Below are 72,089 nucleotides of genomic sequence, written 5' to 3'. Positions count from 1 at the left end.
GTTTTCTTATTTTAGTTTAGTTAGGAGTCATTTTTCTTGTGAAAAATGAGTCTTTTTAGATCTTATAAATAGGTTGCCAATACGGCCTATTATAATTGACAAATTTTAATGAATATTTGAGTGTTTTGAGAGTTAATCCTCATTCGCTGTTCTACAGTAAATTTCGGGATTTTACAAGTGGATTCTTGTAACTTTCTTAGAGACATAATATTGGTTTCCGGTTCTTTATAACCACGGGGTCAATAGTCCACCTTGATAATATTGGTTTCTAGCTCTTTATAGCTATGGGGTCATTATTCCTTGCTTCCGCCAACTTTGATTCCTTTGTTTTTGGATGTTCCGATCTTGCTTCCGCGTAAGGTATGTGGGTCTCGTAACAAGTTCTACGGGATTCGTATCAGTAAACCATTGACATCTCAAATATTCGATTCAAGCCTTTCTTCTCCAAGGAAAACTTGAATAGCCTCTCTAAACTCGTACACTTTCGCTTCTTCCAATTCTTCAACTTGGAGCTTGTGAGGATCGTATTATACTCCCCCTCTTTAAAAGGATTCGTTCTCGAGTCCGGACAAATATTACAAAGAGTATAAATAAAATCGACCTCATTATCGATCTCTCTCTTTGGCAGCAAACTAACACAGCTCCCAAACTCAATGTCATCCCTCCAAGTGCGATCTTGATCATCGTTTGGCTGAGCCAAGACTAAAGTTGATTTCACGATCACGATCACTGCCATCTTATCAACATGCACAATGTGAGTTTGCACTTTGTTTAGCTCCTCCTTAACTTCGATGCATCGCTGGATTGTATCATCTCCTGTTCTTGCAGTCGAGAAGGCATATGTTGAGGTCTCCGAGTTTTTCCCTCATATCATCAAAAGTGAAGCCGAAATAGTACTTTTAAATTTCTATTGGCAAAGGATTTCCCAAAAGATCATAAGCACCTCATTTCACCAACTTCCAGAGATAAAGCCATCGATCGAGAGATTGCTCAAAGGCATGCAAGCTTACATGAAAGACATATCACGTTTGGAGAAACGCTTGAATTCATATTTCGAATATGTTTCAATACACAAAGGTCAAGTGAGATTTCATGCAGAGAGAGACACAAGAGATGCACGAGAAGTCTCTTTTGCTTGTACAACGATATCTTTTCGATGCTGAACTGCAAGAAAATGAGCCTGTCGAGACGGTTAACAACGTGAATGCCTAAATTCTTGAATCACTAAGCAACTAGAAGAGCTGAGGAACAAGAAAGAATCAGCAAGTTTAGCTCTTGGTAAGGTTGAAGAATATTTGGCCAGGATCCAGCGGGTTGTGACAACGAAAAGAGAGAATATTTTTCATCTTGGGAACTCACCATTCTTATCTAACCATGAGGTGGAAGCTTTGGAGAAGATGGAAGTGCTACTTGAAGAATATCGACAGGAGTTAGAAACTCTAATTCTGTTTTTCTTTTAGCATTTTTTTTCATGTCATTTTACTATCTTTCGATGTAAAAGAACCCATCTTTTTTAGGCAATCGAATTGTCTCGTACTTCTCATAATGCCTTATTATCGTCTTGGCACCCCTCTTTCATATTTTTGTAGCAAGTGACAACTTTGAATGATTACATCGTGCACATTTGCGAATTCGCCTGATTTTTACAAATTGATTAACTTAAAAGAAAATTAACCAAACTTCCTTAAAATAAACTTAGTTACAACGAACAAATTTTTTTTTTTGGTTTGACTGAACATAGAATACAGGTCTAAGTTGCCTACATACCCTCCTCAAAGGGGTCAAGTCATAACGTAATTCAAGTGAACAACTTAGAACACATTTTTCTTTTGGTTTGATTGAACTTAGAATATGGGTCTAAGTTGCCTACGTACCCTCCTTAAAGGAATTAAGTCATAACGTAATTCAAGCGAACAACTTAGAACACATTTTTTTTGGTTTGAATGAACTTAGAATATGGGTCTAAGCTGCCTATGTACCCTCCTCAAATGGATCAAGTCATAACGTAGTTCAAGCAAACATACAACATCAATTTACCATGTTCTTTTCCTCGAAGGTAGATGTTTCTTCAAGGGTAGTAGTGCTTCAAGAATTTGCCATTTATGGGGCCAATTCGTAATCCGTCATTGTCCACCAACATATAGGCGCCAATCGTGTAAGCTTCCTTCACTACATAGGGGCCGTCCCATTTTGACGTGAATTTGTTCCCCATTTGTTGGGTGAGGGTAATTGTCCTTTTTACTGCCAGAACCAGATCACCATTTTAAAATGATCGAGGGCGGACCTTTTTATTGAATGCTTTAGATATACGGGCTTGATAGCATTCAATTTCCTGCTGAGCTTCTATTCTCTTCTCATCTAGCGCCTCCAATTCTTCAAGTCTAAGACGAGCATTATCTTCGGCGGTTAGTCCCTCTTGTACCGCAATACGAACCGAAGGTATTTGACTTTTAAGTGGAAGGATAACTTCTACCTCATAAACCAATGAATACGGAGTGGCTTGAATGGCAGTCCGATATATCATTCTATACGCCCATAGAGCTTCCCCGACCCTCTCGTGCCAATCTTTCTTTGACTTTGAAACTACTTTCTTCAAAAGATTGCACAAAGTTTTGTTGAACGCCTCTGCTAGACCATTCGCATCTGCATTATACATTGAGGAGCTGTGTAGCTTAAACCCAAATTGCACACATAACTTATCCATCAACTTGTTGTAAAATGGTCTTCCATTATCGGTAATGACGTATCGAGGTATTCCATATCTAAAGATAAGATGGAAACGAATGAACTGGACCACTGTTTCCTTCTTCACTTCCTTCAAAAGAACCGCCCCGCCCGTTTGGAGAAGTAGTCAGTAGCTGCCAATATATAAGTGGAAATAAGGGTGAAAGTCGGATGGATCAGATCGGAATTATCATTTTTGGAATATTTCCAAAAAAAATCGGAAGTACAAAATCAATTCCAATTCCAAAATTTTCGGAATCTAAAAATTGATTCCAATTCCAAAAGGCCCGGAAGTTTCGGAAAAAAATCGGAAATCACATAAGTTTCAAAATTTTAAAATTTCAATATTTCAAAACTTAGCCGAAATTTTCTAACATTGTAATACTTTTCTAAAAATAAGAATATCCACCTCGATAAAAGTAAAATTAATAACTACTAAATTTCAGTTAAAAAAAAAGTAATAAACCACATCATAATATCCAATAAAACTTACAGTTACATTTTAATATGTTAAAATTCTAAAACAAAACTTAAATCAAATCATTGTTTCATAAAACAAAATAAAAATTTAAATTAAGTATTATATAATATATATTATTTATAAGTGTATTTTTCGAAATAAAAAAATCGGAATTTTTTGGAATTAATTTTGGAAATTAAATCGGATCGAAAACCTGAAATTCCAATTTTTTTATATGATTCCAATTCCAATCCAAAAAATTCGAAAATCGGAATTTCGGAATTCAGAATGAAAAAAGTTGTTCTCATATCGGAACTTTTCGAATCGGAACCGGCGAAAATTAGAATTTATGTTCCAACTTGCGCCTCTAAGTGGAAATGAGGTATGGTTGCATTCATATCTAAAGTTAGGGGCAGTCACATTTCATAGGGGGTCGGGAGCTATGTGTAAGTGAAACTTAAAAGGGGGTGTGCAAAGTAGAAAGTAAACTAAATGAGACTGAATCGTATTTGGAACTAGCTCATATATATTTATAAATAAAAACCCTTATAAACAAACATTACTTTCATTCTCAAATTATTCTCGAATTTCCCATAGTAAAATGAAAATAACTATCAAATCTAATCCAAACATTGCCAATGTCTTCTAAAAAGAAAAAAAGAAAAAGAAAAAGGGATTTGGATAGTAATGTTAGTAAATATATTAGGCCCAAAAAGCCCGAACAAGAAACCAGTCGCGCCTCCACAAACTATCCCTACACCCGCTCCCACCGGATACTTTCTCAACTTCTCCTTATCTCACGCTCTTTCAATTAAGCTTACTCGACACTGTTCTCTCTCTTTCTCTCTTTCTCTCTCCTCTTTCGCTCTCACGCACAAACACACACACACAACAGACACACTACACTAACACATGGCATCGGAAAATCAGCACGACGCCTTAATCTCCGCAGTCCCACCACCCAACACCACCACCACCACCACCGCCCCTTCGCCAGACCCACCTCCACTCGACAACCCAACCACCGCCACCGCAAACCCCCCAAAACGGCAGCGCCGCCCCAGCGTCCGCCTCGGCGAGATCGGCGGCGACCCACCTTACGATGCCCACCAACGCCGCCCCAGCAGAACCTGGCGCTTCCACAAGGACCCATCCTTCGCCGCCAAAACCTCCAAAACCCGCCCCCTAACTAATCTCGTCAACGGCGGAGCCGCCGCAGCCGATTCCAATGTCCAGGATTCCGTCGAGCTCTCCCAAAATTACGTCGATTTCACCCAACGGAAGCCGAAAATCAAGAAGCCCACAAAAAGGGTCCGCACAAATTGGACCAAATTCGACTCCTCCGCCATCAACAACAATGTAGGCGGCGGCGGCGGCGGAGGAGGAGCAGGGTTAATCGAGAGCACGAACCTCTTACAAGAAGAAGACGACAACAATAACGACGAATTTAGGGATTTCGAGGCCGAGGGTTCGGATAGCCCTATGTTGAAAGAGCAACAAAGCCCGATTAATTCGGGAGAGAACATGGGTTTACAGTTTTGGGATCAACAGAGAAGGGGCAACGGAGTTCATATTAACAACGAGGTTAATTCGCCGGAGAAGCAGAGTGAAGGGAACAACGTAGGGGTGAGGGAATGGTTACTAGGGTTAGGGTTGGGGAGATACGCCCCCGTTTTCGAGATACACGAAGTCGACGATGAGGTTTTGCCTATGCTCACATTGGAGGATCTTAAAGACATGGGAGTCAATGCCGTTGGTTCTCGTAGGAAAATGTACTCCGCCATTCTCAAGCTGCGTAAAGGCTTTTCGTGAGTTTGTTTTTCTTTTCGTTTCTTGTATGGATTGTTTTTCTTTTTTTAGTTGTTTGTTGTTTTTCGTTTATGTGTTAGCAACTTGAGTAATAATAATAATGATATGATTTTTGTTGTGGTAGTAACTCGGGTTTTTTCGTTTATTTCGATTTTGATGTGTCCGTGGTTAGTTAGTTGTGACAAATACAATGTTGTGACTTAAAGAGTTATAAATCTTTAGGAATGTATTGAACTTGTGTATGTTTGTGACTCGTGGTTGTGAAGAATGTGTGGTGATCTCAATTTACAATTGTCTTTTCGTCGGCAATAGGATATTTGTTTGGTATGATTATCAGTCTACTAACACTAGTTACAAACAACTGGAATAACTTGCAAGTTTTACGACATCAAGAATTTCGAAAAATGACGATAGGAAACATTAGTCAAAAGGTTAGACCGTTTGAAAGGGCGAAATAGAGAACAAATTTCTGGGTTAGATAGGGAGGCAGTAGTGGGGTGGTGGCAGGAAGGTATCAATCTAGGGTTTCAATTTGGGGATTTTTTTTTCTTTTCTTTTTTTCCCCACGAAAATTAGATTTTCAAATTCAAATAGGAAAAAGAAATAAAAAAATAGGATTAGTAGAGAGAGGAAAAGAAAATCTAAGAATAAGATTTCACAGATGAAAAATCGAACTTGAAGCTCTTGATACCTTGTTAGTATAGTAAAGTAGACAAGTTAGGATGCAGAAACGATAGGATGCAGAGGCGACTGTTTTATTATATACTATTGAATGAACTCACTCTCTTTGTGTAGAGATGGGAAGAGATATCTAACTAGGTAGAATTTGTTCCATAAGACGGAGATTTATATATGAGGAGAGTGAATATAAAGTACACATCAACCTTGCTGCACGGATTGTTGATATTGTAACATCGCTTAAGTGAATTTTCTTGTTTTAAGATATATTTTATTGTTTTCCTATGGTTTATCTTAATATTGTCTTGCTCACTACAGTATATGGTTGACAAATGTTGCCGTGTCTGAATGATATTACTCGAACAAGTACAGTTTATCTATGGTTATTTGTTGATTTCAAGATTTGTATAGTTGGAGTTGTCAGTTCGCTGTCGGTTTGGACGAAATTGTTAAAAGTTTCCACTTAACATGGGAAAGCAGTTCTTTTGTTGTTGCAATTATTTGATTCGGTTTTACTTAAGCTGAGAGAGTGGTTTCCATTTCGAATCGGTACAGAACAGTTTTCGTTATAGTGGAGCTTAAACATTTTTTGATTCTATAGTTGAATTAGACCTTTTAACATGGCTAGGTGCAACCAGGTCGGACGAATAAACGACCCCAATAAGAACAAATAAATGATCTTTTTAGTTAGAAGCAGGACATATAACATATTTTACGGCTTAGTTGAATCTTGTCTAATAGGAGCAATATATTATTTACTAAAGCAGAGCTATTACTCTCGGAATTTAGTATGTTTCTTTTGATCGATAACTACTTTGTGATTCAATTTGCAACTCTTTATCATCTTATTGGTGCTTCTTCTTAGAAGCAGCTAATTGTCGCATCCATTTTACAAGAAATGTAATAAAAAACAATATAGTTTTGGATTTCCTCGTTTAATTTAAGACTTGTGCGATCTAGGGCTGATTGAAATATTAGAGAGGGTATTCTTGTAAATACTGTTTTATGCTTTGATCAATTACCTTTCAGCTTCGAACAAACATACATTTCGGTAATGTTTTGATATGGTCCGAGGAAATCTCACTTTCTTAGGCTCCGAATTTTCTGGCATAATTTTGCGTCAAATAAGTATATTAATGGAAAGTATTGCGGAGTCTAATTTCATTTTTTAACTTGTATAGATTAAAGTCAGTCGACTACTTGTTTGTTTCGTTAACGATGTACTGTTAGATGCCTGTATTCCTATGTATATGCGAGATAAATCTATTGGCTTGCTGCGACTAAATTTTGTGCAGGTTATTCGAACTTTTGATTGAAGAAAACTGTAATTTTGTGATATTGATATCATCAAATGTCTCTATAAAAAACCATATTATATTTTTCTTTTGACACTATTCTCCTTGCTCTATGTATCAATCATATTTTGAAAAATATCTGCATATTTTGTATGGTCAAATTAATAGTATCTGTATTTTGGGTGCAGCTGACAATTATTTCTTTATTGTTTTCTTGGACTATTTTATGTGATTTTTCTTATTGTGATTTATATTGTAGCATCTCCTTGTATAGTAGAGAATCTCAATAAATTAATACTTGATAAATTAATAATATCGCTTAAATAATAGTGTCTTCTGGTTCGGTTCGGACTCAGTAAAAAGCTAGTAGATTATTAGTTCAATATAAGAAAGTAGAGTTAGTATTAATGATAAGTTGTTCAGCCTTTAATACAAGCAAGGTTTAATAACACTAGGATTATTAGTGAGATGAATCCCAGTAGTCCAGTACCATCAACTCTATCACAACAAACCAAATTAAATTGAGACTGACAAACCACCGCATTCCTAAAACAATGAATGAATGAGAATAATTATATATATATATATATATATATATATATATATATATATATATATATATATATATATATATATATATATATATATATATATATATATATATATTAATTTGTAAAAAAAAAATGTATAATTGTTGTAGAATGTAGCGCAAAATATAAATATAAGAACTTTACTAATATATTTAACCGTGCGTGCAAAATAAAGATTCATTAGCGAAAAGAGAATATTGTTATTGAAAGCTTCTGTACCCATTTCTCATTACATAATGTTGCTATTTAAGAAAAATTCCTTGAAGCATTTGTCATGCTTTAATACAACGAAAAATGACACGTTAATGCTTGAGATTAATTCACAATTAAAAGAAATGTTTGGATAATAGTTACACTAAGGCTATAATGTGCACAAGCTATCACGTGAAGGTTTTAGTGCTTCACATGCAAAGAGTAATATCATTGGTGGTGGATTCCACCATGACAACACTCCTCCTTGGACGAAACACCATTGTGTTGATTAAAAATTCAAGTCGTGTGCATAAGGTGCCTCGTTAAAAATATTTGCTGGAAAAACCCATTGGGACAAAAACTAGTTATAAAGGAAAAAGAGTGCAGCGCACCATTGCTCCTCCTGAAATGAGCAATATAAACCTCAAGGGTAGGTCGTCAATCTTGCTTCGTATTGGTTCTTCTCATTCCAATGCAGTATATCAATTTCTCGAATATAGAAGTTGGTAAGGCCTTAGTAAATAAATCAGCAAGATTGTCACATGAGCGAATTTGTCGAACATCAATCTCTCCATTCTTCTGAAGCTCATGTGTATGGAAGAACTTTGGGGATACATGCTTGGTCCTGTCACCCTTTATATATCCGCGTTTTGTCTGCGCTATACAAACAACGTTATCTTCGTAAATGACAGTAGGCTTGTCTGTAACTGGATGTAACTGGCAGGAGTCTCGTATATCTGAAATAACCGATCGTTGCTAAACACATTCTCTACCAGCCTCATAAAGAGGTATTATTTCTGAATGATTTGATGAGGTGGCCACTAATGTTTGTTTGGTAGATCGCCAAGATATACCTGCACCATTATAACAAAATAAATATCCAGTTTGTGAGCGAGCTTTGGGGTCAGATCGATATCCCGCATCGGCATAACCATCTAACCCTTGGTTAGTTTTATTTTTCGAATAGAATAATCCCAAATCCGCAGTACCACGGAGATATCGAAAAATATATTTAACACCATTCCAGTGTCTCCAGGTTGGCTCATTACTGTATCGCGCAAGCACATTTACGGCAAAAGCTATATCAGGTTGAGTGCATTGTGCTAGATACATTAATGCTCCGATTGCATTGAGATATGACACTTCTGGGCGAAGTATCTCTTCATTAAGTTATTTAGGTCGGAACGGATCCTTTTCAGGATCTAAATTGCGTACAACCATAGGAGTGCTTAATGGATTAGAATTTTCCATACTGATGAATAATCGTTTAGTGTATGCAGACTGATGAATAAGTATGCCGTTATTTCTATGCTCAAACTCTATCCCAAGACAGAGTTTGGTTTTTCCAAGCTCATTGACCCCAAACTCTTTCTTTAAATATTCAACTGCATTGGCTAACTCTTCAGGAGTTCCAATCAGGTTCATGTCATCCACATAAACCGCAATGATAGCAAATCCGGTTTCTGATATTTTATTGAAAACGCATGGGTAAATGGGATCATTTTTATAACCTTCCCTGATAAGGTATTCACTCAATTTATGATACCACATGCGACCGGATTGATTTAGACCATACAATGATCTTTGTAATTTGATTGAGTGCAGTTCACGAGGAGCGCCAGAGTCTGGCATTTTAAATCCATTGGGAATTCTCATATAAATATCAGAATCTAGTGAACCATATAGATAGGTCATTACAACGTTCATTAGACGCATGTCCAGTCCCTCTTGGACGACCATATTGATAAGAAAACAGTAAGTGAGCGTATCCATCACTGGTGAATACGTCTCATCATAATCAATCCCAGGCCGCTGGGAGAAGCCTTGAGCAACAAGGCGGGCTTTAAATCGTACAATTTCGTTGTTCTCATTTCTCTTATGAACAAATACCCATTTATACCCAACGGACTTTATATTATTCGGAGTCTGAACAATTTTCCCAAATACTTTCCGTTTTTCTAGGGAAGTCAATTCAGATTTTATTTCTTCCTCCCACCTAGCCAATCATTTCTTTGGCGGCATTCCATTATGGAAAGCGGCTCACTATCATAATCATCGTACATAATTTCTTGTGCAGCTGAGAATGCAAAAATATTATGGATGATTATTTCATTGGAATAACTTATAGAATTCTCGGTATTCCCGGGATTTGATATTTCTTTTTCGATATCAGGCTCAACAAATTCATCTGGAGCATTCTCACTGGGAATCGCCTCATTTAAGGGTTCATTGATTTTCCTCTTTCATTTTCTAGAAACAACGTCCTTTGATCCAATAGGTCTACCCCGTTTTTGTCGTGGGGGTCATCATTCATTTTCGGATGTTCTTCAGGAACATCGATCCTAGCAAGCACATTCACAGCTGGAATATAAGACTTCGTGACTTTACTAGTATCATTAAATTGATCAAGAAGTCTATTGTCAATATTCTGTAAATGAATGATTCTATGGATCTCATTTTCACATTCAGATGTACGTGAGTCTAGATGAAGTAAATGTTGCTCACACCAAGTGACATTCTCGATTGGTTTTTGTTTATCATTATCAATGATATTTTTATGTTTACCAATCGATGGAAATACAGTCTCATCAAAATGACAATCCGCAAATCTCGTGTTAAATAAATCACCCGTCATTGGTTCTAAGAATCTAATAATCGACGGTGAATCAAACCCAACGTATATGCCAAGTCAGAGTTGGGGACCCATTTTAGCCCTACGAGGAGGAGGAATTGTAACTTTCACATCGCAACCAAATGTGCGTAAGTGTGAAATATCGGGCTCAAATCCCAAGGCCAATTGCATTGGGGAATGCATATGATAAGCAGTGGGGCGTAATTTAATCAGCGCTGATGCATGGCCCATGTTGCACTAGCGAGTTTTGATCTCGTCAGCAAAGTACGAGCAATTATTTGGACGCGTCCAGTCCATTTTGAGTGTGAATGTATACTATTGGGTCCTCGACATTTATTCCCAGTGCTGCACAATACTCATCAAAACCTTTCGATGTAAATTCTCTGGCATTGTCCATCCTTCTATTTTTGATGCGATAATCAGGGAAATGTGCTCGGAGTTTAATAATTTGTGCTAGCCAAAGTGCAAATGCAACATTTCGCGTAGATAATAAGCATACGTGGGACAATCTACATGATGCACCCACTAAAACCATAAAATATCTAAATGGTCCACTTGCAGGGTGTATTGGTCCACAAATATTACCATAAATACGTTGTAAAAGCGATGGTGATTCATAACCAACATTTTCAACGGAAAGTTTTATAATTAGTTTTCCTTGTGAACACGATTCAGTTAAGTATTCATTGGACATCAAGATTTTTGTATCTTTTAATAGATGTCCTTTAGTATGTTGTGAAATCCTACGCATCATAGTCGTTCATAGGTGACCTAGTCGATCATGCCATAACCCATGTATATCGGGATTAATAAGTTTCCATGGCATAGTGGCATAGGATTCGAAAGCTCGAATTTGGAAACAATACACTCCAGAACCTGTCGCTTCGAGTTTTTCATGAACAATTCTTTTGTCCATAACATATACATAGACACTCCACGGTATTTTAAACAAGTGTCCCTAAATGATATCCATTACGTCTTACATCTTTAAAACTCAATAGATTCTTATTTGATTACCGGATACCAATGCATTTTCAACGTGCAAAGTGGTACCATTAGGCAACACAATTGTTGCGTTCCCGGAGCCAGTGCCTTGCCCAAAGTCACACTCGAGAAACATATTTTGTTATTGAATATTGAGTGCGTAGTTCCACTATCGAGTAGGCAATTTTCTCTTTTGTCGATGTTCTCCATGGTTGCATGAATTAAATAACATAAAATTAATATTGAATCATAGTGTAGTTTGAAAATAATATGATAACAAACTCAAAGTTTTATACATAATCAAAATATCAGCTCGACATTGGGAACATAACTTCCAAGGGAGATATGTACATGGATACATCAAAAGACAAAATAGCTCAATATCAGGTACTACATCATCCGAGAGAGATATATGCAAAGTGAGTACAAAATAACCCAAAAGAGATGCTCATTTGGTAATTTACACAAGAGGATCAAGATCTGTAAAGAAATATGATAACTCAAGAGAGGCTCTATCTTGAGCAGGATCATGATTAAGCATGTTCCCAGATGTGCTGGCTTCAAGACAGCAAGTGGCATTTCTACCTCAGTGACATGCGCTTGGACATTTTTTCTTTTGTTTCCTTTTGAATCCTAGTACAGATTTACCAGATGTTGGGCGGTTCTGCAAACTCTGGCCCAGTATCCAGTCATTCCACAACGAATACACATATTTTCTGGAATTCTTTCAGCGGGCATCTTGCCTTCATAGCGATTTGCGTAAAATGGTTGTTTCTGTCTGACCGTATTATTATTTCGACGGGGATATTCATATCCACCTCGGTCATTGTTTCGGGTATCTTGAGGGGACCATGTCCACCGCCCCCGCGGGCACCACGCCCGAATCTACGCCCACGACCTCTAAATCGGCCCATATTTCGGTTTTGATTTGCATGTGCTTCAGGCACAACTTGGGATCCACATGGTCGCAAATCATGATTTTTCAGCAATGCATTTGTTTTTTTTTCTTATATGAAGAGTACATAGATAAACTCCAAGTATGTTTTAAACTGGCGCCCTATATTGTTGTTGGAGCACTAAGTTCGAGGCATGCAAAGTGGAGAAAGTTTTTTCCAATTTATCATATTAAAATATTTTAACTCCGCACAATGCCAAATTATAGTCGACAACAGATTTGAAGTCCTGCAGCCTTATAGTGCTGCCAATTATATTGAGCTTGTGGGAGAATCACAGTCTTTGTGTGATCAAACCTCTCTTTGAGTTTTTTTTCCATATTTCTGATGGCCTTTCCAATTGTATATATTCGTCTTTCAAATCCTCGGAAAGATGATGGCGGATAAAAATCATAGCATTTGCCTCGTCTTTCCTGTTTGCCTCTTTCATATCTACACAATCCAAGGCTTTCACAGATCTAGCCCTTGGAGGTGTAATTTGATATCTAAGCTCCAGGATAAAAAGTTACTGCCGGTAACATCAATGATTTGAATCTTCTGTTTTTCGATTTCAGCCATCATAAAATAAAATAAGAAGAAAATAGTACAACAAAAAGAAATTCAATTTTACAAACCTATAATTTTGAAGAGCAAAATCTCGTGCCGATAACGTGTTGTCGAATACAGTGCAAAATATAAATATAAGAACTTTACTATTACATTTAACCGTGTGTGCAAAATAAAGATTGAATAATGAAAGGAGAATATCATTATTGAAAGCTTGTGTACCCATTTCTCATTACAAAATGTTGCTATTTATACAAAATTCCTTGAAGCATTTGTCATGCTTTAATACAAGGAGAAAATGTCACGTTAATGCTTGAGATTAATCCACAATTAAAAGAAATGTTTGTATAATAGTTACACTAAGGGAATGTACACAAGCTATCACGTGAAGGTATTTGTGCTTCACATGCATAGAGTAATATCAAGTTTAATAAGAGAACTCTCTGGTTTTTTTATTTCTCCAATACCAATTCACGTTTCATACATAGCAGACTATATATTGACATGATAAAAAGGTACAGATTAGCTATGTTCTATAATTAAAGATTCTATTTTATATTTTTCCTATTTTACATAGATAAGTATCCATATAGTTACGTATGGAATATCTCAAGAGAAATCTCAACACTCCCCCTCAAGTTGGTGCGTGGATATCGTACATTCCCAACTTGTCTACACTCTTTGCAAAAGCTCGACTTGAAACCGCTTTAGTAAGAACATCTGCCAATTGGTCATCAGATCGAATCGTTGGTAACTCTAGTATCTTTTCATCCAAGTTTTCTTTGATGAAGAACCTGTCCAATTCAACATGCTTAGTACGATCATGTTGGACCGGATTGTGCGCAATATCACATGCAGCCTTATTGTCACAATACAGTTGGATTGGTTGCTTAGGGGGATAACCCAAATCGGACAAGAGAAATCTTAGCCATAATGCTTCACATAAACCAAGTGCTATACCTCTAAATTCTGCTTCAGCACTTGAGCGAGCAACAACATGTTGTTTTTTGCTTCTGCATGTAACAAGATTTCCTCCCACAAAAGTAAAGTAACCTGAAGTAGATCTTCTATCATCTAGAGATCCAACCCAATCAGCATCTGTATAAACATTTATACATCCAGGATCTCGATTTCTTTTAAACAAAACACCTCTTCCTGGAGCAGATTTAAGATATCTTAAAATACGCATAATTGCATTCATATGTTGCTCTCCTGGATTATGCATAAATTGACTAACAATACTTAAGGCATATGCAAGGTCTGGCCTTGTGTGCGCCAGATACATCAACCTCCCTACAAGTCTTTGGTATCTTCCTTTATCGACGAGAACCTGATTAGTTTCAACAGATAACTTCTATCCTTCTTCAAGAGGTGTATCAATCGGTTGGCAAGCAGACATACCTGTTTCCTTCAGCAAATCTAAAATATATTTCCTTTGGGACAAGAAAATTCCTTTAGCTGATCTAGACACTTCAATCCCTAAAAAATATTTTAGAGGTCCAAGATCTTTCATTTCAAATTCCTTAAACAAGTAGTTTTGAAGGGCTTTGCATTCTTCAGGATCATTTCAAGTCACCACCATATCGTCCACATATACAATAAGTGCGGTGATTTTACCTTCTTGTTTCTTTAGGAACAACGTATGATCTGAGTTGCTTTGATTGTAGCCAAATGCCTTCATTGATTTTGTGAATCTCCCGAACCAGGCCCTTGGAGATTGCTTGAGCCCATATAACGATTTCTTTAATTTGCATACCTTCTGATTGTGTGTTTTTGGTATTGTGCATCCCGGTGGGAGATCCATATAAACTTCTTCAGAAAGCTCACCGTGTAGAAACGCATTCTTCACATCAAACTGTTGTAATGGCCAACCTAGGTTTGCAGCTAGAGATAGCAAAACCCGAATTGTATTCATTTTTGCTACTGGTGCAAATGTCTCTGTATAGTCAACTCCATAGGTTTGAGTGTATCCTTTGGCCACCAACCTCGCCTTATAGCGCTCTATTGTACCATCCGTTTTGTACTTGATGGTATAAACCCATCGACATCCAACTGTTTTCTTCTCGGGTGGGCAGTCAACAAGTTCCCATGTATTATTCTTCTCCAAGGATTTCATTTCTTCATTCATAGCTGCTTTCCACTTAGGGTCGGCCAAAGCTTCATGTACATTGTTAGGAATAGATACACCAGATAATTGATTCATGAATGACTTATTTGATTCTGACAAGCAATGGTTAGACACATAATGGTTCATGGGATATCTAGTTTTACTAGAAATTTCAGGCTCATAGGTGAGTTTAGGTATACCTCTATTATGCCGTTGTGGTAGCTGCTTTGTGGTTGGTTCAGACAAGGTATCAAGCACATCCTCCATCGACGACGATTGGTTTGGTACATCAGTTACTTGAAGCTCAGCTGCTTCAGGTGATAGTGAATCTAATATCACATGTTCTTGACCTTTTTTGGTTTCTTGTTGATCCTCACTACTAAACAAATATTCATTATCATAATTGAGAGTCAGGACTTCTTGTTGATACTCCCCCTGAAGTTCTGACTCTGGTGAGAAATACATGGAACCTTCATGGAACACAACATCCATAGTGATGAACATTTGTTTAGTTGGAGGGTGATAACATCTGTACCCTTTCTGACGGGTTGAATATCCAAGAAAAACACAACGCAATGCACGAGGGTCTAACTTGCTGCGTTGTTTCTTATGGAGGTGTACATATGCTACACACCCAAAGACACGGGGAGGTAAATTTGGGACCGAAGGTGCCGTAACTGCCTCTACAAGGGTCTCATACGGTGTTCGAAAATTGATTGTGCTAGAGGGTACTCTATTGATTAAATAAGCTGCCGAGGTCAGCGCTTCTCCCCAATAGGATAAAGGCATGTGCGCTTCGATCAACATAGCACGAACAACTTCCAACAAGTGGCGATTTTTCCTTTCTGCGACTCCATTATGTTGAGGGGTTTCTGTGCAAGTTGTTTGGTGAATGATTCCGTGTGCTTTCAAATATTGTTGAAGTTCAGTTTTTAAGTACTCCCCACCATTGTCACTCCGTAGAACTCGGATTTGTGTGTTGTACTGTGTGCAAATCATTTTATGAAATTTTTGAAATAATAAATTCACTTCACTTTTAGATTTCATCAAACACACCCAAGTCATTCTAGTACAATCGTCAATAAAAGTGACAAACCAACGGAATCCACTTAATGTAGTCACTCTCGATGGACCCCAAACATCAGAATGTATAAGCATAAAAGGAACCGAACTTCTATTCAAACTTAATGGAAAAGAGACACGGTGACTCTTTGCGAGTTCACACACTTCACAGCGGAAGCTAGAAGCATCAAAATTTTTAAACAAACCAGGAAATAATTTTTTAAGGTAACCAAATGAAGTATGTCCCAAACGACGGTGCCATAACCAAATATTTGTTCCTCCATTATTTTCTCCAGAATTCTCCACTACCAATGCTTGACGCAACTGATTCGAGCTATGTGACTCCAACTCCAGATAATATAACTTTCCTCTTCTAGTACCATAACCAATCGTCTGTCTCGTTTAGATGTCCTTAAATACACAAAAGTCAGGCCAAAAAATTACAACACAAGATAGAGCATTGGTTATTTGGGACACAAATAAAAGGTTATAATCCAAAGATGGAACTATTAAAACAGAATCTAAATTTAAGGTGTGAGTAAGAGACAAAGGTCCTTCTCCAATCACTGGTGCCGAAGAACCATTGGCTGTGGAAATAAATTTTTGTGATGAGGGTGTAAGGGTCGAAAAATTTTCAGAATCAAAAGTCATGTGATCAGTAGCACCAGAATCAATTATCCATGTACTATTACAAACACGTGCACATGAATTTAAAACCTTACCACCTATACCTCTGGTTGCAACCAAAGCCGAGGAATCTCCAGTAGGAAAATAAAACCTTACCACCTATACCTCTGGTTGCAACCAAAAATTTATTTCCACAGCAAACAAAAATTTATATTAATCTATGTGATGAGAAGCATTTGTTGAAAGTGTTGATTTGAAGGTTCCTAGTTTTTGCTTGAGGACAAACAAAAGATCAAGTTTGGGGGTGTGTTAAGTGTATATTTTTACACTTTATCGTATCTTTTTATTTGAGCTTTTGGTGTGATTTAACGGTAATTGGTGCTTAAAAAGTTGATTTATGGAATTCTAGGTACAAATTGACGAATTGGAAAAGTTTGGGGTCAAAACTGCAATTTTGAAGAAAATATGGGCCAAAAGTGAAATAATCAAAAATCTGAAGGAATTGGCACGGCACAGCCGTCCCAAATTTACACCTAAAAATGGCACGGCCGTGCCAAATGCAGAAATTGGGCAGAAGGTTTCGGCGATTCTCGCGCGGCCGTGCGAGAATTGCACTGATTTTCGCGCGGCCGTGCCAAATCACGCTGGAGACAATTTTGGACTTTTAAACACACAAGGAAACCTAGAATCATCTACCAAGTTGGGACATCTATTTAAGCCCAAACCAAGCACGAATCAAAGGACTTTTGACACAACCTTGGAGCGAGAGGAGCGAGAGAACGAAGAATCGAAGACGGAGAATTGACAACTCTTCATCACAATTCTTCTTTATTCTATCTTTTCTTAATCTATGTGTTTTTATATTTTTATTATATTTTTCGTAGAGAACATGAGTAGCTAAGTTTTTAATCTAGGATTTTGTTGGAACCCTATGTGGGGATGGTGAACCCGTTTTCTTGAGATTATGCAATTATGATTTTATGATTATTTCTTCTACTTGTTATGATTGTTAGTGCATGAACTTGATCAATTTATGTGCTTTATCTGTGATTATTGGGATTGACTCGACAGAGCTATTTTGATAATTAGACGGTAAGTAGAAGAACCTTCGAGTAGTTTTCACCGGATGAGTGTGTCAATTGCATGTGGTGTCGTAGACATACAGATATCACCTTAGGTAGCCATTTACAAGACTTGTTAGTTAATGCTTTATTTATAATTGGTTTGCATAGACATATAGTGAATCGTTTATGAATAGAAGACTCATAATACACGCGACAGCGGGTTATGAGTAAATTAGTGTCTCGGGTTAATAATCATGAATCATATATTTCATAATTGAGGGGTTTTGGGTGAGCAATTCTTGCATAGGGGGAAGATAAAATCCTAGATCCGTTTTATATTGATATTTTCTCGTGATTCTTTGCTTTCTTAATTAGTTTAGTTGTTTAATTGATTTAATTTGACAAACTTGCGTAGGCTGGATAAAAATCATAGTTGTTAGAATTTGGTACTTAGGATTAGATAGTTTGAGTATTCCCTGTGGGATCGACATCCGACTCTCACGAGTCCACTTTTACTACTTGTTTGCGATACGTGCACTTGCGTGTTAGGTATTTAACACGCAACAAGTTTTTGGCGCCGTTGCCGGGGAATACGACTATATTATCTATTTATTCTAATATCAAATTTAAGCAATTTTTCTTACTTCAGCCGTTTTATTTATTTTATTTAATTTTTTTTTTAGGTATTTTTTATGCGACAATGAAAGAAGAGGATAATCGTAGGGGAGATGACCAAGGGTGCCTATCGAATGCGGCAATATCGTCAACGAGCAAGAGCAACTTCAGTTAATTAATCCACCACCTCGTCAACGAGCATTGCATGAGTACACCGTTCCAACACTCAATGGGTTTCAATCGAGCATCCAGCAGCCCCCCATTGAAGCCAACAATTTCGAAATTCGAGCGGGACTCCTCACCATGCTCCAAAACAATGGGTTGTTCAGCGGATTAGCTCATGAAGATCCGCATCTCCACTTGGTAAATTTTCTCGAAACGTGTGATTCGCACAAGATGAACGGAGTATCTTCTGAAGCACTGCAACTCCGCCTTTTCAAGCACTCTTTGCAAGGAGCAGTCCGAGAATGGTTACAAACTCGTGCACCACATTCCATCTCATCTTGGCCCCAGCTAGCACAACTCTTCATGAATACGTACAACTCCCCAACCAAAACTGAGAGAATCCGGAGAGAAATACAAAACTTCTTACAAGATGTCGGTGAAGCGTTATTCGAGACGTGGGAGCGGTTCAAACAATTAATTCGGAGATGCCCCAATCATGGTCTTCAAGAGTGGTGGCAACTTCAAATATTTTATGATGGATTGCAAGATAATTCGAGAACGGTGCTCGATTCAGCAGCTGGCGGTATGTTCATGAGCTTGACCTATGACGAAGCATACGAACTTTTGGAGCGAATCGCTAGGAATAAATACATGCGGGCATCGGACCGGTCAAATAGCGGAGCCATAAAGACGGGAGGAATTTTGGAGTTAGACGGGGTCACCGCAATCACTGCTCAATTAGAGAAGCTATCAAAGCAAGTAGCAGCATTGCAAACTCAGCAAGTCCATGCAGTCCAAGTTCCCAACCAGTGCGTAGAAGAAACGGAGTCTCTAAATTATGTGCATGACACTAATCGACAACAGAGGAACCCGTACTCCAACACTTATAATCCGGGATGGAAAGATCACCCCAACTTTGGATGGGGAGGAAATCAGCAAGGACAAAGGCCAGCTCCCGGATTCCAAAATCCGCCTCAAGCTCCACCTCAAGGTGGAGATCTCGCAAACATCTTAGCTCAATTCATGACATCCACTCAAGCTTCCATTCGAAATTAGGAGACACAAATGGGTCAACTTGCAACCCAGCTAAATGCGAGGCCGTCGGGAGCACTGCCATCGAATACGGAAGATCCTCGAAAGAGCAACATCGAGCAGTGAAATGCAGTGAGTTTGCGACATGGGAGGCAATTAGAGGAAGTTCCTAAAAAGTCCGTTGCACCACCGCCTATTGTAGAGGAGCCCAAGGAAAAAACCGAGGTCGGGCCAAGCAACACAAAGATCACAGTAAGTGAACCTACTCCCAAGGTACCTTTCCCTCAACGTTTTCAAAACTCTAAGCTTGATATGCAATTTCAGTTATTTTTGGATTATCTTAAAAAGTTGCATGTTAATATTCCTTTTGTTGAGGCACTTAAGCATATGCCGAATTGGGTTAAGTTTATAAAGGAGCTTGTATCGAAAAAGATGAGGCTTCCGGAGTGTGCAGCAATCATAGACCTCAATGAGCAAAGTAGTGCTATCCTTGCAAATAAAATTCCACCGAAGCTTAGAGATCCGGGCAGTTGTACCATTCCATGCACAATAGGTACTAGGTATTTTGGGCGGGCGTTGTGTGATCAAGGGGCGAGCGTAAATTTAATGCCTTTATCAATTTATGAGAAATTGAACTTAGGAGAAATTAAGCCCACTTCTGTGACCTTGCAGCTAGCCGATAGATCTTTTACTCACCCTTTAGGTATAGTTGAAGATGTATTGGTCAAGGTAGATAAATTCATACTCCCGACCGATTTTCTAGTATTAGACATAGAGGAAGATGAAAATATTCCCCTTATCTTAGGACGCCCATTCTTAGCAACCGGTAGGTCAATTATTGATATAGGAAAGAGAGAGCTAAGAATGAGTGTGGGGGACGAAACAGTGATCTTCAAGGTGTACCGGGTGGATGAAAAGCCTATTACGGCTAATGGATGTTATCTTCTTGATGAGGTAAGTGATTCTAAACTTTTTCCTGTTAAATTACATGATTTAAATTTTTGTGTGGATACTAATGTGCATGTAGGAGAACAAAAGAAAAAGGTTGAGTTGGTTACAACACCTACTCAAAACACCGTGATAAAAGACGATGATGGCACGCCTCATGACATCAAGAAGAATAAATTAAAGGGCATTCCTAAGCGAACCAGTCGAAAGAAGAATCGGATCAACCCATTTATTCAAGACTTTCTCCAAAAGGAAGTTAGGAGATGGGTTCAAAAGCTAAGGAATTGAAGAGAAGGAACAAAGTCTGGCTGAAGACTATAAACTTAGCGCTTCTCGGGAGGCAACCCGAGATTTTCGTTTTTTTTTTTATTATTTATGTTTCTTGTTTTATTTCATTTATTTATTTTATAAGCATGCAAGCTAATTAAATAAGCAATTTTTTTTTATTTTCAGGGGTCAAAGTGCAATTTTGCACTTCACACGGCCGCACCAAAAAAGGCTTGAATCCAGCACGGCCGTGTGGAAAATCGGAGAGGCTACTGCCCAGAATTTAAGTTTCGCACGGCCGTGCGGAAAACAGTTCAAAATCTCATACGGCCGTACGAACCTCAACTGAAGCATAATAAAGGCGAGGGTGGAAGAGCAACCCGGACATGGCCAAGACGACTTATTCAGGTGTATTCTATCCTTAAACTTCGTGTTAATTACATTGAGGGCAATGTAAATTTTAAGTTTGGGGGTGGAAAATTACTTGTTTTTATGTGCTTTAATTTTTTAGTTTGCATGCCTTAAGTTTTTTTTTATTTGAGTTATTTTATTTTAGTTATTTCTTTCGAAATAATAAAAAAAAAAAAAAAAAAATTGCTTGAGATAAATGCTTCGATGAATCATGATGATGAAAGATGGTAGATGTTTAATGATGAAATTGCTTGTTTTATCTTTATTTTGATCGAATTTTGGTGAGCTTTTGATTCAAAGTGTCGTAAGAAGGAGTCATTGTTAGGAATCTCGAATTATGCGTTGCTTTGGTTGAAAGTTTTGTGTTTTAAAATTTGAGTTAATTTATGTTATATCATATGCTATTCGGTTTTAGAACTTGTCTTATGAATTTACAAAGTGAAATATTAAATTGTTGAGCAATTTGGGAAGTGATTTGGGCCATCTTTGAACCGTTTGAGCCTTTCAAGCCTACCTTTAAATTTTTATCTGTCGAACCTTGATTGAGCCTTGGAGAAACGGTGTTCTTTCTTTTAGCCAATGTGTATAAGGTAGAATAAGTGGAGATTTTTGAAAAATTAACCCTTGGAGTTCGGTCGAAATTTTTTATAAGGTCCTTCTTCTTCTTCGGAAAAAAAAAAAGAAAAAAAAAAAAGAGAAAAAAAAAAAGAAAATATAAAAAAAAAATAATAAAAAAGAGAAAGAAAAAGAAGAAGAAGAGACTAGAAGGGGAAGTAAGGACTAGTTGTTGAATTGTTTTGAAAGCTCGATCCATTGTCTTAAGAGCAAAAGTGGAGACTTTTGAACTCTTAAGAATCGAGTTTATTAAAGTCCTTCGAGGTGAATTCATTGTTTCAAACGCCTATCTATCAAAATTTGGCGTAATCACCTCAATTCAAGAAACATAGCCACCTATACCCATATATCCTACCTCGAACCAAAAAGCCCAACATTTGAAAGCCAAAAAGTCCCAATGATCCCAATAGCTCAATTATTTGATACTAGCCGAGTAAAGAAATTTGGTGAGTATTTGGAGTTGAATATTAATATGTAAGTATAAATTTTCTCAATTTTTAATGTACAAATATGGGATACTTGAAGCGATAGCATGGTTTGTGGTTTTTAGCAATGGTGAGTGAATACGTATCTTTGAATTACGAGCTTGTAAATTTTTTAGAATTGTCATGATAATTGCAAGTTCTAAAAAAAAAAAAAAAGTTGACCATTAATCTATGTGATGAGAGGCATTTGTTGAGAGTGTTGCTGTGAAAGTTGTTAGTTTTTGCTTGAGGACAAACAAAAGATCAAGTTTGGGGGTGTGTTAAGTGTATATTTTTACATTTTATCGTATCTTTTTATTTGAGCTTTTGGTGTGATTTAACGGTAATTGGTGCTTAAAAAGTTGATTTATGGAATTCTAGGTACAAATTGACGAATTGGAAAAGTTTGGGGTCAAAACTGCAATTTTGAAGAAAATATGGGCCAAAAGTGAAATAATCAAAAATCTGAAGGAATTGGCACGGCACAGCCGTCCCAAATTTACACCTAAAAATGGCACGGCCGTGCCAAATGCAGAAATTGGGCAGAAGGTTTCGGCGATTCTCGCGCGGCCGTGCGAGAATTGCACTGATTTTCGCGCGGCCGTGCCAAATCACGCTGGAGACAATTTTGGACTTTTAAACACACAAGGAAACCTAGAATCATCTACCAAGTTGGGACATCTATTTAAGCCCAAACCAAGCACGAATCAAAGGACTTTTGACACAACCTTGGAGCGAGAGGAGCGAGAGAACGAAGAATCGAAGACGGAGAATTGACAACTCTTCATCACAATTCTTCTTTATTCTATCTTTTCTTAATCTATGTGTTTTTATATTTTTATTATATTTTTCGTAGAGAACATGAGTAGCTAAGTTTTTAATCTAGGATTTTGTTGGAACCCTATGTGGGGATGGTGAACCCGTTTTCTTGAGATTATGCAATTATGATTTTATGATTATTTCTTCTACTTGTTATGATTGTTAGTGCATGAACTTGATCAATTTATGTGCTTTATCTGTGATTATTGGGATTGACTCGACAGAGCTATTTTGATAATTAGACGGTAAGTAGAAGAACCTTCGAGTAGTTTTCACCGGATGAGTGTGTCAATTGCATGTGGTGTCATAGACATACAGATATCACCTTAGGTAGCCATTTACAAGACTTGTTAGTTAATGCTTTATTTATAATTGGTTTGCATAGACATATAGTGAATCGTTTATGAATAGAAGACTCATAATACACGCGACAGCGGGTTATGAGTAAATTAGTGTCTCGGGTTAATAATCATGAATCATATATTTCATAATTGAGGGGTTTTGGGTGAGCAATTCTTTCATAGGGGGAAGATAAAATCCTAGATCCGTTTTATATTGATATTTTCTCGTGATTCTTTGCTTTCTTAATTAGTTTAGTTGTTTAATTGATTTAATTTGACAAACTTGCGTAGGCTGGATAAAAATCATAGTTGTTAGAATTTGGTACTTAGGATTAGATAATTTGAGTATTCCCTGTGGGATCGACATCCGACTCTCACGAGTCCACTTTTACTACTTGTTTGCGATACGTGCACTTGCGTGTTAGGTATTTAGCATTACCAATTATGTTCGTCAAATTATTTGAACGTTTTCTTTCATTGTTGAATCTTCCAACCTTCAATTTCAGAGTATCTTTACATGTTCTTTTATACAAGATTTTATGGATGCAAAATAACTTATTCAGTATTCCGATATCCTTAGTTCAATATTTTTGTGCTAAGATTGGCGTCTTTGTATTAATTGCAATCTTCGTTTCATTATCTGCATGAACTGATTTTGTTTATCTTGCATGGCACGGAGATGAGGAAACAACCTAACACCATGATTGTTGCATATAAATAATGGAGGTGGAATTTGAATTCATTCGCAATGGAAAACAAAAGGTTCAATGGAAAAAAAATCACTGGATCATCATTAAAATTCCGTACGAATCCACATTGCTGAGTAATCTTCCCAACATAAAGAATCAAATTCGTATACGACATGAATGAGATGACGTTGATAAATCTATTGAAGAAAATATGTAGAGTCTACCGTCAACGCAAATATGTCAAATTACTCTCACGGTGAAGTTGAAAACGTATGTTGCAATGTGGTGATTTTATAGTTGAATCTCAGTTAATACGTTGCATATTTTACCGTAAAAATACTCCAATGAAATGTCATCCTAACACAAAGTTTAGAAGAACTACGGGGACAAATATTCCATGAATGGAGTTGCGAAGAATGGGATCAAATTGACTCAGATTAGTTTTATCCAATAGACAAATCCTAAGCCATATCAAAAGGAAGAAGACAAGAAATGATACCTGCAAGCATATATTCACCATATTTTTGCGCTAAGATTGACGTCTTTTGTATCCATTCCAATCTTTGTTTTATTAGTTGTCCATGTTAATCGATTGTGTTACTCTTGCAAATGTAACAACACTCTAGATTATGTAAATCTCATGATACGAAGATCAGGAAAGAACCTAACACCACAATTGTTCCGTAGAAATAACGAAGGTAAAATTTGAATTCATTCGCAATGGAAAGCAAAATGTTCAATCAGGGAAATCCAACGGATCATCATTCTAAGGAAACAAGTTCGTATACCAACATAAGGAAACTAGTTTTGTATACGACATGAATGACGAGGACATAGATTAATCTAATGATGAAAATATGTTAGACTCTCCCGCCAACCCAAGTATGTCAAATTACTCTCGTGATGAAGTTGAAGGCATATGATGCAAATATGGTGATGTTACGGGAGAATCTTTTTATAATACATTTCATATTTTCCAACAAAAAACTGCTATTTGACATCTTGTCCTAAATCCCAATTAGAAGAACTACGGGGGAACTGCTATCAAGTAGACAAATCTTATGTGTCATCTCAAAAGTAACGAGAAAAGATATTGTGTCTGCAAGCATAAATTCGTCATATCTGCGGAGGAACTCTGAAGTATTTTTTTAATATCAAGAGAGAAATTCTCAAGTATTAAAATACACAAAAAAATATGCGGCTTTGTTCGATAAATTCTAATTTTCTAACATAAAGAATATAGATTGGGTGTTAAGTATACGTGATGGCATTGTTAGTGATGTTAATGACGGGTCGACGAAAATTGAGATTCGTGACGATCTACTCATACAAACATCAGATTATCATAAAATATCTACATGAGCTACATACCGTAACTTTCTACCCAATGTGAAATATTCTTACTATTTATGAGAGAGAGCTATATTTGGCCATGAAATGTTATCAACATTGTAAATGACCACCTCATATCTCTAATTCCGATAGAAAGGACTTATCTTAGTTTCGATAGTCCATACACTGCCAATGAGAGTTCCGACGTACATAATGACATGTATACACATAATTTTTTAATTCAATTACATCTATGAACGTCAATTATGTTCTACCAATTATGTTCATGAAATTCTTTGTACGTTTTCTTTCATTGTTGATATTTTTAACCTTCATTTTAAGAATATCTAATATCTCTACGTATTGTTTTTACAGAAATTTGCTGCTGCAAATTAACTTAACCAGTTTGTCGATATCATCAGTTAAATATTTTTGCGTAAGATTGGCGTCTTTGAATTAATTAGAATCTTCGTTTGATTATTTGTCTGGGTTAATCGATTGTGTTGCTCTTGCAATCGTAACATCACTCCAAATTATAGAGAAATCTCATCAGACAAAGATGAGGAAACAACCTAACATCACAACCATTGCGCATAAAGAACAAAGTCGGAATTTGGATCCATTCACAATGGAAAACAAAAGGTCCAAACGGAGAAATCCACCGGATTGTCATTCAAATTCCACACAAAGCCACGTTGCAGAGTAATCTTACTCACGTAAAAGATCAAAGATTGACCCTCCCAATGAAAAGTGTTAAATTACTCTCATGATGAAGTTCAAGGCTAAAATTGCAAATGTGGTGATATTACTATTGAATTGTATTTAATACATTGCATATTTTATCGCAAAAAATATTGTCATTTGACATGTCTTCCTAACTCCAAGTTAAAAGAACTATTGGGACCAATATTCGATTACTGGATTTGCGAAGATTGCAATCACTTTAACTCAAATTAGCTTGATCGAATACATAAACCTACCTGTCATCTTAAAGGATCAAGATAAGATATTGTGAGCTTAAATTCGCCATACTTGTGGAGGAACTAGGAAGTATTCTTATTTATTTGAAGAGAGAAACTGTGAAGTAATAAAAATGATGAATAATATGCGTCTTTGTTCGATAAATTTGGATTGTATTGCCGTGAAGAATTTCTGAGATTGGGTGTTTAGTATAGGTGATGGTATTGATGGTGATGCAAATGATGGAGTGACGAAAACTGAGATTCCTGACGATCTAGCTATACAATTATCAGGTGACTACACAACTTCAATTAAATAAGCTACATACCCAAACTTTCTAACTAATATGAAAGATTCTAACTATTTACGAGAGAGAACTATACGTGCGCCTACAAATGAGATTGTTGACATTTTAAATGATTACATGGTACTCTGATTCTGAATGATGAAGTATTTATCTTAATTTTGATAATCCATGTATTGCCAATGAGAGTTCCGGTTAGGGTGTGCGCGGGCCAAAAACCCGTCGGTTCTATCAAAACCCGCCCTCGTCCCGTCAAACAACGGTTCTTAATTTTGAAGAACCAAACTTGTGGGTTTTCACGGGTTTATGAAAGGCATGTCCATGGCGGTTTTGTAGTAGAACCCAACTTTTACAGGTTGAAACCCGTTATCGTCAAAACCATTTTGTTGTTCATAATTTATAAGTTTTACACGAGACAAATTAGAAATTAAAATGAATCACCTAAAATCTTAAATTGAAACCAAACATAAATTATGTAAATGTCAAGGGTAAATAAAATTAATACAAGTCTTAACCATAAAACCCATTATAAAGACTAAAAATAACTAATTCAAAACTTAAAAGACAAAATTTAAATAAAATAAATATAGCATTTTCAAGCATAACCAACGCCATTCAACTCAATCCACTGCATCGTAATCTTTATAGAAATTACGTCCACAATTATAGTTTAGTTTATTTATGTGTTTGATATACTACAGATACTATTTTATTCATTAATTAATATTATTAATTTAGTATACTACATAATGTAAAAAAAACAATGTTCTTTTGTATGACGGGGCGGGACTGGTTTCACGGGTTTAAAAAAAATTGGACCCGTCCTAGACCCAAACCCACGGATCTTCACCATTTTAGGACCAATCCTATGGATGGATCTGTCCATCCGGTCCTAGTGGGGCAGTTTTTCATGGGTTTGACGGGTTTAGCGGGTTGATGGGTCCGACTTGCTCACCCTAGTTCTGTTATACATAATGACATGTATACACTAGAATTTTTCAATTGCATTACATCTTTGAACGTCAATAATGTTCTACCAATTATGTTCATCAAAATTTTTAAATGTTTTCGTTCATTGTTGAATTTTTTAATCTTAAATATCAGAATATAAAATATATTTGTTTTTTTTTCTTCTTAGTTTTTAGCAAACGACACTCTTGTGATAAGTCTAATTGTCGAAAAAGTTCTAGTGTAAAAACAATTAGCATCCCCCCCCCCCCCCCCCCGGTCCCCCCCCCCCGTCTTCCCCGTGAAGCATAGTCCAAGCTATGAAGTCCCCTAGCCCATTTTCGTGCACTACACTTCCCAATTGTGCGACTGGGGATGTGTTTTTTGGCATGAAAAGACCTTTATACCCTTTAAATCATAAATTTTAAAAATTATAGATATACCCCAGAAATTTGTAAGACCTACCCTGAAGGTTTCAAAATTTTCAATCCAGTCCCTGATATTTCAATAAAGACCCCTTCCCAATTGAAACCCAAAAAACACACGGTAGCACACAAATACACACACCTCACCCCACCACTACCGCCGCCACCAAAACATTCATATCATCATAAAATCTAAAACCCACTAGAGATTCAGCCCATTTACTTTTGCACTACCATCACCGTCCTTAGATTCCAAATCCTCCGTCAAAACCTTCGCAGAGAAACCATGAATCCAACGAATATAGAAACGAAGAGCAAAGAGGATTAATGTAGATGTCACTTTACACTAATCCCATCTCCAGAGTTCAATTCTTGGTGGGCGGAGAAAGGTGTAGAAATGGTGGATGGCGGAGAGGAGCATCATGATGGGGGAAGAAGATGATTTTTTTAAATTTTTTATTTTTTTTATAGTTTTATATTTCTTTTTTTAATACAAAATTAAAATTCAAAAAAGTTAACATATACAAGTATTTATATTTAATATATGGGAAAATATTGCATACCTCTCAAATGGAAAATATTTTGAATTAAACTCAATTGACTTTAAAAACTTTTGCATTCACCCAAGTTCCATTTTAAACTAATGAGACCCCCTAAATTAGTATGAGAAGACAAAAATACCCTTAATCAATATAACCCTAAATTCTAATCATTTGCCTCCACATTTATCACTTTCATCTTCTCTCTTCTCCACCTAACCATCTAAATCTCTCAACTCTCTCTCTAAAAAATCCGACCTTCCTCCGCCGCTGCCACCACTGCCACCGCCTCTTTCTCTCCACTTAAATCTCCCTCTCTCTCTCTTGTTCGTTATCTCTCTCTATATTTCTCTTTTTTTTTCTAGATCTGTACACCACCACCACCACCACCGTAGTCGCCTCCCCCACTCTCTCTTTCATTCACCTCCGTTGTCGTCGCTTCCCCTTCCCTCCCTTTCGTTATTTTTGATTTATTTTTTATTTTTTTTTCTCTCCAGATCTGAAGCAGCAGCTGTAACGTGACTATACTCTTATTCAAGTATGACTATTGTTGATTCACTCAATTAGTGATTTATGAAGTTCTTGTTTGTTACGCGAATCACGAATAACAGAGTTTATGGTGATGAGGAAGAGTGGTTCCGATCAATTTTCACGCATCCTAATAAGGAAGATGCCATTCGAAACCAATATGAGTTATTTTCCAAAAGAATGGAAGGGCCTCCATTGTACAACCAAAGAAGAGGTAACTAAGCTTCTCGTTTTATCATACAGAAGAATGAAACTTCGTTTTATCGAATCACATTGCAAATTCGTTCGATATTATGTTTTTTTTATATATATAATCTTGAAAATGTTGCGTGTTGTTTGACAGGTCATCCTGCATTGATTGTCCGTTACCGCCCATTCCCTGTTATTCATGAAGCTATAGAGAATATGACTATCGTTGAATATGACTAGAATATGACTATAGTCATATTCAACGTACAATGCTCCTTTCATTTATCACCTCAATTGCAAACCGTTTTATCTTCTCGTTTCAAGTTGACTTATAATAACAAGATTCAAATTAATTGAGGTTTTTTGTGTTGATGTTGATTGGATGGTTTTTGTAAAAAAATAGGCAATATTCTTTTTTTTATATAATTTGTTAATTGTTAATTAATTGTTAAACATGATTGTACTACACTATATAATTGGAATTTTTGAGTTGAAAAAGTAAAAAAAACAGGGCAATATAACACATATAGTCATATTAGACTATAGTCATATTCGGCGTAGTAAACTTATCCAGAAAAAAAATTCAATTTTTCGTTTAAAAAGAATTTAAAAATATATTATTAAAAGAATATTAAAAAAAAAAACCATACGGAGCTGGGATATTGAGTGGGGAAAAATCCCTATTATAATGGCATTATTAAGGACAGTGGGAGGAATTATTGGGTAGGAGATTTATAATTTTTGAAGGGTAGTATTGAAATTAAAATTTCTAGGGAGTTATCACGAAGGAAGATTTAAGGGTTGGACATATCACCATCTATTATTCATCTGAGGGGTTTATTGCTAAAGGCCCCTTAATATATTCATTTTGCATTATGTTTGTTTAAATAATTTTTTAGTTTGTTTTATATATTTTCTATTTTTATTAATTATAAAATAAATGGTAATATTATATATATATATATATATATATATATATATATATATATATATATATATATATATATGTGTGTGTGTGTGTGTGTGTGTGTGTGTGTGTGTGTGAGGGGTATGCCTAATTGGGCCAGCCCAATTAGCCTACTATTTCTCTACATACTGAGTCCAACAATTTAATCACAGCTCAATCGACAAGGTATAAATAACGATATAATTCATTTATTAAAGGTACGCCCTATTAATCTAGCCAATTCTACAATTCACATTCTCTCAATTACTTCTACTATTCGCACGTCTGACTTGAGCGTCGGAAGGGTTTCCGCCGGATCGACCCCCAATCTAGTTCACGTGTTCTATGTTCGTAGATATCCCAGGACCATCTAGCACGTGTGCAGTGATCCACTTTGCTCTCCCAGCTCCCTCTATCTCAACTTCTTAAGGTGATCTATTTATAGAATCATTATAATGGCGCCGTCTGTTGTAAGGCATACAAGATCACGTAGTGCGCATGATGTCCCTGAGTCATCTAATCGGAGGGAACTTGTCAATGCTAACAACCTCCCACCTCACGGAGGCTCTGGCTTGCCCCTTCCTCCTTGTAATCAGAATCCACCTCATGAGGTCCAGATAAATCTCCCGCAGGATCCACCACTCCCCGTTCTTTGAACGGTTCGGATAACCGAAGAGGCCCTCCAACACATGATTGCGGAAGCTTCAGCTCGTGCTACCACTGAAGCAATGGCACAATACATCGCCACAACAGGAGTCAACGCTCCCCTTGCATCTCCACCCGTGACACAACGACCTCCACCGCAACCGGATAACACATCCACCTCAGACCCTAGATCTCGGATGCAACAATCTACTCATTGCCATAATGCACGAACTGGGCAACAAGACCCACGTTCATCTTCAAGAGGCAACGCCTCTCGCCAACGAGTACCCCCACGCAACGCTGGAGATGATAAAATTAACAGTCGGATATCTCGCTCAAATCACCTTCCCCACGTAGTTAATCCTATTGGTGGAAGCACAATACCTCCAATAAGGCGCAGTCCCTTCACTGTCGCAATAGTCAATGAGATACTACCCCAACGGGTAAAGATCTCAAGTCTCCCGCAGTTCGGTGGAACTAGTGACCCACAGGAGCACCTTGAAAATTTCTACGCCATGGCAGATTTATATGTCCCAACTGACGCGGCGATGTGCAAGATGTTTCGCAAAACACTCTTCGAACGATCATTGAGCTAGTTCAACTCCTTGCCCATTGGGTCAATTGAAGCCCTCTCCCAACTGACGGATCGCTTCACCCACCATTTCGCTATCAACAAAGAGTACGCTAATACTCCCGTGTACCTCTTCACTATCACTCAGAGAGAGGGCGAAACCCTCTGCAACTACATTCAACGATTTGTAGAGGCAGCTCACAAAGTTCCTAACGTGGGAGGAAGCATGCTCTCTGGAATCATTCAACAAAACTTGAAGGAAGGTAGATTCAAGGAATTTATTGCCGGAAGACCTCCAGCCACTCTGGAAGAGCTACTAAGTTGCGCTAAGAAATACGTGCGCATCGAAGAAGTTTCGGCCCTCCCTCCTCCCAAGAGGAAAAGAGATGAAGATCACTTCAACACCCGGCGACGAGATGGCCGACGACAATCGTCGACATCTCATTAGCAATCTCATTCTACATCCCTGGGCTTCCAATGATGTCAATGACACTTGGAGTCTCTCGAGCCCATAACAATGTGAGTGATCGCATCATCCTAAATTGGGGGGCTATCATACCTTAAGGATGATGCATCCTCTCACCTATCGACATCAATTGGACGAAACACATACATCATCTACTTATCTACTTAGTACAAATTTAGTTATTTCGAAAGATTCGCTCCCTACTTGTTTAGTTACATTCGCCTCAAGTAGGCTTGTAACCTTCACATTTTCAAGCAATGAATAAAGTTCTTTCTCTTACTCTCGGTGTTCTCTTTCACTACATAATTATTAGCTCAAGTCAACATTTACCCTGGGAACACTTAGAGATGTTATGATAATCTATATAGCCTGGCCAACTTGATTTCATAAACTTCTCTATCTGTTTTCATAGGGTCCTACATTTAAAACGTGGCCACGGTCCTAACATACTTACGACCCGTGAGGTCTAACAAGGGGCACGATCCCTATCAAAAACAAATCTTGAGAGATTGATCCCCTCATCATGTACATCACGCACAATGCTAAATGTAAACATATACAAGCAACGCGTCAAACCAATGACAATGTCATACAATATAAACGTCAAATGAAATAATAGTGAGCAAACCCATCTACTCCAAGTGTGAAGACAAAATGAAGAATCTACAATTTTGCGTCTCTCATGCCACGTGCCATTCAAAAAAAAAAAACAAGAAGAAAAAAGAAAGGGAAAAGGAAAAGGAAAAGAAAAAAGAAAAAAAAAGAAGAGGAAAAATAATGGAGAAAAATGGCGAATGCGTGGACAACATGCCATTCGCGTGGCCCCCAAAAATTCCAATCGCGCGAACCCACAAAAAAAAAATGAACAAGCGGTGTGTGCACAGCCTGCGCGCGTGGAAGCCACGCGCCAGCGCATGACGCGCGCGTGGCAGCCACACGCCTGCCAAAGTTGTGCACAATGTGACGTTGCGCGTCACGTCAGCTTCCCTCCCATCGCGCGTCGCGTCAGCTCCAGCCCTTGCAGGCCCATTTCTCTCTCTCCGCGCATTTAATGTGCCGCGCATCTCCCAAGTCAATCAAATCGCGCGGCCCCATACCCTCTCTCCTCCATTAAACCGCGGCCCCATACCCTCTCTCCTTCATGAAATACGCGGCCCCATACCCTCTCCCTTCCATTCATTCGCGAGCATCTACTTAGGCACTCCACCAAATTGAGCGTGGAAGTCAACGCCCTTCACCAAATCGTGCGGGGCTCCCAACGCTACTCTCCAAATCGCGTGAGTTCTCTGACGGATAAATGTAAATTATTATTACTCACGCCACGCCAACGATTAACAGAACATCACAACAGTGATCTACTCTCAACATGATCCGTTACCGTTTTCGACTTGGCTCCCACATCGACTCGAGAGTGGGGGGCTAATGATATGCCTAATTGGGCCAGCCCAATTAGCCTACTATTTCTCTACATACTGGGCCACGAGCCCTCTTTAGAAGAATACTATTACGAAAGGCCAATCACCTTCAAATAAGGTTTGAGCCCAACAATTTAATCACAGCTTAATCGACAAGGTATAAATAACGATATAATTCATTTATTAAAGGTACGCTCTATTAATCTAGCCAATTCTACAATTCATATTCTCTCAATTACTTCTACTTAACCGCACGTCTCACGTGAGCGTCAGAGGGGTTTCCGCCGGATCAATCCCCGGTCTAGTTCACGTGTTCTCTGTTCGTATCTGAGGACTATCTAGCACGTGAGCAGTGATCCACTTTGCTCTCTCAGCTCCCTCTATCTCAACCACTTGAGGTGATCTATTTATAGTATCATCAATACATATATATATATATATATATATATATATATATATATATATATATATATATATATATATATATATATATATATATATATATATATATATATATATATATATATATATATATATATATATATATATATATTGGGTGGGTCTGTTTTACAAGAGTTGTTTTCAGAAGTGTAATATAGACATTTTATCGCAGTCAACGCACGTTATTTGGGTAGGGGGTGGTACTCATCATAGGGGGGTCAATGCTAATTGTTTTAATATAGGGGTTTTTTTTCGAAAATTAGACTTTCACAGGGGGGTGTATGCAATTAACTCGTTTTTTTTTTCTAGAAGAATTTACAGCTGCAAAATAACTTATTCTGGATGTCGATATCAGTAATTAAATATTTTGCGCTTAGATTGGCGTCTTTGTATTAATTGCAATTTTTATTTTATTATTTGTCTATGTTAATAGATTGCATTTCCCTTGCAATTGTAATAGCACTCCAAATTATATAGAAATCTCATCAGATGATATTGAAGAAACAACCTAAATGTTCCATATGAATAACGGATGTGTAATTTGAATCCATTCGCAATGGAATGAAAAAAGTTCAAACGGAAAATCCACTAGATAATTATTCAAATTATGTACTAAGCCACGTTGCATAGCAATATTACCAATATAAAGGATCAAGTTCTTATATGTCGTATATTCTATTAGTGAAGATGTCGTTGATTAATCTATTGATGCAAATACGCCAGACCTTAACTCCAAATTAAATGTGTCAAATCACTCTCACGATGAATTTGAAGTCATATGTTGCTAATATGGTGATGTTACAGTTGAATCTTATTTAATACATTGCATATTTTTGCTGTAAAAACTGTTTCCATTTGACATCTCTTCATAACTCCAAGTTAGAAGAACTACGGTGAAAAATATTTCATAATTAAAGTTGCAAAAATTGTGATCGCATTGATTCAGAATAGCTTAACCGAATAAAAAAATTCCACATGTCACCTCAAAAGAAACAAGACAAGAAATTGTGTCTGCAAGCATAAATTTGTTTGCGAAGGAACTCTAATTTTTTTTAACTAAATAAACTGCCAAGTATCAAACCTGACGAAAAATATGCGGCTTTGTTCGACAAATTATGATTGTGTTGACTTGAAGAATTTATGAGATTAAGTGTTTAGTATATGTGATGGTATTGTTAGTAATCCAAATCATGGGTGATCACATCCAATTATTAGGTGATCACACAACTTCTACTAAAAAAACTACAAACCCAAACTTTCGGACCAATGTGAAAGAGTCTAACTATTTATGAGAGAGAACTATATTGGTGCGGACAAATGAGATTGTTGACATAGTAAATGATTACATGTTATCCTCAATTCTGTGTAATGAATGATTTATCTTAGCTTTGATAGTCCATATATTTCATAATGATATGTATACACCAGAATATTTTTATTGCACTACATCTTTGAACATCAATAATATTCTACCAATTATGTCCGTCAAATTCTTTAATGTTTTCTTTCATTGTTAGTATTATCTAATCTTAAATACCAGAATATGTAATATAACTACAAGTAATTTTCTAGATAAGTTTGTAGCTGCAAACAACTGATTATGGATGTCGATATCGATAGTTAAATATTTTTGCGCTAAGATTGGCGTCTTCGTGTTGTTTGCAATCTTTATTTTATTATTTGTATTTGTGACGCCCGCCTTCTATGGTTTTTTTTATCGATGATATTTCTTGGGATTAAGGTGATTTTTCTTGCTGCGAATTCAGTGGAAGATGGTGTGGAGTTTATACACAGAAGCGGGGGGGGGTTGTTTAAATAAAACAATTGATCGGATGAAGATGAAGAAAGAAGACGACTCAACACTTCTCTACGTGTCCTCTCTCTATAATTTCAATTAGCTGCATAATTATCCGTTTAATTACCCAGGTCACATTCTTCCTCTCTAAGTTTCTTATTTGTGGAATTACTATCAGCCCAAATTTTATGTCCTAATACCATCTCAGCCCCTTTAACTTACTTTATTTACTCTTATTCCCCAACTTTATTTATCAATAACACCTAAGCCACCTAAATCTCACTATATTACTCTCATTAATAAATAAACTTCAATAATATATATTTATTATCATTTTATATATTAATTAACACACACATAATAAAATTTAAGGGGTGCTACAATATTTGTTAATTGATTGTGTTTAAGAAAACATTTGTCCTAATAATCAGCCTACAACCGAACCCAAACGGAATAGAACCTTTAACCTAATACTTCCCTCCCCACCGCAATACCACTTAGGCAATGCCTTTGCGGTTAATGTTAATCAATTGTGTTGATCTTGCAATTTTAATAACACTTCAGATCGTATATAAATCTCATTATACACAGATGAGAAAATAACCTAACACCACAACCGTTGGGTAGAAATAATGGAGGCCGAATTTGAATCCATTCGCAACGGAAAGCAAAAGGTTCAAACTGAATCATCATTCAAATTCCGCACGAATTCATGTTGCAAAGTAATCTTATCAACAAAAATGATCAAGCTTGTATTTGATATTAATGGAGATGACGCTGATTAATCTAATGATTGAAATATTTTAGACCTTTCTTCCAAAATTAAATGTGTCAATAATTCTCACGATGAAGTTAAATGCTTATTATTTGGTAATGTTACGGTTGAATCTTATACATTGAATATCTTGTTGTAAAAAATAGGGGAAACTTGCTAGACACCCCTTATTTTGGACTTATATAGGTATCCTAGTTGCTAGATGAATATAGGTATAGGTCCTTTAACCCAAAAAAATAATATAAATAAAATAAAATAATTAGTTTATAGACATAAACACCCTCAACTAGTAAGAAAACAAATCTCACTGATGCAGAACGGAAGCACGGTAAAGAATCAATTATAACGAATTAATCTTATAGAACAAAATAACATTCGGAATCCACCAAAAACTCTGGAGTCCATCAGAAAATAAAGAAAACTCTAAAGAGTTATTAGAATTCGAAATTCTTCTCATAATAAAGTCCTAAGGCAGCTATTTATACTAATAAAACTGAAAACCCTAATTAAACTAAGAAAATACTAAAAATTACCAGAAACGGCAAAAACGAGTTAGAGCCTGATTCTAGTAGATCTCTTAATTTTGGGGAAAAGCCCAATTTACGGAGTCCTAATAAGATTTTTCTATGATTAATTTTCTCAAACTTGCCTAAAATAGCAAAAATGAATTTTTAGTAGTCCAAACGACATTGGATTGCTGAAATTTGACGTGATTCATGAGCTTTGCGCATGATTTTTGTTCCTTGCGGCGTTTCACTTGAGATAGAGTTTGTTTCGTACTCAAATACAATTTGAATTCGTAGAAAACCCTTATTTTTCCATAATTTCTTTCGATATTTCCACCTATACTTATTAAAAACTCTTCTGCGAACTAAATAGTTATTTTGCAATTCGAATCCAATTTGACGTTCCTTATCAATCTCCTCTTCTTCAAAGGAGCTCGACCTCGAGCTATGATCCAAATATAACGATGCATATTTCTTTGCAAACAACTTCAAGTGCTCCACCAATCTTCCCGGCACAAAAATCTCGCTTACAAAATCTTCCTCCAAATGAGGCATTAGAAAAATTGGTTTCTTAATCGAAAATCCCAATGGCTCCACCAATTTCTCCGATACAAGAACTTCACACCAAACACTATCTACAATTAGATCACCTACCTCAACGCAATCCACTTGTTCATTCTTTTCTCGTGCACCTTCCTCTTCTTGAACGAATTCTGCAACTTCAAACACTTCCTCAAATTTACTTTTAACACCCTCTTTAAACTCGTCGACTTCTTCTTCAAGCTTGCTAACATTCTCTTCTACCCCATTGTCGCTTTTTTCAACTTTGTTGATGCTCGCTTCAAGATCGTTGACTGTCGCTTCAACTTCGTCGACGTTCACATTGATTTCGTTAATGTCATCATTAATAATAGCTACACTACTTTTAACTTTACGACAATTTCCTCTTCAACTTCGTCAACTCCTACGTCATGATCCTCCACCAAATTTGGAGGTTGAATAACGAACGAAGTATCTTGTGCCTCCTTAACTTTGACAACGGGTGGAACATCTTCGGTTTTTCTAGAATAACTATTTCACTTCTGATAATATTCCTCCCTCCATGCTAACTTTTGAGCCTCTTCAAGGGAGTAGAATGTACGTCGCCCCATCCTAACTCGCATTGAAATAATCAATCCTTTCAAGTACCTTAAAATTTCCGTACTTTCGAATTTTTGCAGGTTATTTAAGTTTGCTAGTCTCATAAACTCAGCAGTATACTTGTTAACAGATCTACTCCCTTGCGAACAATTACAATATAGTTGAAATAGACGTTGCTCATAGTCTAGGGGTAAAAAACGATCCATCAACATTTTTCTCATCCTCCTCCATGATTGGATTAGAACCTTTTCTTGTCTAGCTCTCTTCCGTTGTATCACATCCCACCATGCGGCTGCACTACCCTTTTACTCACACCTCACCAATTTTACCTTCGCATTCGGCAAAATATCCATCAATTAAAAATACCTTTCGACTTCTGATACCCAATCGAAAATATCATCAACTTCAAGAAAATTTCCACTAAAATAAGGAATTTCAGCTATTGAACGATATTTATTACGATCCTTTTGCCTCATTATAGGCGGGGTTTCTTCAAACTCAGAGTTTCCGCTCACCTTTGAATAGTCGTCGTCATACCTTGATTAAATTTGAACAGGTCCATGATAAATGTGTCTAACATATGCACCTCGGGCGACACCGTCGGCAATCATCATGTTAGATTCAGTCCTTCTGTTGTTGTTGTCAAGGGCAAATCCCTCGCGCACCAATTGCAGATTTTGCAGTTATTTAACCACGCGGTCATCGGCAACGTAGTTGTTGTCTCCATGTTTCGCACCTTTCGCCATCTAACCAGGGAAAACCTCGCTACTGATGCCAACTGATGCAGAATGGAAGCACGGTAAAGAATCAGTTACAACGAATTAATCCTATAGAACAAAATAACATTCGAAATCCACCGAAAACTCTAAATATTTTATTAAAATTCAAAATTCTTCTCAAAATAAAGTTCTAAGGCAGCTATTTATACTAATAAAACTGAAAATCATAATTAAACTAAGAAAATACTAAAAATTACAAAAGGCGGCAAAAACGAGTTAGAGCATGTTGTAGTAGATCTCTTAATTTTGGGAACAACCCAATTTAAGGAATCCTAATACGATTTTTGTATGATTTGATATTAATTTTCTAAAACTTGCCTAAAATAGCAAAAACGAGTTTTTAGGAGTCTAAACGACGTTGGATTGCTGAAATTTGACGTGATTCAAGAGCTTTGCTCATGAGTTTTGTTCCTTGCGCCGTTTCACTTGAGATAGAGTTTGTTTCGTACTCAAATACAATTTGAGTTCGTAGAAAACCCTTATTTTTCCATAATTTCTTTCGATATTTCCCCCAATGCCCACTAATAACTCTTCTCAAAATTAAATAGACCCATGCAATCATCAGGTTCTCACACAACTTAGATTATAGAAGCTATATAGCCAAACTTCCTGGCCAATGTGAAGAGACATATACTGACGCCTACAGAAATGATAAATGATTGCGTGTTATCTCCGATTTCGGTTGACGAAAGGATTTATCTTAGTTTTGATAGTCCCATGTATTGCCAATGAAATTTTATGTCATACATAATAACATGTTTACGCCCGGATTTTTAAATTCAGTTACACCTTTGAACATAAATTATGTTTCAGCAATTATGTTAGTCAAATCCTTTGAATGTTTTCTTTCATTGTTGAACTTTCTAACTTAAATTTCAGAATATCTAGTATTTCTACATGTTATTTTCTGCACGTATTTGTAGCTGCAAAATAACTTAGTATACCGATATTAGTGTGCTAAGATTGGCTTCTTTGTATTAACTGCAATCTTCATATTATTATTTATCTAAGTTAATCGAATGTGTTACTCTTGCAATTGTAATAGCAGTACATATTATATAGAAATCTCATCATACAAATATAAGTAAACAATCTAAAACCACAATCGAGACGTAGAATAATGGCAGCGAAATTTGTATCCATTCGCAATCGAAAACAAAATGTTCAAATAGAGAAATTCATCTAGTCATCGTTAAAATTTTGTACGAAGCCACGTTTAAGAGTAATCTTACCAACATAATGAATCAAATTCGTATACGACATTAATGATAATGAGGTTGATTAATATAATGATGCCAATTTGTTGGATTCTCCCCCAGATCAAATGTGTCCAATTACTCGTACGATGAAGTTCAATGCATATGTTGCAAATATGGTGATGTTACTGTTGGATCTTATTTAATATGTTGCATATTTTGCCGCAAAAAATACTGCTATTTGACATGTCTTCCTAACTTCAAGTCAGAAGAACTATGGGGACATATATTCCAGAAGTTGTGAATATTGCGATCACGTTGAGCCAAATTATCTTGATTAAATAGACAAATCCTAAATGTCATTCGAAAGGATCAAGACAAAAATTGTATCTGCAAGAATAAATTCGTCATATATGTGGAGGAACTGTGACTTTTTTTAAAAAAAAAAAAAGAGAAACTTTCAAGTATTAAAACGAATGAAAAATCTGCGGTTTTGTTTGAAAATTTTGATTGTTCTAACGTGAAAAATATCCTACATTAAGTGAAGTATAGGTGATGGTATTGCTGGTAATGCAAATGATGGGGCAATGGAAATTGAGATTCCTGATGATCTACTCATACAATTATCAGGTGATCACATTTATTTAGCTATGGGTTCAAGACACTAAGGAAGAATTGGGGAACCAATAACTATCATCCTTTTTAATAAAAGAAAATAATAATATTAGGTGATCGGCCAACTTCTGTTACAGAAGCTACAAACCCAAACTTTCTGGTCAATGTAAAAGATTCACACAATATAGGAGAGAGAACTATATAGTTGACATGGTAAACGATTACATGTTATCTTTGATTTTGAATGATAATAAATGAACGAATTTTCATTCAAGTCAAGGGAATTCATGTAATTACATAGAAAAAATAAATCCATGCTAATTGAATGCCAATCCCATATTTATAGGCAAGTGAATCTTATGTCAATTAAATGGCTTACATATATTTATAGGAACTTGATAAACACGGTACCATTTTTACAAATACGGTTTGCAATGATTCACTCTCTACTCTCCCTTAGTCTCTCTAGAAAGAAAAAAAACCTCTTAAACTTTTATATTAGAAATCGTCTCTAAACCCATCTTGTTGAAGCGATTTACAAAGGAAAATTAGTGCATCGGATGAGGATGAGATAAACAATACAATGAGCTAAATTTGTTCGTTTTTTTTTTCTAAATTCTAAAAAGGTGGGCGTGTGGACTGTCTATACGCGCCCATTTTTGGCGTGTAAAATGGTCTTCGGCGCCCGGTTTGGGCGCCAACCACCTATGTCCATTTTTATTATTATTATTTATTATTATCCTACTTAAACTTTATTTTATTTCATATTTTTTTCAGGAAGAGCAAAAAAATTCATCTACATTTGAAATTGATCATAGTGAGTATTTTGTAGTAACATAACTATTTAACTCGAAAAATGAGTTGACAGATTCGGCGAGAGCGGCCGCCAAGAGTCTTGGGGTGAAGTTGGTGAAGCGCAGTAGTCCTAAGAATAGAATATATCTTACTTGTGACCTATTTGGGGGGAAACAAATAACTTCAAAAAAATATATGTGGAAACTAAGAGATGGCATGGCACAAAAAAATGTCATTGTAAATATTACTTGGTGGGAGACGGACACTACAGGTATAGATGAGAATCCTGTATATTTGTGGGGCCATGGGTCTAGTAAAATGACTCAAGAGGAGGTGGACATTACTCGAATGATTGCAAAAAGTCACGCCGAAGAACATTTTAATATATTTGAAAGAGCAGAACTTGGCAGAGGATGTGCATTTGAGACAAATTTACAATGAAAATAAGAAAATGAAAAAGCAGGCTAGGGTGGGGAAAGCGTTCTCCATCATTTAGTTGGGTTGCTTGATAAACATAACTATTATAAGTGGATCCGCAATGATCCAATAACGCATGAAGTTATTGATATGATTTGGGCTCACCCTCAGTTGGTTGAAATATTGAGATTGTTTCCGTATGTTCTACTGTTCGACTGTACGTACAAAACAAATCAGTATAAAACGTCTTTGTTTGAGATTATTGGTGTTTGCTATGAGTGTCTGAATTTAGTGGCATTTATGGGCCATGAAAATGAAGAGCATTATACATGGGCATCGAATAATATGAGAAGTCTATTTGTCCCAAAAAGTGTACCGAGTGTAGTTCTGACTGATAGAAAGTTGGGGCTCATGAAGGCGTTACATAATGTCTTCCCATATTCATATCATCTTCTATGCACATTCCATATCAATAGGGATCTTCGTGCTGCACAAAAAATTAGGTAATAGTTAGTCTCGAGAAATTGCATGTGTTCGTTGGCCTTGGCAAAGGATTGTAACTTCACTATCTGTTGAAGAATTCAAAAGTAACCATGCGGCGATAGTTGATGAGTACAGAAACCATTCGGATCTACTCGAGTATCGTGAAACAACTTGGCTCATATACAAACATAACTTTGTTCGTGCATGGAAAGATTTTTCATTCCACATCGGCAATACCTCGACAAACAGGTAATTTAATATTAGTTGTGTAATATAAATATGTAATTTAATATTACTTGTGCAGTAAGTTTTTCCATATTTTCATTAATTTAAAGTGGAGAGCGGTCATAAAGCAATAAATGATTGGTTTTCGTCATCCACCATTGGATTTGACACATTTTGGGGACAATATCACTCACATATGATTATTCAACTTAATCAAATTCTGAAAACTTATTCAATTTAAATACGTTCTTGAGCAAATTCAACGCGTTCTTCATCAAGTACAATGTTTGATCCGAGAAAACAGTGCTAAACCTTCAGATTAACGTTAGTAACTTCAAGTCAAGATCGAAGGGAAATTGAAGTGCCAAACCTATCAAGAAATCTAAGATCTTCACGTCAAAATTCGGCAGTGTTCAACGTCTGATCCGAGATTCAAATCGCAAGACCCTCGAAAAAAGTTATTAAGCCTCCACCTCGAATTCATTATATATTTGAATCCGAGGTGTTTATATTTATTTAATTCAAGAAAAAACTTTTAGTCCGTTCAATCGAATTAGGAGAGAAGAATTAGGGGAATTCCTGGAGATTGTAATCCACATTTCGTTTTAATTAATATATTTATTTGTTCTCTGTTTTTCTCGTCTCATATTTATATAAATTTTGTAGATTCTTAAAATTTGCGATGTACACAACCATATATAAATAATAAATATCCATTAATGAAGGCAAATAAAAAACTAAACAATTGGCTAGAAAACTTAATAAAAATCAAAGCCAATATAGGTTATGCCATTGGATTGATCCCATAATAGCTTTTGCATTACATGTATGGGGATATTTAGTTCTTCAAACTATATATTATGTCATGATTAGACAAAATAATCCACATAATTAAGTATTAGAAAGAAAAAAAATCAAAGGGAAAAAAAAAACACAAACAAACACATGACTACCTAACAGTAAAAAGAGTAAATCCAGAGAAGATTAAGTCAATGATCCAACTTCAAATTTTCAATGTCAAACATATATCGATCATGAGAAAACAATCAGATGATTGAAATATAGATTTAAACCTGCAATATTTTATTTTCATTCAATAAAATTATATATGTTCAATTTTTCTTGTTTATTAATTTCACATATAGGATTTTGTTGTTATATGTACTGTCAATTAGTATTTTGCCGTACATAATGAGACAAATACACTATAATTTTTGAATTGCATTATATCTTTGAACGTCAATAATGTTTTACCAATTATGTTCGTCAAATTCTTTGAATGTTTTCTTTCATTGTTGAATTTTGTATTCTTAAGTTTTAGAATATCTAATATATTCCAACAGAAATTTGCAGCTACAAAGTAACTTATTTTGGATGCCAAAGTCGTTAGTTAAAAAATTTTGGGCTAAGATTAGCGTCTTTGTATTAATTCCAGTCTGTGTTAATAATGGAGGCGGAATTTGAATCCATTTGCAATGGAAATCAAAAGGTTCAAACGGACAAATTCATCAAATCATCATTCAAATATGTACGAATCCACATTGCATAGTAATCTTACCAACATAAAGTATCAAGTTCGTATATGACATTAATGACAATGACGCTGATTAATCTATGTGTCAAATATGTCAGGTCTTCCTCCAATAATGAAAATATATCAGGCATTTCTTCAAATCAAATGTGTCAAATCACTCCCATGTTGAAGTTGAAAACATATGTTGCAAATATGTTTCATATTTTGCCGCGAAAAAATATTTTCATTTGCCATGTCTTCCTAACTCCAAGTTAAAAGAACTACAGGGACAAATATTTCATAACTAGAGTTACAAAGATTGCAATCCCATTGACTCAGGTTAGTTTGACCGAACATAGAAATCCAACATGCCATCTGAAAGAAACAAGACAAGAAATTGTGTCTGCAAGCATCAATTTGTCATATTTGCATAGGACCTACGAAGTATTCCTTCTGTTTTCAAGAGAGAAACTATCAAGTATTAAAACTGATGAAAAATATACGTCTTTGTTCGACAATTGCTGATTGTGCAGACATGAATATTTTCTTAGATTGGGTGTTTAGTGTAGCTGACGGTATTACTGTGATGCAAATGATGGGGTAACAGAAATTGAGAATCCTGACGATCTGCTCATACTATTATCAGACGATCATATAGCTTAAGTTCAATATCAAAGATTATAACTATTTGCGACAGAGGGCTATATTGGCGTCTACAAATGAGATTGTTGGCATGGTAAATGATTACATGTTATCTTAAATTTCGGGTGATGAAAGACTTATTTTAGTTTTGACTATCCATGTACTGCGAATGAGAGTTTCATAGTACATAATGACATGTATACACCTGAATTGTCGAATTTCATTACATCTTCAGTTCTTCCAAACCATGAATCAAAGTTGAAGATTGCTGTCCATGTTATGTTGTTGAGGAATATTATATTGGCCAGTCAAATGGATTGTGCAATGGTACAATAATGTCAATTAACCGATTATAGTATCGTGTTTCGTAGGCTCGGATTATATCGGGGTCAAATATTGGACACAAGATCTTCATTCTGAAATTTTTGTCACTCCATCACACATGACAAATTCAATCACGCTGACAGTTGTCCTTTGCTCTTTCATTTACTATGATAAAAAATAAAAGTCAGAGCAAATCACTTAAATATGTTGGCATATATCTTCAGAAGCATGTTTTCGCTCATGGACAATTATATATTGTTGGATCGAGGCTTACAATTCGAAATTGTTTGAAGTTACTTATAGTAAACAAAGAAGGAAATACTTCCAACCGTACAACAATGTTTTTGATAAACAAGTGTTTCGAAATGTCAGGTAACTAGTTATTATGTTTTTCACATTATTTATTATGTATCACTTAACTTTTGCATCATTTAACACATTTTAAATTATTTTGCAGCGTGTGAAGGTGTATTTGTTAAGATATTACCGTTAAATTATAATTTTTGATAGTAAAAAAATAATGTATTCACCAAAATTGTTTCATTTATGTCATTTCAAAGATATCTAAATCTACAACAATTTTTGTTTGTTTATATTATTCATTGTTAAGTTATTTGTTCTCTTTAAAGAATTGGTTTGATATGCTACAGAATATGTATTGTTTGGATTTTTTTTGTAAAATGAATGGTATCAGTTTTATCTCCTTCATCATTTGTCATTTTCAGATGTGAACCTAGGGTTTTTGTTTTTTCGAAAAAAAAAATCAAATGATGTTACAAATTTGGAAAATAGGGGAGGTATGATTCAACCTTAGACATCTACTATAATAGGAAATGCCTTAATTATGGTTTGTGACGTGAACTTGGATTTCAGAAAATTAAGTCATTATAATACCACCACTTTTCCTTCTTAGAAAATCAGGTCACTCTACCACATCCACAATCGATACTCTCAGCATATCTATTGTTGCATCCATGTTATATTCCGCTGCCCCATTCCGCGGCCTTTACGTTTACCTTCTCAACTCCAATACCGATGAAGATATTTGCACTAAGTTAAAAACCTTCTGTGAATATGTTACAAAGATTTGGGGAAATTTGCAAATTACTCACTCGTTAATTACTGGAGATGCTAATAGTTTGTTTAACCACAAGATAATTAAGATGTGATGATAAACAAAACACAAAGTTATTAAATAATTACCATCATTTCCTGGCCTTTAGCGAACTTGTCGATGAGTTTTTGTTGCTCCTCCTTAATCTCTGTCCTCACTCTGTTTATCCCCTGAGTTTGATCATTTGACAAGTCTAATACATTTTTTTATGACAATTCGAAATTCCAAACTAGGCTTAAAGACACCTATCCAGAGATGGGTTCTCCCAAATGAGTTAATCCATGTCGGTGCAAACACTAGAAATACGTTTTGTCGAGAAGTCTGGTATTGGTTTGAAAGTATTGTTTAAAGTGAGCCATATTTATGTCGATCAGGTTCTTGCACCATTGTCCATCTCCACTTTACGAAAGAGAGCTATATTAACGTCTACAAATAAGATTGTTTACATGGTAAATGATTACATGTTATCTTTGATTCCGGATGATGAAGGACTTAATATTAGTTTTGACAGTCCATGTACTCCCAATGAGAGTTCCGCAGTACATAATGACATATATACACCATAATTTTTTTAATTTTATTACATCTTCAATTCTTCCAAACCATGAATCAAAGTTGAAGATTGGTGCCCATGTTATGTTGTTGAGGAATATTGTACTGGCCAATCAAGTGGATTGTGCCATGGTACAATAATATCAATTACCCGATTAGAATATCGTGTTTTGCAAGTAGATATTATATCGGGCTTAAATATTGGACACAAGATCTTCATTCCAACATTTTCGTAACCATCATACAAGAGAAATTCCAATTCATTCAACACCAACAATAGCCATTTGCTCTTTCATTTGCTATGACAATAAATAAAGTCATAGCCAATCACTCAGAAATATGTTAGCATATATCTTTAGAAATATGTTTTCTCTCATTGAAAACTATATATTGTTGTTTCGAGGCTTACTATTCGAAATTGTTTGAAGATGCTTATAGTTAGCAAAGAAGGAAATACTTCCATACAACAATATTTTTGATAAACAAGTGTTCCAAAATGTCAGGTAACTATATTTTATGTTTTTCACATTATTTATTATGTATCACTTAACTTTTGCATCATTTAAGATATTTTAAATTATTTTGCCATATACATTGTTAAGATATTGTCGTTAAATAAAATTGTCGACAATAAGAACGGTAATTATTTCATCATTTTTTTTTCATTTATGTCATCTCAAGGATATCTCCACAACAATCTGTGTTTGTTTATATGGTTCGTTGTTAAGTTATTTGTTCTTTTCAATATTTTGTTGGTTTCGATGTGCTATAGTAGATGTATTGTTTCGATTTATTTGTATAACAAATGGTATCAGTTTTATCTCCTTCGTCATTTATCATTTTCTGACGTGAACCTGGGTCTTTCTTTTCTTTTCTTTTTCAAAAAATCAAATCATGTTACAGGTTTGGGAAATACGTGAGAGGCATGATTCGAACCCTAGATATCTACTCTAATAGTAAATGTTAGGCACCAACTCCTCAAATTAGGGTTGGTGATGTAAATTTAGGTTTTAGGCCATTGACTCCTTATATTATAGACACATTTTGGAAAGAACGAATTTGTTATTTCTCTAGCAGGTCCGCGGTATAACTTATTTTCATTCATACAGAGGTTTGGTTCATGTCTTGTTCAAACATTATCATACGATGTACATATGCGATTCAAAATCTTTTTTCTACAGTTACTACGGCATTACTCCTAACATTCTATTCGATGTGCCCACTTTTCATGTCATGTATTCACATTTCTTTGTTATTTATTTTTGGAAAAAATCAACCGTGCAACACAATTTGTAGGGTCAAGCAGATATTTACAATTAATTTATTCGTAACATTGGGCCCAAAACTGGAAAAAAATGAAATTTTGAGATTTAATTATGGGTTTTACGTGGCCTAAACTTAAAATTAAAATGAAATGTATAGTTTCCGGATTGAACAAACATTGGATCAGACAAAATAAACTAGACAAATGAAAAGGAACAATATGTAGACATTGAAATTTTGAGATAAATCACCAACTAATAGCCCAAATAATTGGTTATTAGTTTGTGTCTCGAATTAAGCCTATAATAAATTTGGGCTTTACAAATGTCCCGGCCCATTCTGCAAACCAGCAAATCCTAATTTGTGCTTATAAAAGAAGGCCTCTGGTGCATGAAAAAAAGACACACTCACATAGATACATATCGAGTTCGCAAGCTTAAGTCTCGAGCCTCCACCTCGAATTTCATTACATATTTGAATTCTGAGGTGTTTATATTTATTTGATTCAAGAAAAAAAAATTAATCCCTTGAATCGAATTAGGAGAGAATAATTAGGGGAATTTCTGGAGATTGTAACCCAGATTCCGTTTTAATTAATAAATTTATTTCTTCTCTATTTTTCTCGTCTCGTAATTATATAAAATTTGTAGATCCTTCAAATTTGCGGTTTACACAACCATATATAAATAATAAATATCCATTAATGGAGGCAAATAAAAAAACTAAGAAATTGGCTAAAACACTTAATAAAAATCAAAGCCAATATAGGTTATGCCATTTGAGGGATCCCATAATAGCTTTTACATTACATGTATGGGGGTATTTAGTTCTTCAAACTATATATTATGTCATGATTAGACAAACTAATCCACATAATTAAGTATTACAAAGAAAAAAGTAATTTCAAGGGGAAAAAAAGAACACAAACAAACACATGACTACCTAAAAGTAAAAGGAGTAAATTAAAATTAAAGGCGAAAAAAGGGGAAAATAAAAAAGGTTATTATAATTTAACAAGTAAGGGAGAAATATAATGAAAGAAAAAAGTTAAAAATTGGGAATGGTGGGAAGAGTAATAATTTAGGATTAGGAAGTAGATGTTCTTGCATAGTGAAGCACCATAATGTGAGGAATGGTTGAGGAGTTTGGAAGCAAAGTGATGAAATCCCTGTTTGGATTACTACTACTCCAAATGCTATCTCTTACATGCTCCAACGTCAAGAAAGATGCTACCCTTTGCCCTTTGCAAGTTATCTCAACCTGAAAATTACATTTAACCAAACGCCTCATTCGTTATTAATTTACTAAATAGTAATACTAATACTACTAATAACAACAGTAATTGTCACTGTCTTTATTTACCACAAAATACACATTACTTGCATAAAATATTTTGCGAGCTATGGCAATATGAACCAATGACATGATGTATTTTTTTTCCAATTTCCATGCGTGAGCGTGCGCACACACAAACGTACATATGTATATTAACTAATTAGTTTTATAGTATAGATCTACATAAAATCAAACATATATATGTGAGTATGTGTAACAATTATATAGGTCTATAGAGAAATTAAACTCGATAAAGTTCACCAAATGTACGTTAGCATAAAGGGCACGATCGATAAATAGTAAAGCGAATATAATAGTGAAGTCATGCTTATGTCACATTATGCTCATATTCTGCAGAAATTGTTAAATGCAAATCAAACAACTTTCTCAATCTTAAAAGTAAACTCTTTTCATTTTCACTTTTCTAATAATAATAATAATAATAATATATATTGCTAATTGAAAATAAATATATGATTGAAACCTACCCAATATTGAGGCCGCCCATCGCACGACCGAAAACTTCTATAACACTTTAATCATTTTCAAGGGGACCCACATCAGACTTTGCTCCTAAGCCTAAATCATTATACTTTAAGACTTCATTTTTTTTCTTGTTTATATATTAATCTGTTTTTACAAATTAAATAATAATAATATCTCTTCATCCATTATATTCTATAAAAATTAAAATAAAATCAAAATCAAAATTTAATTATATATATATATATATATATATATATATATATATAATTAAAATGGTGATATAGCATGTTTCATGCAAGTCCCCTTCACGTTGTTTTACATGAATGGATACACACGTAATGTACATACAAGGAATGAAGGAGATCCTAATTTAAAAACTAAAACAAAAATTTCAATTGGTTTTTCAAGAAAGTCAATATATTCTAATTTCCAAATTTTAAAATGTTTAAATTATACCTGTACTGTACATTAAAAAAATAAAGTGCCACGTATTAACGGTCTACCCCAAATAAAACCTAGCCAGCTAGGGTCGTTACTCAAGTAAGGGTTACTATATTATGATTAATTATGGGATATATATTAGCTAGTATGCAATTATTAATATATAGTTAATTAATATACGAAGAAACATTCCATTCACACAAATGAATTATACGACTTTTATATATATATTTAAATTGTGTGACGTCAATCCACGTCATACTTATGTTTGTTTCTTTCTTGTCAACAACACCAAATCATTCTGCTATGCATTATCTATCATGCATTGCTTTCCTACAACGTAAAACATGCACCCATCTCTCTCTCTCTCTCTCTCTCTCTCTCTCTCTCTCTCTCTCTCTCTCTCTCTCTCTCTCTCTCTCTCTCAAAATACACGCACACACACTATACATGTATACACGTCTCTATCTCTCTCTAAATCAAATACTATTAGTTTAAGACTCAAAAACGTATTCACAATTATCTTTAAAAAAAAAAAAAAAAAAAACAATTATCATGAAATTAATTAAGAACAAACCCCAAAATTATCTATAAAACCAGATATTTGATTAAAAAATGTATATATATAATAAAATAATAATAATTATATGATATAAACGGCCACAATATATAGTTATCTTTATGATTTGTTTTTATCCCTAGTGCACCACTTAAGACATTTGATGGCTCTGTTTAATCACAAAACATGGGAAAAGACAATTAAGGGCCTACTTGACTTCAGTTGATACCATCGCAAGCATGACGTCATCAAACCTCAAACCCCATGCACAATATATATCTCTTTTTTGAGAACCACTTATAAAATTTTCAATAATAATAATATATGATCTAAATTTTAATTACGCTAACTTTTTTCCAGTTTTTCGTGGATTAATCATTAATTTTCTTATGGAGTGATATAAATTAATAATTATGGGTTACACGTATACAATGTAAATTAATTATAAATCATTGTAGTACTAGTATATAATTTCAATATAATTGTAATTATCAATCACGTAGTATGATAACAAAGATACTAATTAACCTAATTAAGAATTTTATATTATTTTTTTATTTCACGATGCTGTGTGTGTGTGTGTGTGTGAGAGAGAGAATACTTATTATCCCCTAATAATCTTGATTTACATGCAGATTCCAAAGCGTGGTAGTATTTAATTTCCCCACCCACTTATAATCTCAATGATTGGCCACTAAGTTGCATGCCACTTACCAAAAATAAGTTTTTTCTCCCAAAAAGGAGAAATTCTTTTTTACTTTTCTTTTTCATGGTCTTCAATTATATAGCAATACCATTTTTTTTTATTTTTTTTTTTTTGTATAGCAATACTTAAGTCAGCTGGCTATGCTATAATCTATATATGCATTTGGGCAAGAGTTATTTTAATTAATTAATTAATTAATCTTAGCCCAAATTACTAAATAAAAGCAATGATATATTGATAATTAAGGGAATCAGAAAGTTGACTTAAGGAATAAAATGCATGGTATTATTTGAGAGAATGTTGAGTGTCACATATTTTAAATGGACTAAAATAATTCTATAATGAATATGTCAAATAGCATAATTTATAAATTCAAGGGGTGTAGTTTGCGATTCTCTTATGATTTGCAAGTTATTATACGAGACTGTAGATTTACTCAGTGCACATATATAGTTAGTTGCAGGTTCTTTCATTAAAAAAAAAAAAAAACAAAGAGGGGCGCGTATACTATTACCTAACGTATGTTTTGATTTTTATTTTTTCAAAGATTAAAAATAATATAAGATGTTTTATTTTTTCCCATATCCTTACTTTAAGATGGGAAAATATGATTTGCAATCAATGGAAGGTCACAGGCATCACAAAAGGGTTGACCTAATCAATTTATTATAACAATAATAGTATTAAGTTATTGAACTTTGGATTAGGAAGAAATCAATTAGAATGTTGTAAAGACTTTACGATATATATTTTATGTTTGGAATATTATTTGTGGGAGGCATGTAACTACTCTTCGACATAAATTTTTTTTTAAATTTTTTTTCCAATTATAAGGGGTAAATAAAATTTAAATTAAATTCATTAATTATATTATGGAAGTTCCATGCAACATGCAATGAATTTAAATCGTTTTCTTATTACTCATTTATATGTGAATATATATAAATATCCAGGGGATATGAATCTGGATAAAACCCTAAACCTAAAAAAATGACATATATGCAAACAATTATTTTAAAATTAACACATTTTAAGCTGCTAGCTAATGTTAAATTTGCTTACTAATTAAATCTTCTGTGTTTATTTAAATTATAACAAATCTTTGATTTTTATTTGTTTTTTTTTTTTTTTTGGTTCCTAAGGAATTTCATCTTAATTCTTAATGCATGCCCTTAACCACAAATTCTAAATCCTATGAATAGATTAATTAATCCTCTAATCAAATGATCAAACACTTTAGTTTTACTCATATTGATCTTCAAATTTACACATCTACTCACAAAAAACACACACACACACACATGTATATATATTAATATTTTTGTTTTTGTGTAGAAAGAATTGAAAAAACGGAACGGTGTTATATATACAACGGGGAGATTGTATATCGGGCTATCGTATTCTTGAAAATAAGTGAATTAGAGAAGCAAATAGTGGAGAGATTTCATTTTTTTGTTTAATTTAAAAATTGGGAGGTCATATATATATAATATAAGGTGAAATGTAGTTTTCTTGTAGGTTTGGTTACTTCAACCCTAAACCTGAAATAATATTTTCCATTGATAGATAAATAAACAACAATTAACAGCTATATGAGCAACTGACCAACCCAAATCAGGCAACAAAAACAAGACTTAGTTATAGATCATTAATTTAGTAATCTATCATTAATTAAGCTATAATACAAGAAAAACAATACTTGGTGTCATGTCTACCTAGCTAGAACTATACATCATACCTACTTGTGATGTTATCTATCTATCTATACATACATATTTATATATATATATATATATATATATATATATATATATATATATATATATATATATATATATATATATATATATATACACACACACACACAATTTTTTTTAGTTTTTTTTAATTGTTGTTTTTGTTAAAATGTGTATAGTTTAATTCTTACACCAACCCTCTTCTCTAAAATGGGATAATATTTACTACTACTGTATTTGTTTTATATATTTTGGAGCAAGAAAATGTTCGTATATATAATGCAATAAACACGAAACACGCAGATTCAGAAGGCGTAGAGAAAATCGAATACTAACTTGTCGAGCATTTAAAATTGGCATTCAAGAAAAATAATTTTAGATAGAGGAGAATAGAATGTGAAGCAATTTTGGAACGTACCTCGGATTCGTTATCCAGTCTAAGCTTGTTAACCAGGTACTTTATAACCAGTCGAATTGTCATCCCTCCATCCCTAATGAAAAAAGAATACAAAAAACGAAAAATAAGAAATTAAAGTGTGACAAATAAATAAAATGCTAATTACCTAGTTTGATTATATTATGTGAGGACAGCAAAAACAAACAAGAAGATTAAGTGGTAGAAATCTTTAATAAACAGAAGAAGGATAAGTGTATTACTTGATTCTCAAGTAGCTCTTCGTAATCTGCGGCAAAAATGGTTCTTTTTCTCTGCACCAAAAACAAAAAGAAAAAAAATTCGAAATTAATCGAGCCCGTTACACATGATGATAATGATGATGATGATGTCTTGAGAAAACCAAAGTAGGGACAGAAAACAAAAAACAAAAAACCATGAAAAAAGAGAGCAATCAAGTGCTCCATATATATACCAAGTTATTTATAATAAGCCAAGAAATTAAAATAAATTATAGGAATAATGATTAATTAATAGCCTTTATCATAAATTTCCCACATATGAAAATGCTGATTAATTAGTAACACTACTTACTGATTTTGTGACGCTTGTAGCATAAACCAAATCCCAGAATGTGGTCTCCTAGGAGGTGGAATAACTCTGAAATCCACAGCCGCCGCGGCGGCCGCCGCATCCATATCTACTCCGGCGGCATAGAGTTGAAACTGCGGCCGTGGATAATAAGTTAAAGAAGACGATGTTTGTGACGAAGAAGCTGTTCCTCCGATATTGCTAATAATCGGAACATGCCTAAACGCCGCCCAGTTCATTTCTTGATGCGGATAATAATTAGTACTGCTAATTCCGTATTGCTGCAACAAAAACGACGACGACGGCGGGCTTATAAACCCTCCGCCGCCGCCACTAGTTTCGAAATTCAAAACCGGCCGAGGGGCTCGAAACTCCGGAAACAAAGGAGGGGCAAAAGTACTCCTCATCGTTAATTGCGAACTATTATTATTATTATTACTACTACTCGGCATAAGCTCAAGTTCAACCCGACCCGATTCGTTTTTATTTTCGTTTACGTTGTTTTTTCCGTTTTGTTTCTTGATTTGGTGGCTACGGCCGCCGCCAATACCAAGCTGCAGCCACCCTTGCTCTTCTTCTTCTTCTTCTTCTTGTTCTTGTTCTTGTTCTTCATCTTCTTCATCTCTAGTAATTACTAATTCATCGTCTTTCGAACTCGATTCCGCCTTTCGATCGTCTTCCACCGCCGTACTATGATGGTCTTCCTCCGCCGCCGCCATTAATATCTGATGATCGGATAATATGTAACAACCCTCCAAGCTGTGGCTCATACCACCGCCAAAACCCTCAACGCCGCCGCCGCCGCCGCCGCCGTACACACCATAACCACCGCAAGACTGCTGATGCTGCTGCCGGTTTTCAGCCGTAAACATGGTCATCTCCACAGACAACCCAAAAAACCCCCAGAAATAAAAGATTCGATCTTGTTTATCATCAGAGAATCAGCCATATATGAATTAATAATAATGAATATTCATAAAAAGAAAAAAAGAAAGAAAATTAAATGGGGTTTCGATGGTTCTTATTACATGGTGGTACTAGGGAATCAAACAGGATATAGCAGATACCCATTGACCAGATATTAAGTATATCAATCAATATTGGATTTTTTGTATTAATTGTTTTTTGGTGTATATATATATATATATTATATATAAATATATATGGGGTTGAAAAAAATGAAAATCAGTGGACAAAAGCTAGAGAATAAAACTTACAAATCTCACTTTCCATTAATTCTCTTTGTTTGGAAGCTTGTGGGAAGGGGTAGGGGTCGGGGGTGGGGGGTGGGGGGGTGATGAAATAGTTTGAAGGGGGTGGGTGGTAGATAGATGGTGGTAAGTCAGTTACATATTATTTTATATTCATGACAATGCTACACATAATGTATGTGTTTGTGCGTGTGTATTTTATGTGTTTCTGTGTGTGTATTTAATATTTATGTACTGTTTGCTAATTATTTTTGTTATTATTATTTTTTTATTTTTTATTTTGTGATTGTTTAAGTTCTTGACTTTATTAATAAGATAGAGAAGAATACATCACGTCCCAACTTGTTTTGTTAATGAAGGTTTTTCCATGAACTAACTTTAGAGGGGAGTGCCCCAAGAATCTTGAAATTACAATAGAAGCTACTATCTTTTTCAGATATCACTAAAAGGCCCTTTTTACCTTCTTTAATTAATTTCTGCATTGGATACTATTATAAATTTGTCTTCTTTTATAATTGCTGATTACATCCATAAACATGCTTTTGATGTATTTTTTGCATTTTTATTACATAAAATTAAAGGGGAATTGATATATATGTAAGTCCCTCTAAGCTAATTTCAGTAGCAAACATATGTGTTCCGGGTCCGCTACCCTAATTAACGGACCGTTGAGTTATCATGAATTTATATTCATCCATCAAATACTTGTCGGGTCAAGGGATAGGAGCCCTTGGGACGAGAGATTTCGCCTTTTGGTGCAAGTAACAAACATACTGTTTTCTTTTTAAACAAAAGTCGTATGTTCCTTCATTTTACAAAAATACCCCAGTGTGGACACGTTCTTTGAACATGCACGCTTTGAGTGTGTCCATGTTTACTGTCAATTTTCACAGATTCACTACCGCGCGATTTTCGCTAGTTTATTGTCAAATTTCAATGTTTATTGTACGTTAAATTTTACTCAATTTTCTTAAAATATATGCCAATATTTTATAAAAATAATCAATATACAGATAGATGTTCACAAACAATTTTTACAAGTTTGCTTCCAATTTTCAAATTTTCATGGTTAATATTGGTTTAATTTCTAGTTCAATATTCCAACCGGATAATATTATTCCACTTCTTCATAAGCTACGAAGTCAATATTTCAAAATTATGCCAATTGAAATCATTTGTTTTGGACGATTCGTTACTTGTTTTCGTGTAAGATTATTGGATCTCGTAACATATTCTACCAAGTTCGATCAACCGGTCGTTGTACATAACATTTATGGCATGTGAAAACCCTTACGGTGGCCAAGTGTATCTAATAAGTGTATGATGTTGTGTGCATATATATGTTCGTCGGGTCACACATTCTGCTTGACTGTATAATATCTTGAAAGTACTTTGCCAATCCAAACGCGATGATTGAGGAATATAATTACAATTTTCGATGAGGTCGTCTATTTAATTTGGACTCCTGGATACAAGAAAAAGTTGCATTAGTGACACCCCAATTGCGACAAATGCAAGGATTCCTTTTTTTGTAGTGTCAATCAGGATCCGAATCCAAGGTGATATGGACTGAGGATTCCTTTTGGACTTTCTGGATATTGGAGATATTAATATATTAAATAATATATTTCACTAACAGCTTAAACTTTTGGTTGAAGTGGTCATTCAACACTGGCCTCTTGTGGCCCCAACTCACCTCTCTAAGTCCGAAAGCACGAGACGAGCTAAGCCCATTGGATCAGGCATAGGTCACGAAGACTCAGTCATTATAGGAATCATAGAGACGCACAAGTGTTGTGACACGTGTGACGAGATAAATGAGCCGATTGAGCATGTCTTAATCGATCGCGTATCGGATTTAGGTATGAGAATATGAAGAGATACATTCCTTTGTGTATTACTTGCCCATCAAGTTAATAGAGTCCTAAATGGAAATAAAAGGAACCTATGGTAAATCTTGAAAGTAAAACAATTTCACCTATAAATACGGGTAACACCAAAAATATATATATATTTTTACATGCATATTTTCTGAAGGATTTTTGAAATTCGACAGAGTCTGACTTGAGCATCAGAGTGTCTATGCCGGGAAAATCTCTCCGGTCGGAGCTATTGGCAGTTCTAAAGGCGGAAACCTAATTCCGGAAACAAAGTATTATATAATCACAAGGGATGTATATATGTTTTAATTTTCTAAAACCAAAAATTGTGCATCAATAATAATATCCGTTGTGCATTATTACTTTATTTTTTCGATTTTCACTGAAAATATACAATGGACATGAGTCTTATACCATAAAATAGACTTGGTTATTTTGGTATTATTTTATTAACAAAATATACACCAACGTAACTTCCAATAACAAGCTAGCATAGCACCCAAGTTTCGATTACAATAATAATTAAATAAATAAATAAAGAATCAAGTTGGAAAATAATATATCCAAATAAGTGTCAGGATGTAATGGGCATAATAATGATTATGGGTAGATGAGAGATATAATTAATTAATTAATTAATTAAGATGGAATAACACCAATAATAATAATAATAATAATAGTATAATTATGAAGTAAAAAAGAATGCAGAATAAATTAAATAGAAAAAAGAATAAAGAAAAGAATGGAGGGGTTTAGGCATGCATGATTGTGTTTCCTGAAAAGCAAATAAATGTGAAGAAGAACAGAGAGACGTGGTCATAACACATTCCGTTTTACAGGCATGTGCCCCCCACCCCCACCCTCCCCTCCCCAAAACATTCTCTACAGTTGACAATACTCTTCTTTAATTTGTCCCTCCAATTCATTCATTTTATTATATTTATATTAAACCCCAACCCCCAACACAACATAATAATAATAATATCGTAAATATCGTGTATAGTGATATTCTACGTATTTGAAAATAATAATAATAATAATAATAATAATAATAATAATAATAATAATAATAGTAATAGTAATAATAATTTAAAAAAAAACATTATTTCGGAATTATTCGGTTTGCTGCGTTAATTAGAGTTGATAGACTATTATTTTTTTTAATAAAATTATTAACTAATGATTCCTAAGAAATTCTTCAAATCTTAATTTTTTTTTATAATTATTCTTTTTATTAGTGGCATAATTTGTAATCTTTTCTTGGACATTAAATGTTGGAAATTTTGAGTTAAATATTTAAGTGTATTAAATTCACTTTCTCAAAATCATTTCTTGGTGAATGAAAATTAATACATCACTTCAAATATTTAGTTATGAAAAATAATAGATGAAAATCAAGTCACCATTATCATATACATGGAGGTGTTTAGTTTGTATCAAAAGGTATGTCGAACAATTTTGTGAATTATTTTCCTAACAGTTATAATTATTAGCTACAGCTATTGAGAATATATAAATAGAATCACTCAACTTTTCACTCTGTTTCATAACTGATTTGTTGGAATTCTTCTTTCTTTAGCCCGTAAATATTCTTTGCGAATTGAATATTTTGTTCGATATATATTCTTATTGAGAGATCAAAAACACATTTGTGGACGATTCGTAAATTTTGAAATTTATAGTGCTACAATATCAGAATAAGAATATTGTATCTTAAGGACAATAATGTTTTAAGCATAGAGAACCGAGTCTTAATTATGAATTTTTATGCACTGAAAACAACATTAAATAACTAGGTCCGAAATTAGATTATGAATTTAAATAAAATAAAAATTTGTAAAGTATTATATATACCATAGTAACAGTATCGTATATATATATATATATATATATATATATATATATATATATATATATATATATATATATATATATATATATATATATATACGATATATATATATATATAAACTACAGTACATGGGAGGCAGAGCGTGTCTTAGTTAAGCCTCTCGCCCTGAAAAGCTGATATCTCTGCTCATTTAGCTCTCCTTTATTTTTATTTATTTTTTATTTTTTATATATCGGTTCTTTCATCTGTATAAACAAGGAGACCTCGAAATATATTTTTTCCTTTTATTTATTTGTGTATTATATATATTGATATGAAGGGTTTTACTTTTACAAGTATTGAAGTCTGTGATATAACTTATAAGCCGGCTGCTGAAAAGTCGGTTCATCTTTTTCATAAGTTCCTCACAAAATGTCTCAACTTTTTTTATTTTTTTCACCGTTATTTAGCGCGTTTTCTAATAGTTCTAATATTTTTTGTCGAAAGAAATAAAATATAAAAATAATTTCAATATTCCATAAACTGAGTGTGGAAATTCAATAAAAAAAAACCATGAAAAATAATGAGCGTATAGCATAACTACATGAATTTTAGGTTAAAAAAAAAAAAAAAAAAGCCGCCATAAGTAGGGATGGGAAAAAAACCCGAACCGCTAGCTATCCGCGGGTACCCACTCCGTTTAAAACCCGTTACCGAGACCATTAGGGTTTGGTAACGGTTTTGGTAAAAGAAAAGAAAACCGTCATGGTTTTGGTATGGTTCTGGTTTTACCTTTACGGTCATGGGTACCCGACCATTTAATATATATATATATATATATATATATATATATATATATATATATATATATATATATATATATATATATATATATATATATATATATTAATTCAACAATATGAATAAAAAGAGTTGGCAAAATTTTAGAGAAAGTATTAAATAATTTATGGAGGATATATTTGTATAATTTATTTATTTATTTTTCCTCTTTTCTGAGAGTTACTTAAACATTATCGAACCTAAAATTATTTTTTATTACCATAATTTAAATGGTAAATGGGTACCCGTGGGTAACCGGATATTCGTGGTAATGGTTCTGGTATTTCGATTAACTTTTTAAAAGGGTTTGGTATGGTCATGGTTTGAGCTATATTAAATGGTAATGGTTCTGGTATTGCACTTTTTCGAAGGTACCCGTTCCGCTGCCATCTCTAGCCATAAGTCTTAAGATACTGGTCCTTGGTGATAAAATTTATCAAAACTAAATGACAAGTCCGAGTAAATCTTATTGAAATATTAATGAATTTCTAGAAGTATATCCACATGCATGTATAATGTATGATACATGAATCCTTAGATACATGTATATCTAGCATTCATGATGAATATTATTTATTATGATGCATATGTACTACTTATGCCTCGAATGAGTTTGTATTTGTATTTTAACATGTATTAACAAGAGTAAAATATTATTAAAAAAAAATACAAGAGTAAAATATGAATTAGGAGCTACGTGCTCCTCGATTATTTCTTTGTTAATCTTGTTCACATATTTTCGCAATATATCCAATAAATATTTGTTTCACATTCTTTGTTAAATTCACTCCAAAAATATCTCTCCATGGATAAATTCAGAATTTGCATTAAGTAAAATTCAAACTGCATTTATCATTTTTTACTGTGCATTTTATACCTTCAATTCATTTTTTCATTTAACATATTTTATTTTATTTTATTTTTACTGATTTTTTCATCTTTATCTTTTACTTTTTCATTCTAACATTCTTTACATTATTATAGACAACTTAATTTTCCTTATTTTTTACATCATATTGATGATATTTACGAAAAAATATATTTTTCGTTTTTGTCAAATAATTCAACAAATTGTGAAAATACTATGGTGCACTATGATTTCCTATAGTGTACTATTCTGAACTCTATATTCCAACAACTCCAAGCCGCCGCCAAACTCTAACATCCAACATCTTCCTAGCCGCTGTCAAACCATAGCAACCAACAAATTCCAGTCGACGTTAAACCCTTGCAATCAACAACTTGCTTGCCGCCGTCAAACCTATCTACCAAAACTTAGCCGCCCACCGACCATAGCCGCCGACCAAATTAAAATTCTAGTAGCCGCCTCCCGCCGTAGATTTGACCTCAAACCACCATAGTCGCCGCTTCCTTGCCTCCATAACCATCCGTCTTATTGCCGCTGCCTCCACCGTCATAGTTGTGCCATAGCCACCGCCTCTTCAACAACGGAGTGGATCGGCGGAGAGAGATACAACTGAGAGAGGAGTGCGTAGAGACAGAAAAGAGAAGGAAAAAAAAAAAGATCTAATATGGATTTAGGATAAGGCTAAAGTAGGGATTAAAAAGATAAGGACGTGAGTCATATTTATTATTTTTAAAAAATTAAGTTCAGAAATAAAATATTACAGATGTATTCTACATCTAATTATGTTTCCACCTATGGGCCCCTAGCATATTAACCCTTAAAAAAAATATGCATAAATTTTCAAAACTTATAAATTATGTTATATATAATTGCACTACAAAATTTAGGGAACCTGTTAAAATTAAACAAATTTTGGGCTATATACATATATATTCATTTTATTATTTCAGAGATCAATAGAACATTTATGATATTGTTTTCTAAAAATATTCATAAAATTTATAAAAATAATATATAACATGTAAAATAATTATATATGATAAAAATCACATAAAATGTTAAATTATAACACAGCTACATTATATTCATTGACAAGAAAAAACGAGAAATTTTGTTAAACCAATATTAGAAAACATATAAAACTAAATAAAAGCAATTAAAAATTAAGAAAAATATTTCAAAATTTATAAAAATCGATTAAAAAGATTAATTTATTTGAGTGCTTTGGAAAAAACTTCCATGCGTTGATCTTCATTGCTAAACTTGCTATGATAGTTTTGAATTTCGGAATTTATTCGCTATATATTAAGGTCCTAAGGATAATATAAAGTGGTAAGGACTCGCTCGAGCGAAGGTAATAATTCTTACTGTTAGAATCTCGTGGGATTCAAGTCCACAACACCAAGTGAAATTCTATGGAGATGTTTATTGTCATTAATTGGTTTAGGTCTTCACAAGAATATAAAAGGAGGAGCTATAATGCCGATGTTATTTGCTGAGTCTCTTATCACGTGGATAATTTACCACGTTGTCATCCACCGCCTTCCAAGTCTATCAAGCCGAGTAACCAAAGGGGAAGAACGAATGCATTTACAAGAGGAGCTGCCTAAGGATCATTCACAGAGGGAGATACACATGCAGGGGGAGCTGACTCCGTTGTGAACCACCTGCCGAAGCCACTACTGTGGGAACAGTTGCTGAAACTGTGGCACTTACTGTTGCAGCAGTTGAAGCCACTCTTGTTGTTGAAAAGAGTTGATGATGATCTTTTGTTTTATTTGCTTCGGTCTAATCATCTGATTGTTTTATTTTCAGGTTTTTTACTCAGCGGGAGAAAATAATTATAATCAATAAACGACAAAGGGGGAGATTGTTAGAATCCTATGGATTCTAATTGTACGAGAATTAATAAAACTTGTGCCACAAGTTTTCATATACCGTGAGCTAAAGAAGGGAAGAGTCCTTGTAGCTTTTAATTCTTTTAATTTGTCATTAATTGATTTATAATAGGAATTATTCTTCTAAAGAGTTATTCTTATTTTAACCCAAGACTTTCTTGTGTGCAGGTCTCCTATTGTTAGAATCAAAATTGGAGTCTAATTATTCTCAAAGTCTTGGGCAACAAGTCTTCATGTTGCCATATAAACTGCCGTGTGTTTTTTTTATTGAAAAAGGAAGAAGTGGTTTCCATTGGTTTATATGTTGTCATTAATTGTGATATTATTTTATTTGGGAATTAGTGTTTGAATAGGAGTTAATATCTTTTGATAAGATTTATATCCTAATATGCCTGATACGTATTTTGAATTGGACTCTTGTAGGATTCTTTATCAGGCTTATAAAAGTGGAGCAAATACACGTTAGTGCTGTGCGGCTTTTTTGGAGAGAAAGATTTTCTCTTTTCTGTGTCGCTCTTCAAGCGTCCTTTTTATCGAGAGAAAAATTCACAGAGAAATTATTATTTGCTCTCGTTTTTATTGCTCCATCGTGATACGTGATTTTCATAGAACATATACCGGCTTCAAGGCTTTGTGGTGAAGACACCAAGATTCAAGGAGTATCACAAGTTTGCTTCTTCTATACAAAAAGAAGATCGGTTCTTCGGGAGAGGGGCTTAAACAGATCTCGGGAGGAGATCGATCCGCCGACTGAGGGATTCAGCGTTGAAGGGAGTTCAACCGTGCGGAGCAAGGGACGTGCTGCAAATTGAAGATTTATAATTCAGCGTAGTATACAAGAACGGCGTCAACAAAGAGGGAGTCTTTGTATTTTGATTAAGTCCTAATATTGTATTAGTAAAACTAAAAATTAGTAAATTTTATTTGCAGGTCCCCGTGGATGTAGGGTACAGTTGTATCCGAACCACATTAAAATTTGTGTCTCGTTTATTTCTGTTTTTACGAACTGTTTCACGAACTGTTGCAACACTTCACGCAACAGTAACGAAAAACTGAATCTGACACAAATAATTTATATCTGCACGAAATAAATTCTAACAATTGGCATCAAGAGCCTGTCACTAGATACACTTAGTGAGATTTTGGGATTTAATAATTTTTTATTTTTTTGTGCAGACATGAATAATCATCGTGAAGGCGCATTCCTACCACCTCTCTTGGGTGAATTGAACTACTCTGATTGGAAAATAAGGATGAAGATGTTCATCAAATCTATCGATGAATGGGCCTGGCGCGCGATTCTAATTGGTTGGACACCTCCTACCTCAATGAATGAGTCACACGAGATCATTCAAACCCCAAAAGAGAAGTGGAGTGATGAAGAAGTACGAATCGCAGATTATAATTCCAAGGCAACCAATGCTATCTTGAGTTGTATCGATGAAGACCAATTCAAATTGATATCAATGTGCAAATCAGCAAAGGAGGCATGGGATGTTCTACAAGAGGCCTACGAAGGAACTACTCAGATAAACGAGTGCAAACAGACTGTCGCTGAAACTGTTGCAACAGTTGAACAGACTGTTAAGACAGAACTTAGGTATGATAAGTTACATTCAATATCTGATAAAATATTAACTTCGTTAAATCTTGCAGGTGATGATTGGGATTCAGAAAACAACAGCGATGATGACGTGTCATCCTTGGAAGAATTAAAGGAGTGCTATGAAAGGATGTACGAAAAATTTCTTCAGGTATGCGAGTCGAATAAATTCTTAGAAAAAGAGAAGCTTGTCCTAATTGAGGAAAACAGAGTATTGAAGGTAAGAATTTCTACTCTTGAACAAAATGTTATTTCTGCTAGTAGAGAAACAGATAGTTTGAAGGCCAAATTTGCTAAAACCCAAGATTCTATTTCAAAATTAAATACAGGTAGGGTAAATTTGAATGAAATTTTGAGAACAAATCAGCCGAACTATGGTCATCTAGGTGTAAGGGGTAATAAACTATCTGATGATGCTTTGAAACAGAAAGAAGATCCTATAGGAAAAATCAATTTTGTTAAACAATGCACTGTTTCACAGACTGTTGCGACAGTTGCGCCAAAACAGTCATTTCAAAGAAAACGTTTTGTGCCTATTTGTCATTTTTGTCATGTTGCTGGTCATATACGACCCAGGTGTTTTAAGTACTTGAAAATGGTTAAAAGAATAATGGCCCGCTCACCACTTTCCGCCAAAATTGATCACACTTTTGTGTCGTCTCAAAAACCCAAGATAAAGGTTGATTTAGTGAATAAAACTCAACAAAAAATCTGGGTAAAGAAGTCTGATCTTAATTGTTTATCTGCCATTACTTCTTTAAACTCATGTCATGATAGTACTAACTGTTCCAACAGTTCTGGTGACAAAGCTAGTTTTGGGAATAAAAAACTTGGTAATCTGAATTGTGATAATTTGAATGCGAAAAATAAGTTTATGAATCCAATTCAGCATTCGAGAACTAAGCTTACTGATATATGTCATTGTTTCATAAGGGGCTTGGTCGAAAAGGGGGTTGTCTCAATTGATTATGGTGCAACGGAGAATGAATTAACTGATGCTTTTGCAAAAACCATTGATGCACAGAAATTTGATTCCTTGCGAAAATCGCTGGGAATTTATGTTGTTTAATCTGATGCAGTTGCATGAACTGTTGCAACAGTCTGTGTGTCCAGACTTGCAACTTTTAGTGGTAGGACACTTCATATGTTTTTGCATCTCATATAGGACCTGCATTAAGCATACTGCATATGATTGAGACAAATGTGAATTTGATACTTCGTGTATTTCTAAATTTTGTGGGGTAGAACTTCACCAATTCCCAAAATGATTACTTAAAAGGCTCCAACTTATTTATTTCTCTGAATAGTCTTGTCATGGTTGGATGTTTTTATAGGGAAAAGCTGCCTCTTTTAATGAGTGAAAGCTACTCTTGAACTACTGTTACTAATATATATAACTACAACCATTTGGTCAGTGAATAGTTCGAAGCCTTTTTGAGTCGAGCCAGTAAATCACGTGGCCGAAAGCTCGCTACAAGGCTCAATTAGAAAGCCCAGGGAACTACACATTGCACGGCCAATATAAATTATATATATGGTCAGTGAATAGTTCGAAGCCTAGTTGAGTCGAGCCAGTAAACCACTTGACCGAACACTTACTACAAAGCTCAATTAGAAAGCCCAGGGGACTACACATTGCACGACCAGCATAATCTCGTTCCTTTTAATTGCTCTGTTTTTCATGGGAAAAAGCTACCATTAGACGTGTGTGTACGCTACCTAATAAGAGCATCTTTGTGTTTGACTTGGGATTATTAAGTTTATTGGTTGCATTGGCAGTCGGATTTTTGGGGATTGCGCTTATCGTGAATGTGAAGATAAATCCCATATGTTTTGTTTGTCCATGCAGTATCCTATTCACATATGTCTCTTCACTCATGTCTATTTCTCATGTTTACTTTTTGTACTGCATTAGGCATTATTTAAAAAAAAAAAAAAAAAAAAAAAAAAAAAAAGGAGAGAGAGAGAGACGGGATTTTTGTTTATGTGCCGGTTAAATTTGATTTTTTTTTGCAACCGGATCGATTGGGCTTACTCCTTACATTTCCACGTTTCTTATGAAGTTTGGCAAAGTCTGTAGTCTTTGCTATTTAATGTTGGATTTGATATCACTATCCTTTGATTTTCGCATTGCAATTATCGTGTGGTATTGAGTTTGTGAGTTTGTGATTTTATGTGCACGTTATGTATAGTGATTCTTCTCACTTACTTCCAAGATTCTCTCTTCGTTTAGATCTTTTTGTTAAGTGTTTGAACAGCTTGCTTGAATCATCAAGATCATTAGTCCATGTTGAGTTATCTCTGCATGGTGATTGCCCAGAAAGGGGGAGAAAAGAACAGGAGAAAAGAACAGTAACGATGGCATGAACACAGGGGGAGTTCCGACAACTGTTGCGACAGTTGCTGGAACAGTGCAGGAATGCAGGGGGGTTCAGACAACTGTTGAAACAGTGCATGAGACAGTTGCTGGGCAGAAATATAGGACAAATAATAAGCATTGTGAAGAGAAGTTGTTTCTGCTACTGCATATCCTTTTTATCTCGTGCTTATCTGAACGAATTATCTGCTTTTATTTTGGAACTATGGTTTATTTACAGTTTACATTATCTGGTGAACTGTTTGATAAACTGTTGCAACAGTTTATATGTGCAGATGTTATTCTGAATTTGCTAACCCTTGTTCATGCATGTATCATATAGTTAGGGGGAGTAAATATTCTGACCAATCAATGCCAAAGGGGGAGAGTGTTAGAATCTCGTGGGATTCAAGTCCACAACACCAAGTGAAATTCTATGGAGATGTTTATTGTCATTAATTGGTTTAGGTCTTCACAAGAATATAAAAGGAGGAGCTATAATGCCGATGTTATTTGCTGAGTCTCTTATCACGTGGATAATTTACCACGTTGTCATCCACCGCCTTCCAAGTCTATCAAGCCGAGTAACCAAAGGGGAAGAACGAATGCATTTACAAGAGGAGCTGCCTAAGGATCATTCACAGAGGGAGATACACATGCAGGGGGAGCTGACTCCGTTGTGAACCACCTGCCGAAGCCACTACTGTGGGAACAGTTGCTGAAACTGTGGCACTTACTGTTGCAGCAGTTGAAGCCACTCTTGTTGTTGAAAAGAGTTGATGATGATCTTTTGTTTTATTTGCTTCGGTCTAATCATCTGATTGTTTTATTTTCAGGTTTTTTACTCAGCGGGAGAAAATAATTATAATCAATAAACGACAAAGGGGGAGATTGTTAGAATCCTATGGATTCTAATTGTACGAGAATTAATAAAACTTGTGCCACAAGTTTTCATATACCGTGAGCTAAAGAAGGGAAGAGTCCTTGTAGCTTTTAATTCTTTTAATTTGTCATTAATTGATTTATAATAGGAATTATTCTTCTAAAGAGTTATTCTTATTTTAACCCAAGACTTTCTTGTGTGCAGGTCTCCTATTGTTAGAATCAAAATTGGAGTCTAATTATTCTCAAAGTCTTGGGCAACAAGTCTTCATGTTGCCATATAAACTGCCGTGTGTTTTTTTTATTGAAAAAGGAAGAAGTGGTTTCCATTGGTTTATATGTTGTCATTAATTGTGATATTATTTTATTTGGGAATTAGTGTTTGAATAGGAGTTAATATCTTTTGATAAGATTTATATCCTAATATGCCTGATACGTATTTTGAATTGGACTCTTGTAGGATTCTTTATCAGGCTTATAAAAGTGGAGCAAATACACGTTAGTGCTGTGCGGCTTTTTTGGAGAGAAAGATTTTCTCTTTTCTGTGTCGCTCTTCAAGCGTCCTTTTTATCGAGAGAAAAATTCACAGAGAAATTATTATTTGCTCTCGTTTTTATTGCTCCATCGTGATACGTGATTTTCATAGAACATATACCGGCTTCAAGGCTTTGTGGTGAAGACACCAAGATTCAAGGAGTATCACAAGTTTGCTTCTTCTATACAAAAAGAAGATCGGTTCTTCGGGAGAGGGGCTTAAACAGATCTCGGGAGGAGATCGATCCGCCGACTGAGGGATTCAGCGTTGAAGGGAGTTCAACCGTGCGGAGCAAGGGACGTGCTGCAAATTGAAGATTTATAATTCAGCGTAGTATACAAGAACGGCGTCAACAAAGAGGGAGTCTTTGTATTTTGATTAAGTCCTAATATTGTATTAGTAAAACCAAAAATTAGTAAATTTTATTTGCAGGTCCCCGTGGATGTAGGGTACAGTTGTATCCGAACCACATTAAAATTTGTGTCTCGTTTATTTCTGTTTTTACGAACTGTTTCACGAACTGTTGCAACACTTCACGCAACAGTAACGAAAAACTGAATCTGACACAAATAATTTATATCTGCACGAAATAAATTCTAACACTTACAATTTTGAGTTAGTTGTTGACGAGCGTAATATATTTCTAGAGTGTGAGCTTAAAAATAATTGAGAAAAAAATGTGCTAATAAAAGTATCAAAAGCATATATTTATTAGCAAATAGCAATACATAAATGTGTATATATACTAAAAAAATATATAGAATTGAGGTTTACTCAATACATCTATATAAAACTGATTGCGGATTCGTTCCTTCATTACCCGGAAAAAAGTATTTAAATAAATAAAGGTTTGTTGGCATTTGAAATGATGAAGTACCATATTAGTAAAAGAGCACTAATAATTGGAAAAAAGGAGGCATGGCCTTAACTTGGTCAGAGTGCATGTTCTCTAATATACATATTGATCTAAGCAACAATTATTCTTTGAATAAAAACATAATTCATTTGTGATGTAGATATTTTTCTACCACCATCAATAATTGATTTCCCCGCAAGTGGAGGAAGATATGTGGGGATAGAATTATTTCAAATACTCTAAAACCGTATAATGCAAGATAATTTAGTACGTTGTCGCAGAGTTGGAAGAGAAATTATTATTCAAACGAGGTTATTATTTTATCGAGTATTCATTTATTGAAATTTTGTTGTGTTTATGAATTTTATAATTGAGAAATATATAATTTTTAACCAACATTTCAATTGAAGTAGGGGTAATTGAGAGTGGTTGAAGATAGAAGGTCCATTTTATGGTACTTTGTTCTAAAAAAAAAATTGGCTAGTGGTAGATGACTAGTACTAGTCCTTATAGGACAAAATATATCCAATTATAGTGTTGAAAGAGTAAATGTGATTGTTTGGTAAGTGGCAACTTGCTAAACAACTTTGAAGTCTAATTTTTTTACATATCAAGATGGTTGTGTTTTCTCATTTTGCTAAATGGGCAGCTTAGTTAAAGAGCTTATATTGAAAATGGATACTTTAGACTAAAAATACTCTATTCTCCTTCACCTCATCCATCATCAAAACTATATTCATTCAAAAAAATGACGTTTCTCCCATTGTTCTACCTCTACCTACCAGTCATCTGCCGCTAGCCGCTAACCGCCTGATTATACAACCACGTCACTGGAAAATGGTTATTCTCGTCGGCCTCGGTCCTCATTTTATGTCTAACATGTCTATTTTCAGTCCAAATTCTCAAATTAAACTGTCAATTTTCAGTCGTCTGAGCTGTCTATTTTTAATCTAAGTTCTCCAACTAAATTTTCTATTTATCAGTCTAAGCTTAATATTTACAGTCTAAGATGTTCAACTATAAGATGTGCAAGGAACTTAATAAACAATTTCAAAATATACTGGCGAACCGTGTGCAATACAAATAATTTCGAGGGAGTTTTAACCAAGTTTCCGTTTTCATTGTGGCGAACTTATTGAAAATCAGTTATAATGATCATAATAATTATTAAAAAATAACTAAAGTTAAATTGCCATAAAATATTTCATTAGAAGTTCCATAATATCTGAATAGATAAATCATAAATATATGTATCTAAAGAAAATATTGATATACCACGTGCAACGAATGGAATGGAATAGAATTAATGCACATACATACAAATTAACGGTCCTAAATAAATTAGGCCCACGCTACCACAAACCAAAAATGGAACCATCAAAGCTTGCATGATGATGATGATATATATATCAATATATATTATGTATCGTCCCTATTTTTCACACAATAAGAAGCAAACTCAAGAGCACGTATAAATACATACGTAATCATAATGCATGGGATGCTTTTATTTTGCTTTTATTCTATACATACATATGGCCACGATCCCAATTATATCTCATCATCATTTTGTATATATGCATTCAATTCAATTTAATATGGATTGGCTATGAAATGATGAGAGAGAGAGAGAGAGAGAGAGAGAGAGAGAGAGAGAGAGAGAGAGAGAGAGAGAGAGAGAGAGAGAGAGAGGGACCAATTATATTTGTGGCCTTCTTTTTTCCTTTACTACGGTAAAAAGTCGTAACAAAAGGTACCTTTTACTATAGGACAATCTTGGAATCGTAGTAATGCTAGAATTTACCGTATCAAAAAAAATATTTGCTACGGCCATTTACCGTAGCAAAAAAGTATATGCTGCGGGGCAAATTCGTAGGAATTGCGTAGCAAAAGCCATTTTACTATGAATTTGGTACATTTTGCTACGATTAATGGTCGTAGTAAAAAGTCATTTTTCTAGTGAATATTCATATTTCATTTACGATTCAACCTTTATAAATTACTCAATCCGTTCTAATTTACATGACGTTTTGGACTGTTGCGCACATGTTAAGAAAAGTAATAAATGCGCATAGATTATAGTGAAAAAAACATAGAAAATCACTAAAATAGCCTTGACATTAATTGTTTTACAATTAATTAATTATGAGTGATAAAGGATAAAATTGAAAATAATACAATTAAAATAACAAATAATTTGGGGAAAAAAACACTTCAAAAAGGTAAATAAAACACTTGGAACTAGTAAAGATTCTATTAATTTAATGAAGTATTGAATTAATAATTTAACATGTTGTCATCGAGTCACAACTAAAAAATATTATCACTTAAATGAAGTTATTAACTTATTGAGATTCTACTATAAACTGTATCCAATTTCGCAGAGGAGAAAGTGGTTCCCACATTTTTATATAAATGAGAGCAAATATATAAAAAAAAAAAAAAAAAAAAAAAAGCGCTGCTTCTTTTAATGTGTCGTCATGATGGCGTCATGAGTACCATCACTATATGATCATCATAACTCCTTCATTTTAACATAAAAAAAGGTATAGATAGTGCGATCCCACGAAAACCTTCTCTTGTTATGCATGTACTATTATTCATCATGCCTTTACTATTTTCTCATTCATCCTTTCTTCTTTTTCTTTTTGTCTTTCTCCTTTTCTTGGATCCGAAACAATAACTTTTTCAGCCTATCTAATTGTTTTATGCATAATTTGGGATTTAATCTCTATCCAATAATAATGCTATATATGTGGAATTTGCACTTTATTTCATTATTTTTAAATTTTGATTTGTACTTGTTTTTGGCTATTTTTTTAGTTTTATTATGTTTATTTTGGTATTCTTGGTATTTTATATATATATATATATATATATATATATATATATATACATATATATATATATATATATATATATATATATATATATATATATATATATATATATATATATATATATCTATCTGTGTGTGTGTGTGAATATTGATCGAATATGAATTAATCTAGAGTTATCATAATGTTGGTCCATTCATGCACAAATCTCTCGTCCGAACTCCAATCGAAATGGTTCAAGTTGGGTCAGAAAACAAACTAGTTAAATGCTTTGATTTTCGTATTTTATGTTTTCTCAATTTCGAACTATAA

At 34.6% G+C, this 72,089-nt stretch overlaps 4 protein-coding genes across 4 annotated transcripts; 2 read left to right on the top strand and 2 right to left on the bottom strand.

Moving 5' to 3' along the window:
• Positions 1-2,068: 2,068 nt before the first annotated feature.
• On the bottom strand, positions 2,069-2,656 carry LOC148766867 (uncharacterized). The gene is made up of 2 exons (XM_088825846.1): positions 2,311-2,656; positions 2,069-2,241 (listed from the first exon to the last, which is right to left on the bottom strand). Exons 1-2 carry the CDS (start codon positions 2,654-2,656, stop codon positions 2,069-2,071), a joined length of 519 nt encoding a protein of 172 aa, XP_088681972.1.
• Positions 2,657-3,920: 1,264 nt separating this feature from the next.
• On the top strand, positions 3,921-5,120 carry LOC105958056 (uncharacterized). The gene has a single exon (XM_012982059.2). It carries the CDS (start codon positions 4,097-4,099, stop codon positions 4,994-4,996), a length of 900 nt encoding a protein of 299 aa, XP_012837513.2. The 5' UTR covers positions 3,921-4,096; the 3' UTR covers positions 4,997-5,120.
• A 14,802-nt stretch (positions 5,121-19,922) lies between these two features.
• Positions 19,923-25,817, top strand: LOC148766866 (uncharacterized). The gene is made up of 3 exons (XM_088825845.1): positions 19,923-20,013; positions 20,176-20,489; positions 25,797-25,817. The coding sequence occupies exons 1-3, from the start codon at positions 19,923-19,925 to the stop codon at positions 25,815-25,817; spliced, it is 426 nt and encodes a 141-aa protein (XP_088681971.1).
• Positions 25,818-48,650: 22,833 nt separating this feature from the next.
• Positions 48,651-55,263, bottom strand: LOC105958063 (uncharacterized). The gene is made up of 4 exons (XM_012982068.2): positions 54,184-55,263; positions 53,853-53,903; positions 53,614-53,686; positions 48,651-49,192 (listed from the first exon to the last, which is right to left on the bottom strand). Exons 1-4 carry the CDS (start codon positions 55,056-55,058, stop codon positions 49,019-49,021), a joined length of 1,173 nt encoding a protein of 390 aa, XP_012837522.2. The 5' UTR covers positions 55,059-55,263; the 3' UTR covers positions 48,651-49,018.
• Between the last annotated feature and the right edge of the window lie 16,826 nt (positions 55,264-72,089).

Source organism: Erythranthe guttata, chromosome 11 (assembly GCF_056151865.1).
Source record: "Erythranthe guttata isolate IM_541 chromosome 11, IM_541, whole genome shotgun sequence".
Lineage (NCBI taxonomy): Eukaryota > Viridiplantae > Streptophyta > Magnoliopsida > Lamiales > Phrymaceae > Erythranthe > Erythranthe guttata.
This window is presented reverse-complemented; position numbering and strand designations above follow the sequence as displayed.

Coding starts and splice junctions, on each gene's coding strand:
- LOC148766867 (XM_088825846.1), bottom strand. CDS start 2,656: ATGTATAATGCAGATGCGAATGGTCTAGCAGAGGCGTTCAACAAAACT. Junction 2,242..2,310: donor AATTGAATGCTATCAAGCCC/GTATATCTAAAG, acceptor TGGTTCTGGCAG/TAAAAAGGACAATTACCCTC.
- LOC105958056 (XM_012982059.2), top strand. CDS start 4,097: ATGGCATCGGAAAATCAGCACGACGCCTTAATCTCCGCAGTCCCACCA.
- LOC148766866 (XM_088825845.1), top strand. CDS start 19,923: ATGCCGAATTGGGTTAAGTTTATAAAGGAGCTTGTATCGAAAAAGATG. Junction 20,014..20,175: donor CATAGACCTCAATGAGCAAA/GTAGTGCTATCC, acceptor AATTGAACTTAG/GAGAAATTAAGCCCACTTCT. Junction 20,490..25,796: donor GATGTTATCTTCTTGATGAG/GTAAGTGATTCT, acceptor TTGTTTTTACAG/AAATTTGCTGCTGCAAATTA.
- LOC105958063 (XM_012982068.2), bottom strand. CDS start 55,058: ATGACCATGTTTACGGCTGAAAACCGGCAGCAGCATCAGCAGTCTTGC. Junction 53,687..53,852: donor AAGAGCTACTTGAGAATCAA/GTAATACACTTA, acceptor TTTTTTCATTAG/GGATGGAGGGATGACAATTC. Junction 49,193..53,613: donor GACTGGATAACGAATCCGAG/GTACGTTCCAAA, acceptor TGTAATTTTCAG/GTTGAGATAACTTGCAAAGG.